This window comes from Pseudophryne corroboree, chromosome 1, assembly GCF_028390025.1.
Source record: "Pseudophryne corroboree isolate aPseCor3 chromosome 1, aPseCor3.hap2, whole genome shotgun sequence".
NCBI classification, from domain to species: domain Eukaryota; kingdom Metazoa; phylum Chordata; class Amphibia; order Anura; family Myobatrachidae; genus Pseudophryne; species Pseudophryne corroboree.
This window is the reverse complement of record NC_086444.1, coordinates 1243050265-1243122353: the sequence shown is the minus strand read 5'-3', so window position 1 is coordinate 1243122353 and position 72089 is coordinate 1243050265. Positions and strand designations below refer to the sequence as shown.

The window sequence follows — 72089 nt, the reverse complement described above, 5'->3', positions numbered from 1 at the left end:
GGAGAAGGGGCTGGCCGGACACACAGCGGGAGGAGAAGGGGCTGGCCGGACACACAGCGGGAGGATGGGGGATGGCCAGACACAGCGGGAGGACGGGGGCTGGCCGGACTCAGCGGGAGAGGAGGAGAGGGGTGGCCGGACACAGCGGGAGGGGGGGTGGCTGAACACTATGGGAGAAGGGAGTGGATGGCCGAACACACAGCGGGAGGAGGGAGGAGTGGCTGGACACACCGCGGCGGGGGGGTGGGGACTGGCCAGACACACAACGGGAGAGGAGGGGGGGGGGAGGGTGGCCGGACACACAGCGGCACGGGGTGGTGGCCGGACACACAATGGGAGAGAAGATGAGGGAGGGGGGTGGCCGGACACACAGCGGCAGGGGTGTGTGGCCGGCCACCCAATGGTAGAGTAGGGGAGGGTGGCCGGACACACAGCAGGGGTAGGGGGGCGGACACACAGCGGGAGGAGGGAGAAGTGGTCGGACACACAGCGGCAGGGGTGTGTGGCCGGACACACAACGGGAGAGGTAGGGAGGGGGGGGGGGAGGCTGACCGTACACACAGCGGGAGGAGAAGGGGCTGGCCGGACACCCAGCGGGAGGAGAAGGGGCTGGCCGGATACCCAGCGGGAGGAGAAGGGGCTGGCCGGACACCCAGCGGGAGGAGAAGGGGCTGGCCGGACATCCAGCGGGAGAAGGGGCTGGCCGGATACCCAGCGGGATGAGAAGGGGCTGGCCGGACACCCAGCGGGAGGAGAAGGGGCTGGCCGGACACCCAGCGGGAGGAGAAGGGGCCGTCCGGACACACAGCGGGAGGAGAAGGGGCTGGCCAGATACCCAGCGGGAGGAGAAGGGGCTGGCCGGACACACAGCAGGAGGATGGGGGATGGCCAGACACAGCGGGAGGACGGGGGCTGGCCGGACACTGCGGGAGAGGAGGAGAGGGGTGGCCGGACACAGCAGGAGGGGGGGGTGGCTGAACACTGTGGGAGAAGGGGGTGGATGGCCGAACACACAGCGGGAGGAGTGGCTGGACACACTGCGGCGGGGGGTGGGGGGTGGCCAGACACACAACGGGAGAGGAGGGGAGGGGGGGGGGTGGCCGGACACACAGCGGCAGCGGTGTGTGGCCGGCCACCCAATGGTAGAGGAGGGGAGGGTGGCCGGACACACAGCAGGGGTAGGGGGGGGGGGGGCGGACACACAACGGGAGGAGTGGTCGGACACACAGCGGCAGGGGTGTGTGGCCAGACACACAACGGGAGAGGTAGGGAGGGGGGGGGAGGGTGGCCGGAAACACAGCGGCACGGGGTGGTGGCCGGACACACAATGGGAGAGAAGATGAGGGAGGGGGGGTGGCCGGACACACAGCGGCAGGGGTGTGTGGCCGGCCACCCAATGGTAGAGGAGGGGAGGGTGGCCGGACACACAGCAGGGGTAGGGGGGGGGGGGGGCGGACACACAACGGGAGGAGTGGTCGGACACACAGCGGCAGGGGTGTGTGGTCGGACACACAGCGGCAGGGGTGTGTGGCCGGACACACAACGGGAGAGGTAGGGAGGGGGGGAGGGTGACCGTACACACAGCGGGAAGAGAAGGGGCTGGCCGGACACCCAGCGGGAGGAGAAGGGGCTGGCCGGATACCCAGCGGGAGGAGAAGGGGCTGGCCGGACACCCAGCGGGAGGAGAAGGGGCTGGCCGGACACACAGCGGGAGGAGAAGGGGCTGGCCGGACACACAGCAGGAGGAGAAGGGGCTGGCCGGACACGCAGCGGGAGGAGAAGGGGCTGGCCGGACACACCGCCGGAAGAGGGGGTGGCCGAACACATAGCAGGGAGCGGGGGGTGGCCGGACATAGCAGGAGGAGGGGGAGGGAACACAGTGGGAGGAGGGGGGGCGGACACACAGCGGGAGGGGAGAGGAGGGAGGGTGGCCGGACACACAGTGGCAGGGGTGTGTGGACAGACACACAACGGGAGAGGAGGGGAGGGTGACCGGACACACAGCGGGAGGTGGCCGGACACACAACGGGAGGAGGGGGGATGGCCAGATACACAGCTGGAGCAGGGGGGCTGGCCGGACACACAGCGGGAGGATGGGGGATGGCCAGACACAGCGGGAGGAGGGGAGCTGGCCGGACACAGCAGGAGAGGAGGAGAGGGGTGGCTGGACACAGCGGGAGGGGGGGTGGCTGAACACTGCGGAAGGAGGGGGGGTGGCCGGACACACAGCGAGAGGAGGGAGGAGTGGCTGGACACACCGCGGCAGGGTGGGGTGGGGGGTGGCCGGACACACAACGGGAGAGGAGGGGAGGGTGGCCGGACACACAGCGGCACGGGGTGGTGGCCGGACACACAATGGGAGAGAAGATGAGGGAGGGGGGGGGTGGCGGACACACAGCGGCAGGGGTGTGTGGTCGGCCACCCAATGGTAGAGGAGGGGAGGCCGGACACACAGCAGGGGGGGGGGGTGGGGGGTGACCGGACACACAGCGGTAGGAGGGAGGAGTGGTCGGACACACAGCGGCAGGGGTGTGTGGCCGGACACACAACGGGAGAGGTAGGGAGGAGGGGGAGGGTGACCATACACACAGCGGGAGGAGAAGGGGCTGGCCGGACACCCAGCGGGAGGAGAAGGGGCTGGCCGGATACCCAGCGGGAGGAGAAGGGGCTGGCCGGACACACAGCGGGAGGATGGGGGATGGCCAGACACAGCAGGAGGAGGGGGTTGGCCAGACACAGCGGGAGGAGGGGGCTGGCCAGACACAGTGGGAGAGGAGGAGAGGGGTGGCCAGACACAGCGGGAGGGGGGTGGCTGAACACTGCGGGAGAAGGGGGGGTGGCCGGACACACAGTGGGAGGAGGGAGGAGTGGCTGGAGGGGGGGAGGCTGGCCGGACACACAGCGGGAGGAAAAGGGGCTGGCCGGACACACAGCGGGAGGATGGGGGATGGCCAAACACAGCGGGAGGAGGGGGCTGTCCGGACACAGCGGGAGAGGAGGAGAGGGGTGGCCAGACACAGCGGGAGGGGGGGGTGGCTGAACACTGTGGGAGAAAGGGGGTGTGGCCAGACACACAGCAGGAGAAGGGAGGAGTGGCTAAACACACTGTGGCAGGGGGGGGTGGCCGGACACACAACGGGAGAGGAGGGGAGGGTGGCCGGACACACAGCGGCACGGGGTGGTGGCCAGACACACAATGGGAGAGAAGATGAGGGAGGGTGTGTGGCCGGACACAAAGCGGCAGGGGTGTGTGGCCGGCCACCCAATGGTAGAGGAGGGGAGGGTGGCGGGACACACAGCAGGGGGGGACGGACACACAGCGGGAGGAGGGAGGAGTGGTCGGACACACATCGGCAGGGGTGTGTGGCCGGACACACAACGGGAGAGGTAGGGAGGGGGGGGAGGGTGACCTCACACACAGCAGGAGGAGAAGGGGCTGGCCGGACACCCAGCGGGAGGAGAAGGGGCTGGCCGGATACCAAGCGGGAGGAGAAGGGGCTGGCCGGATACCCAGCGGGATGAGAAGAGGCTGGCCGGACACACAGCGGGAGGAGAAGGGGCTGGCCGGACACACAGCGGGAGGAGAAGGGGCTGGCCGGACACACAGCGGGAGGATGGGGGATGGCCAGACACAGCGGGAGGACGGGGGCTGGCCGGACTCAGCGGGAGAGGAGGAGAGGGGTGGCCGGACACAGCGGGAGGGGGGGTGGCTGAACACTGTGGGAGAAGGGAGTGGATGGCCGAACACACAGCGGGAGGAGGGAGGAGTGGCTGGACACACCGCGGCGGGGGGGTGGGGACTGGCCAGACACACAACGGGAGAGGAGGGGAGGGGGGGGGGTGGCCGGACACACAGCGGCACGGGGTGGTGGCCGGACACACAATGGGAGAGAAGATGAGGGAGGGGGGTGGCCGGACACACAGCGGCAGGGGTGTGTGGCCGGCCACCCAATGGTAGAGTAGGGGAGGGTGGCCGGACACACAGCAGGGGTAGGGGGGGCGGACACACAGCGGGAGGAGGGAGAAGTGGTCGGACACACAGCGGCAGGGGTGTGTGGCCGGACACACAACGGGAGAGGTAGGGAGGGGGGGGGGGGAGGCTGACCGTACACACAGCGGGAGGAGAAGGGGCTGGCCGGACACCCAGCGGGAGGAGAAGGGGCTGGCCGGACACCCAGCGGGAGGAGAAGGGGCTGGCCGGACATCCAGCGGGAGAAGGGGCTGGCCGGATACCCAGCGGGATGAGAAGGGGCTGGCCGGACACCCAGCGGGAGGAGAAGGGGCTGGCCGGACACCCAGCGGGAGGAGAAGGGGCCGTCCGGACACACAGCGGGAGGAGAAGGGGCTGGCCAGATACCCAGCGGGAGGAGAAGGGGCTGGCCGGACACACAGCAGGAGGATGGGGGATGGCCAGACACAGCGGGAGGACGGGGGCTGGCCGGACACTGCGGGAGAGGAGGAGAGGGGTGGCCGGACACAGCAGGAGGGGGTGGTGGCTGAACACTGTGGGAGAAGGGGGTGGATGGCCGAACACACAGCGGGAGGAGTGGCTGGACACACTGCGGAGGGGGGGTGGGGGGTGGCCAGACACACAACGGGAGAGGAGGGGAGGGGGGGGGTGGCCGGACACACAGCGGCAGCGGTGTGTGGCCGGCCACCCAATGGTAGAGGAGGGGAGGGTGGCCGGACACACAGCAGGGGTAGGGGGGGGGGGGGGCGGACACACAACGGGAGGAGTGGTCGGACACACAGCGGCAGGGGTGTGTGGCCAGACACACAACGGGAGAGGTAGGGAGGGGGGGGGGGGAGGGTGGCCGGACACACAGCGGCACGGGGTGGTGGCCGGACACACAATGGGAGAGAAGATGAGGGAGGGGGGGTGGCCGGACACACAGCGGCAGGGGTGTGTGGCCGGCCACCCAATGGTAGAGGAGGGGAGGGTGGCCGGACACACAGCAGGGGTAGGGGGGGGGGGGGGCGGACACACAACGGGAGGAGTGGTCGGACACACAGCGGCAGGGGTGTGTGGTCGGACACACAGCGGCAGGGGTGTGTGGCCGGACACACAACGGGAGAGGTAGGGAGGGGGGGAGGGTGACCGTACACACAGCGGGAAGAGAAGGGGCTGGCCGGACACCCAGCGGGAGGAGAAGGGGCTGGCCGGATACCCAGCGGGAGGAGAAGGGGCTGGCCGGACACCCAGCGGGAGGAGAAGGGGCTGGCCGGACACACAGCGGGAGGAGAAGGGGCTGGCCGGACACACAGCAGGAGGAGAAGGGGCTGGCCGGACACGCAGCGGGAGGAGAAGGGGCTGGCCGGACACACCGCCGGAAGAGGGGGTGGCCGAACACATAGCAGGGAGCGGGGGGTGGCCGGACATAGCAGGAGGAGGGGGAGGGAACACAGTGGGAGGAGGGGGGGCGGACACACAGCGGGAGGGGAGAGGAGGGAGGGTGGCCGGACACACAGTGGCAGGGGTGTGTGGACAGACACACAACGGGAGAGGAGGGGAGGGTGACCGGACACACAGCGGGAGGTGGCCGGACACACAACGGGAGGAGGGGGGATGGCCAGATACACAGCAGGAGCAGGGGGGCTGGCCGGACACACAGCGGGAGGATGGGGGATGGCCAGACACAGCGGGAGGAGGGGGGCTGGCCGGACACAGCAGGAGAGGAGGAGAGGGGTGGCCGGACACAGCGGGAGGGGGGGTGGCTGAACACTGCGGAAGGAGGGGGGGTGGCCGGACACACAGCGAGAGGAGGGAGGAGTGGCTGGACACACCGCGGCAGGGTGGGGTGGGGGGTGGCCGGACACACAACGGGAGAGGAGGGGAGGGTGGCCGGACACACAGCGGCACGGGGTGGTGGCCGGACACACAATGAGAGAGAAGATGAGGGAGGGGGGGGGGTGGCGGACACACAGCGGCAGGGGTGTGTGGTCGGCCACCCAATGGTAGAGGAGGGGAGGCCGGACACACAGCAGGGGACGGGGGGTGGGGGGTGACCAGACACACAGCGGTAGGAGGAGGAGTGGTCGGACACACAGCGGCAGGGGTGTGTGGCCGGACACACAACGGGAGAGGTAGGGAGGAGGGGGAGGGTGACCATACACACAGCGGGAGGAGAAGGGGCTGGCCGGACACCCAGCGGGAGGAGAAGGGGCTGGCCGGATACCCAGCGGGAGGAGAAGGGGCTGGCCGGACACACAGCGGGAGGATGGGGGATGGCCAGACACAGCAGGAGGAGGGGGTTGGCCAGACACAGCAGGAGGAGGGGGCTGGCCAGACACAGTGGGAGAGGAGGAGAGGGGTGGCCAGACACAGCGGGAGGGGGGTGGCTGAACACTGCGGGAGAAGGGGGGGTGGCCGGACACACAGTGGGAGGAGGGAGGAGTGGCTGGAGGGGGGGAGGCTGGCCGGACACACAGCGGGAGGAAAAGGGGCTGGCCGGACACACAGCGGGAGGATGGGGGATGGCCAAACACAGCGGGAGGAGGGGGCTGTCCGGACACAGCGGGAGAGGAGGAGAGGGGTGGCCAGACACAGCGGGAGGGGGGGGGGGGTGGCTGAACACTGTGGGAGAAAGGGGGTGTGGCCGGACACACAGCAGGAGAAGGGAGGAGTGGCTAAACACACTGTGGCAGGGGGGGGTGGCCGGACACACAACGGGAGAGGAGGGGAGGGTGGCCGGACACACAGCGGCACGGGGTGGTGGCCAGACACACAATGGGAGAGAAGATGAGGGAGGGTGTGTGGCCGGACACAAAGCGGCAGGGGTGTGTGGCCGGCCACCCAATGGTAGAGGAGGGGAGGGTGGCGGGACACACAGCAGGGGGGGACGGACACACAGCGGGAGGAGGGAGGAGTGGTCGGACACACATCGGCAGGGGTGTGTGGCCGGACACACAACGGGAGAGGTAGGGAGGGGGGGGAGGGTGACCTCACACACAGCGGGAGGAGAAGGGGCTGGCCGGACACCCAGCGGGAGGAGAAGGGGCTGGCCGGATACCAAGCGGGAGGAGAAGGGGCTGGCAGGATACCCAGCGGGATGAGAAGAGGCTGGCCGGACACACAGCGGGAGGAGAAGGGGCTGGCCGGACACACAGCGGGAGGAGAAGGGGCTGGCCGGACACACAGCGGGAGGATGGGGGATGGCCAGACACAGCGGGAGGACGGGGGCTGGCCGGACTCAGCGGGAGAGGAGGAGAGGGGTGGCCGGACACAGCGGGAGGGAGGGTGGCTGAACACTGTGGGAGAAGGGAGTGGATGGCCGAACACACAGCGGGAGGAGGGAGGAGTGGCTGGACACACCGCGGCGGGGGGGGTGGGGACTGGCCAGACACACAACGGGAGAGGAGGGGAGGGGGGGGGAGGGTGGCCGGACACACAGCGGCACGGGGTGGTGGCCGGACACACAATGGGAGAGAAGATGAGGGAGGGGGGTGGCCGGACACACAGCGGCAGGGGTGTGTGGCCGGCCACCCAATGGTAGAGTAGGGGAGGGTGGCCGGACACACAGCAGGGGTAGGGGGGGCGGACACACAGCGGGAGGAGGGAGAAGTGGTCGGACACACAGCGGCAGGGGTGTGTGGCCGGACACACAACGGGAGAGGTAGGGAGGGGGGGGGGGAGGCTGACCGTACACACAGCGGGAGGAGAAGGGGCTGGCCGGACACCCAGCGGGAGGAGAAGGGGCTGGCCGGATACCCAGCGGGAGGAGAAGGGGCTGGCCGGACACCCAGCGGGAGGAGAAGGGGCTGGCCGGACATCCAGCGGGAGAAGGGGCTGGCCGGATACCCAGCGGGATGAGAAGGGGCTGGCCGGACACCCAGCGGGAGGAGAAGGGGCTGGCCGGACACCCAGCGGGAGGAGAAGGGGCCGTCCGGACACACAGCGGGAGGAGAAGGGGCTGGCCAGATACCCAGCGGGAGGAGAAGGGGCTGGCCGGACACACAGCAGGAGGATGGGGGATGGCCAGACACAGCGGGAGGACGGGGGCTGGCCGGACACTGCGGGAGAGGAGGAGAGGGGTGGCCGGACACAGCAGGAGGGGGGGGTGGATGAACACTGTGGGAGAAGGGGGTGGATGGCCGAACACACAGCGGGAGGAGTGGCTGGACACACTGCGGCGGGGGGTGGGGGGTGGCCAGACACACAACGGGAGAGGAGGGGAGGGGGGGGGGTGGCCGGACACACAGCGGCAGCGGTGTGTGGCCGGCCACCCAATGGTAGAGGAGGGGAGGGTGGCCGGACACACAGCAGGGGTAGGGGGGGGGGGGCCGACACACAACGGGAGGAGTGGTCGGACACACAGCGGCAGGGGTGTGTGGCCAGACACACAACGGGAGAGGTAGGGAGGGGGGGGGGAGGGTGGCCGGACACACAGCGGCACGGGGTGGTGGCCGGACACACAATGGGAGAGAAGATGAGGGAGGGGGGGTGGCCGGACACACAGCGGCAGGGGTGTGTGGCCGGCCACCCAATGGTAGAGGAGGGGAGGGTGGCCGGACACACAGCAGGGGTAGGGGGGGGGGGCGGACACACAACGGGAGGAGTGGTCGGACACACAGCGGCAGGGGTGTGTGGTCGGACACACAGCGGCAGGGGTGTGTGGCCGGACACACAACGGGAGAGGTAGGGAGGGGGGGGAGGGTGACCGTACACACAGCGGGAAGAGAAGGGGCTGGCCGGACACCCAGCGGGAGGAGAAGGGGCTGGCCGGATACCCAGCGGGAGGAGAAGGGGCTGGCCGGACACCCAGCGGGAGGAGAAGGGGCTGGCCGGACACACAGCGGGAGGAGAAGGGGCTGGCCGGACACACAGCAGGAGGAGAAGGGGCTGGCCGGACACGCAGCGGGAGGAGAAGGGGCTGGCCGGACACACCGCCGGAAGAGGGGGTGGCCGAACACATAGCAGGGAGCGGGGGGTGGCCGGACATAGCAGGAGGAGGGGGAGGGAACACAGTGGGAGGAGGGGGGGCGGACACACAGCGGGAGGGGAGAGGAGGGAGGGTGGCCGGACACACAGTGGCAGGGGTGTGTGGACAGACACACAACGGGAGAGGAGGGGAGGGTGACCGGACACACAGCGGGAGGTGGCCGGACACACAACGGGAGGAGGGGGGATGGCCAGATACACAGCTGGAGCAGGGGGGCTGGCCGGACACACAGCGGGAGGATGGGGGATGGCCAGACACAGCGGGAGGAGGGGGGGCTGGCCGGACACAGCAGGAGAGGAGGAGAGGGGTGGCCGGACACAGCGGGAGGGGGGGTGGCTGAACACTGCGGAAGGAGGGGGGGTGGCCGGACACACAGCGAGAGGAGGGAGGAGTGGCTGGACACACCGCGGCAGGGTGGGGTGGGGGGTGGCCGGACACACAACGGGAGAGGAGGGGAGGGTGGCCGGACACACAGCGGCACGGGGTGGTGGCCGGACACACAATGGGAGAGAAGATGAGGGAGGGGGGGGGGTGGCGGACACACAGCGGCAGGGGTGTGTGGTCGGCCACCCAATGGTAGAGGAGGGGAGGCCGGACACACAGCAGGGGGGGGTGGGGGGTGACCGGACACACAGCGATAGGAGGGAGGAGTGGTCGGACACACAGCGGCAGGGGTGTGTGGCCGGACACACAACGGGAGAGGTAGGGAGGAGGGGGAGGGTGACCATACACACAGCGGGAGGAGAAGGGGCTGGCCGGACACCCAGCGGGAGGAGAAGGGGCTGGCCGGATACCCAGCGGGAGGAGAAGGGGCTGGCCGGATACCCAGCGGGAGGAGAAGGGGCTGGCCGGACACCCAGCGGGAGGAGAAGGGGCTGGCCGGACACCCAGCGGGATGAGAAGGGGCTGTCCGGACACCCAGCGGGAGGAGAAGGGGCTGGCCGGACACACAGCAGGAGGAGAAGGGGCTGGCCGGACACACAGCGGGAGGAGAAGAAGCTGGCCGGACACACCACCGGAGGAGGGGGTGCCCAAACACATAGCAGGGAGCGGGGGGTGGCCGGACATAGCAGGAGGGGGGGGGGGCGGACACAGTGGGAGGAGGGGGGGGGGGTGGCCGGGCACACAGCGGGAGTGGAGAGGAGGGAGGGTGGCCGGACACACAGCGGGAGGAGGGAGGCTGGCCGGACACACAGCGGGATGGAGGGGGGGTGGCCGGACACACAGCGGGAGGCGAGGTTGGCCGGACACACAACGGGAGAGGAGGGAGGGGGCCGGACACACAGCGGGAGAGGAGGGAGGGTGACCGTACACTCAGTGGGAGGTGGCCGGACACACAGCGGGAGGAGGGGGGCTGTCCAGACACACAGCGGGAGGAGGGGGCTGGCCAGACACACAGCGGGAGGGGGGGGGGTGGCCGGACACACAGCGGAAGGAGAAGGGGCTGGCCGAACACACAGCGGGAGGAGAAGGGGCTGGCCGGACACACCGCTGGAGGAGGGGGGGGGGGGGTTGGACATAGCAGGAGGGGGGGGGGGGACACAGTGGGAGGAGGGGGGGGGGTTGGCGCCGGACACATAGCGGGAGGGGAGAGGAGGGAGGGTGGCCGGACACACAGCGGGAGGAGGGGGGATGGCCAGATACACAGCTGGAGGAGTGGGGCTGGCCGGACACACAGCGGGAGGGAGGGGGGGGTGGCCGGACACACAGCGGGAGGCGAAGTTGGCCGGACACACAACGGGAAGGGGGGGTGGCCGGACACTCAGTGGGAGGTGGCCGGACACACAGCGGGAGGAGGGGGGCTGTCCAGACACACAGCGGGAGGAGGGGGCTGGCCAGACACACAGCGGGAGGGGGGGGGGGTGGCCGGATTCACAGCGGCAGGTGTGTGGGGGGGTCAGACACACAATAGGAGGAGGGGGGCTGGCCAGACACACAGCGGGAGGGGGGGGGGGGGTTCGGACACACAGCGGGAGGGGGGGGAGGTCGGACACACAGCGACAGGTGACCGGACACACAGCGGCCGGGGGGGGTGGCCGGACACACAGCAGGGGGGGATGACTGGACACACAGCAGGGGGGGATGACCGGACACACAGCAATATACTCCGGATAAGACCCACAAAAAACGGTTACTAAAAGCACCAGGAGTCGGGAGACACCAATCATTGGTCCATAAAGGGTCAATTCTGGATCCTTGAAGCAGGTTGTATTCACTTCTAAAAACTGACTCTTTATATAAACCTGACAGTCGAAATTACAGCATGTATTAATCTATTAATATTGCTTTTAAATATCTTCTGCAACTAACTGCCAAGCCTGTCACAGTGGGAACTGCCAATTATTGCCTCACCTGCTGCTACTAATTGAACGGCTTTACTATTACTAATCAACTGCTGCTTTCTTAAAGGGCCCTACACACTTAAAGATTATCTGTCCAATCTGGCTGATTGGAAAGAAAATCTGGCAATGTCTGGGAGCAAATGACAATCAACCATTTACTCCCAAAATCAAGAAAATGGACAAATGGTTGTTCTGATAAATTTGTTTAATGAAACAAACTTAACCAATTTGTCTGTAAGTCCATTTTTGTGTTTTCCAGGGTTTGAGAGCAAATAGTCAATTGTCATTTGCTCCCAGACATTTCCAGATTTTCTTTCCAATCAGGCAGATTGGACAGATAATCTTTAAGTGTGTAGGGCCCTTAGAGACTGCCACGCTAGACAGAGTTTCTATATATTAGATATGCTTGAATTAATTAATGGATTAAACCTTAATATAAAGGTTCAGAATTGCACTATACCAACTGTGCCAATTATGATACGCTTTGCAAGTACAACCGGTATCTAGGATTTAGTCCTTTAAATGTGATTTTTATTATTGTTTTTAATTGTGTTAAATAAAAAGCACGCTTATGTTTTAAATCAGTGCTGTTATTGGTGTGTTTTTATTTTTATGTAACTTTAAAGGGTAGAGTACTCTCCCTTATTTAACAGCTGCGATTGAAACAGAGTGTTCTTTAACTAATTTTATAAATAATTGATGCACACACTTTCTGTTTAGCTGTTAGCGCCAAGCTATTTGTTTGTTTTTAGCATAGCAGGAGTGTGATCACTTGTGCAGCAGAGCACCTGCAAACACATTTTGTGCAAAACAAGACCAGCCCTGTACTTACTTACTCTGTGCGATGATTGCTGCTACGAGTCACGTGGTATTGATGTCAGATACCCACCCTGCAAACGCCTGCGTTTTTCCCTGAAAACGGTCAGTTGACACCCAGAAACACCTACTTCCTGTCAATCACCTTGCGTTCGGCACAGCGACTGAATGCGTCGCTAGATCCTGTGCAAAAGCACGTTGGCCGTTGTACCCGTACGACGTGCGTGCGCATTGCGGTGCATACGCATGCGCAGTTTAGCCCCGTTTTGCCTGAAACGCTGCGCTGCAAAAATCCGTAGCAAGCGATCAACTCGGAATGACCCCCATTAGGATTCAGAGGATGGAGGAGCAGCAAAAGGCCATTCAAGCCTATACATCCACCTGACTCAAGCGCAGTGGAGAATGATTTCAACATTGTGCAAGGTTCTCCAACCCTTTGAACTTGCCACACGTGAAGTCAGTTCAGACACTGCCAGCCTGAGTCAGGTCATTCCCCTCATCAGGCTTTTGCAGAAGAAGCTGGAGACATTGAAGAAGGAGCTAAAACAGAGCGATTCCGCTAGGCATGTGGGACTTGTGGATGGAGCCCTTAATTCGCTTAACAAGGATTCACGGGTGGTCAATCTGTTGAAATCAGAGCACTACATTTTGGCCACCGTGCTCGATCCTAGATTTAAAACCTACCTTGGATCTCTCTTTCCGGCAGACACAAGTCTACAGAGGTGCAAAGACCTGCTGGTGACAAAATTGTCAACTCAAGCGGAACGTGACCCATCAACATCTCCTCCTTCATTTTTTCCTGCAACTGGGGCTGCGAGGAAAAGGATAAGATTTCTGAGCCCACCCGCTGGCGGTGATGCAGGGCAGTCTGGAGCGAGTGTTGACATCTGGTCCGGACTGAAGGACCTGACAACGATTACGGACATGTCGTCTACTGTCACTGCATATGATTCTCTCACCATTGAAAGAATGGTGGAGGATTATATGAGTGACCGCATCCAAGTAGGCACGTCACACAGTCCGTACTTATACTGGCAGGAAAAAGAGGCAATTTGGAGGCCCTTGCACAAACTGGCTTTATTCTACCTAAGTTGCCCTCCCACAAGTGTGTACTCCGAAAGAGTGTTTAGTGCCGCCGCTCACCTTGTCAGCAATCGGCGTACGAGGTTACATCCAGAAAATGTGGAGAAGATGATGTTCATTAAAATGAATTATAATCAATTCCTCCGTGGAGACATTCACCAGCAGCAATTGCCTCCACAAAGTACACAGGGAGCTGAGATGGTGGATTCCAGTGGGGACGAATTGATAATCTGTGAGGAGGGGGATGTACACGGTGATATATCGGAGGATGATGATGAGGTGGACATCTTGCCTCTGTAGAGCCAGTTTGCACAAGGAGAGATTGATTGCTTCTTTTTTGGTGGGGGGATTAATTGCTTCTTTTTTGTGGGGGCCCAAACAAAGCAATCGTTTCAGCCACAGTTGTGTGGCAGACCCTGTCGCTGAAATGATGGGTTTGTTAAAGTGTAGAACAGACAAAATCAGCTGCGTAAAGTATCAGGGAAAGGACAGTACAATTTTAGGAGAGGCGATGTATGTATATAAATTGATTTATTATTGAAGCATAAAATAGCAGTAAAAGATGACATTAATTGTTGGATATAAAAAGCACACCTTGACTCAGTTTATCCGTTTAAACAGACACCAAATTGTGTCGGTTCTCTAGATAAAAGTCCACAAAGGGAATAGAGTCCAGCTGTTTATTGGAAAGCAATAGATGGTAGTAGCCGTAAGGTTAAAGATTGGAAGTGAATGATCAGTGCAGTAGACATCCCATAATTATTGAGGGAGTGATCCAGTGTTGATTACTGTTCAATTACCTCTCCTTAGGTGGGCTGGTCCAAAGCCGAGCGTCCTCGGCGATGTGTCCTGCAGTGCCCACTTTGCGAATGCCGCCGGGGAGAGGGAGCCGTGGCCACGCCTCCTGTCTGCACACCTGCCGAGGTATCCTATTTGAAAGCATCAGCGGGTTTGTTCTCCCCGCAAGCCGTCCTTCATCTTCATAGAGATCCCAGAATAGCCGCGGATCTGAATTTACGAGCTGCTCGTATCAACACACTGCTCCCTGTCAGCCGGATAAACCAGCACACGGCTTATACTTTTTAGTGAATCCACGGCTCCCTCTCCCCGGCGGCATTCGCAAAGTGGGCACTGCAGGACACATCGCCGAGGACGCTCGGCTTTGGACCAGCCCACCTAAGGAGAGGTAATTGAACAGTAATCAACACTGGATCACTCCCTCAATAATTATGGGATGTCTACTGCACTGATCATTCACTTCCAGTATTAACATTACGGCTATTACCATCTATTGCTTTCCAATAAACAGCTGGACTCTATTCCCTTTGTGGACTTTTATCTAGAGAACCGACACAATTTGGTGTCTGTTTAAACGGATAAACTGAGTCAAGGTGTGCTTTTTATATCCAACAATTAATGTCATCTTTTACTGCTATTTTATGCTTCAATAATAAATCAATTTATATACATACATCGCCTCTCCTAAAATTGTACTGTCCTTTCCCTGATACTTTGCGCAGCTGATTTTGTCTGTTCTATATTCTCCAACCAAACACCCACATAGTATTTTTCAGCCGCGCATATATCAGGGTAATTTGATTATTAGCTAGAGATGAGCGCCTGAAATTTTTCGGGTTTTGTGTTTTGGTTTTGGGTTCGGTTCCGCGGCCGTGTTTTGGGTTCGAACGCGTTTTGGCAAAACCTCACCGAATTTTTTTTGTCGGATTCGGGTGTGTTTTGGATTCGGGTGTTTTTTTCAAAAAACACTAAAAAACAGCTTAAATCATAGATGTGTACTCCTGGCTCCTGCTATAACCTATAACTGGCACTGCAGTAGTGCTCCCCAGTCTCCCCCACAATTATAAGCTGTGTGAGCTGAGCAGTCAGACAGATATATAATATATATAGATGATGCAGCACACTGGCCTGAGCCTGAGCAGTGCACACAGATATGGTATGTGACTGAGTCACTGTGTGCTGTGTATCGCTTTTTTCAGGCAGAGAACGGATTATAAATAAAAGTGGTGGTCAGTCACTGGTCACTATCAGCAAAACTCTGCACTGTACACTACTGAGTACTCCTAATGCTCCCCAAAATTAGTAAATCAAGTGTCTAAACGGAGAGGACGCCAGCCACGTCCTCTCCCTATCAATCTCAATGCACGTGTGAAAATGGCGGCGACGCGCGGCTCCTTATATAGAATCCGAGTCTCGCGATAGAATCCGAGCCTCGCGAGAATCCGACAGCGTCATGATGACGTTCGGGCGCGCTCGGGTTAACCGAGCAAGGCGGGAAGATCCGAGTCGCTCGGACCCGTGAAAAAAAACATGAAGTTCTGGCGGGTTCGGATTCAGAGAAACCGAACCCGCTCATCTCTATTATTAGCCTCCTGCAATTGAGGCGCTGTAGAAGCAGTCCTTGGTTTTTTCGTTTGTTAAAGTGTGCATGTCCTGTTTATACAACATAAGGGTGGGTGGGAGGGCCCAAGGACAATTCCATCCTGCATCTCTTTTTTTCTTTGCATCATGTGCTGTTTGGGGACAATTTTTTTGAAGTGCCATTCTGTCTGACACTGCAGTGCCACTCCTAGATGGGCCAGGTGTTTGTGTCGGCCACTTGTGTCGATTAACTTAGTCATACAGCCAGCTCGGTGCAACCTTTTGGCCTAGAAACAATATTGTGAGGTGTGAGGTGTTGAAAATAGACTGCAAATGAGTGGAAATTAATGTTATTGAGGTTAACAATACCGTAGGATCAAAATCACCCGCAAATTCTATGACTTCAGCTGTTTGTATGTTTTTTTCAAAAATCATCCAGATCCAAAACCAAAACCCGAAAGAGTGGTTTTGGCAAAACCAATCCAGATCCAAAACACGAGCGGGGATCCAGAACCAAAACCAAAACACAAAAACACGAAAAGTGTCGCACATCTCTAATATTTAAATATCCTGGAAATCTAGAACCTATTCCTAATTTTTGTGTGATTCTTATGTGTTAAATAACTGTATTGCTATATTTTTTTTCTTTATTGTCTTATTAAAATGCACGACTTATGCTTAATAATATTGGGCTTCTAATGAAAGTTTTCTTTTCATCTTATGAGGAAAGGGAAAGATGATTATTGTATTCATTGCATTTTATCTGGATTTATACATAAATATTTATTTTTAATTGGACCTTATTGCATGAGATGTTTCTATGCTGCCTGTACGTTGGAAAAGTGAAATCATCACCTCTCCCGCTCTCCCTCACCATTGACAATATCACTAATTCCTCTTTTCCCCATTCTTGTCAATTCCATCCAATTTTTTCTAGAGATGAGCGGGTTCGGTTCCTCGGAATCCGAACCCGCCCGAACTTCACCTTTTTTTTTTACACGGGTCCGAGCGACTCGGATCCTCCCGCCTTGCTCGGTTAACACGAGCGCGCCCGAACGTCATCATCCCGCTGTTGGATTCTCGCGAGACTCAGATTCTATATAAGGAGCCGCGCGTCGCCGCCATTTTCACACGTGCATTGAGATTGATAGGGAGAGGACGTGGCTGGCGTCCTCTCCGTTTATATAGTTAGTAGTTAGTTGATCTGATTGCTACTGCTTAGCTTATTGTGGGGAGCAGCTGTTAGGAGGAGTACAGTCAGTGCAGAGTTATGCTAGTTTTTTTTTATCCGTTCTCTGCCTGAAAAAAACGCTCCATACCATATCTGTGCTCAGCCTCAGTGTGCTGCATGATATATCTATGTATATCTGTCTGACTGTGCTGAGTGCTCACTGCTCACACAGCTTAATTGTGGGGGAGACTGGGGAGCAGTTATAGCAGGAGTACAGTGCACACTTTTGCTGCCAGTGACCACCAGTATATTGTCTGCCTGAAAAAGTTAAACACTCCTGTGGTGTTTTTTTTATTTATTCTATAAACGCATTCTGCTGACAGTGTCCAGCAGGTCCGTCATTCATTATATTATATAAATATTTACCTACAGTAGTGTTATATTTTTTTCCCCATCTCTATCATCTTTATCATCTCTATATTAGCAGACGCAGTACGGTAGTCCACGTCTGTAGCTAGTGCTACCTCTGTGTCGTGACTACTAGTGCTCGGCCAAAATTGTAAATAATATACCTCTACCCGTGTGGTGTTTTCTTTTTTCTATCTTCATTCATACTAGTCTAGTACTAGTTAGTTTAGCAGTCTGCTGACAGTGTCCAGCAGGTCCGTCATTATATTATATATACCTACAGTAGTGATATATATATATATTTTTTATATCATTATCATCTCTATACTAGCAGACACAGTACGGTAGTCCACGGCTGTAGCTACCTCTGTGTCGTCAGTGCTCGTCCATAATTGTATACCTACCTGTGGTGGGTTTTTTTTTTCTTTCTTCTTCATACTAGTAGTTTAGCAGTCTGCTGACAGTGTCCACCAGGTCCGTCATTATATTATATACCTACAGTAGTAATATATTTATTATATTATCTATACTAGCAGACGCAGTACGGTAGGCCACGGCTGTAGCTACCTCTGTGTCGTCAGTGCTCGTCCATAATTGTATACCTACCTGTGGTGGTTTTTTTTTCTATCTTCTTCATACTAGTAGTTTAGCAGTCTGCTGACAGTGTCCACCAGGTCCGTCATTATATTATATACCTACAGTAGTAATATATTTATTATATTATCTATACTAGCAGACGCAGTACGGTAGGCCACGGCTGTACCTACCTCTGTGTCATCACTCGTCCATAATTGTATACCTACCTGTGGTGGGTTTTTTTTTCTATCTTCTTCATACTAGTAGTTTAGCAGTCTGCTGACAGTGTCCACCAGGTCCGTCATTATATTATATACCTACAGTAGTAATATATTTATTATATTATCTATACTAGCAGACGCAGTACGGTAGTCCACGGCTGTAGCTACCTCTGTGTCGTCAGTGCTCGTCCATAATTGTATACCTACCTGTGGTGGGTTTTTTTTTTCTATCTTCTTCATACTAGTAGTTTAGCAGTCTGCTGACAGTGTCCACCAGGTCCGTCATTATATTATATACCTACAGTAGTAATATATTTATTATATTATCTATACTAGTAGACGCAGTACGGTAGGCCACGGCTGTACCTACCTCTGTGTCGTCACTCGTCCATAATTGTATACCTACCTGTGGTGGGTTTTTTTTTTCTATCTTCTTCATACTAGTAGTTTAGCAGTCTGCTGACAGTGTCCACCAGGTCCGTCATTATATTATATATACCTACAGTAGTTATATATATATATTTTTTATATCATTAATTATCATCTCTATACTAGCAGATGCAGTACGGTAGTCCACAGCTGTAGCTACCTCTGTGTCGTCAGTCACTCGTCATCCATAAGTATACTAGTATCCATCCATCTCCATTGTTTACCTGAGGTGCCTTTTAGTTGTGCCTATTAAAATATGGGCCCTCATTCCGAGTCGTTCGCTCGTTCTTTTTTTTCGCATCGCAGTGAAAATCAGCTTAGAGCGCATGCGCAATGTTCGCACTGCGACTGCGCTAAGTAATTCTGCTATGAAGAAAGGATTTTTACTCACGGCTTTTTGTTCGCACCGGCGAACGTAGTGTGATTGACAGGAAATGGGTGTTACTGGGCGGAAACACGGCGTTTTATGGGCGTGTGGCTGAAAACGCTACCGTTTCCGGAAAAAACGCAGGAGTGGCCGGAGAAACGGGGGAGTGTCTGGGCGAACGCTGGGAGTGTTTGTGACGTCAAACCAGGAACGACAAGCACTGAACTGATCGCACAGGCAGAGTAAGTCTGGAGCTACTCTAAAACTGCTAAGTTTTTTTTGTTCGCAATATTGCGTAAACTTCGTTCGCACTTTTAAGATGCTAAGATACACTCCCAGTAGGCGTAGACTAAGCGTGTGTAACTCTGCTAAATTCGCCTTGCGACCGATCAACTCGGAATGAGGGCCATGGAGAACAAAAATGTTGAGGTTCCAAAAATAGGGAAAGATCAAGATCCACTTCCACCTCGTGCTGAAGCTGCTGCCACTAGTCATGGCCGAGACGATGAAATTCCATCAACGTCGTCTGCCAAGGCCGATGCCCAATGTCATAGTACAGAGCATGTAAAATCCAAAACACAAAAGATCAGTAAAAAAAGGACTCAAAAATCTAAATTAAAATCGTCGGAGGAGAAGCGTAAACTTGCCAATATGCCATTTACCACACGGAGTGGCAAGGAACGGCTGAGGCCCTGGCCTATGTTCATGGCTAGTGGTTCAGCTTCACATGAGGATGGAAGCACTCAGCCTCTCGCTAGAAAAATGAAAAGACTTAAGCTGGCAAAAGCACAGCAAAGAACTGTGCGTTCTTCGAAATCACAAATCCACAAGGAGAGTCCAATTGTGTCGTTTGCGATGCCTGACCTTCCCAACACTGGACGTAAAGAGCATGCGCCTTCCACCATTTGCACACCCCCTGCAAGTGCTGGAAGGAGCACCCGCAGTCCAGTTCCTGATAGTCAGATTGAAGATGTCAGTGTTGAAGTACACCAGGATGAGGAGGATATGGGTGTTGCTGGCGCTGGGGAGGAAATTGACAAGGAGGATTCTGATGGTGAGGTGGTTTGTTTAAGTCAGGCACCCGGGGAGACACCTGTTGTCCGTGGGAGGAATATGGCCATTGACATGCCTGGTGAAAATACCAAAAAAATCAGCTCTTCGGTGTGGAAGTATTTCAACAGAAATGCGGACAACAGGTGTCAAGTCGTGTGTTGCCTTTGTCAAGCTGTAATAAGTAGGGGTAAGGACGTTAACCACCTCGGAACATCCTCCCTTATACGTCACCTGCAGCGCATTCATCATAAGTCAGTGACAAGTTCAAAAACTTTGGGCGACAGCGGAAGCAGTCCACTGACCAGTAAATCCCTTCCTCTTGTAACCAAGCTCACGCAAACCACCCCACCAACTCCCTCAGTGTCAATTTCCTCCTTCCCCAGGAATGCCAATAGTCCTGCAGGCCATGTCACTGGCAATTCTGACGAGTCCTCTCCTGCCTGGGATTCCTCCGATGCATCCTTGAGTGTAACGCCTACTGCTGCTGGCGCTGCTGTTGTTGCTGCTGGGAGTCGATGGTCATCCCAGAGGGGAGGTCGTAAGACCACTTTTACTACTTCCACCAAGCAATTGACTGTCCAACAGTCCTTTGCGAGGAAGATTAAATATCACAGCAGTCATCCTGCTGCAAAGCGGATAACAGTCCTTGGCATCCTGGGCGGTGAGAAACGTGGTTCCGGTATCCATCGTTACTTCAGAGCCAACTATAGACTTGATTGAGGTACTGTGTCCCCGGTACCAAATACCATCTAGGTTCCATTTCTCTAGGCAGGCGATACCGAAAATGTACACAGACCTCAGAAAAAGACTCACCAGTGTCCTAAAAAATGCAGTTGTACCCAATGTCCACTTAACCACAGACATGTGGACAAGTGGAGCAGGGCAGACTCAGGACTATATGACTGTGACAGCCCACTGGGTAGATGTATTGACTCCCGCCGCAAGAACAGCAGCGGCGGCACCAGTAGCAGCATCTCGCGAACGCCAACTCTTTCCTAGGCAGGCTACGCTTTGTATCACCGCTTTCCAGAATACGCACACAGCTGAAAACCTCTTACGGCAACTGAGGAAGATCATCGCAGAATGGCTTACCCCAATTGGACTCTCCTGTGGATTTGTGGCATCGGACAACTCCAGCAATATTGTGCGTGCATTACATCTGGGCAAATTCCAGCACGTCCCATGTTTTGCACATACCTTGAATTTGGTGGTGCAGAATTATTTAAAAAACGACAGGGGCGTGCAAGAGATGCTGTCGGTGGCCAGAAGAATTGCGGGACACTTTCGGCGTACAGGCACCGCGTACAGAAGACTGGAGCAACACCAAAAACGCCTGAACCTGCCCTGCCATCATCTGAAGCAAGAAGTGGTAACGAGGTGGAATTCAACCCTCTATATGCTTCAGAGGATGGAGGAGCAGCAAAAGGCCATTTAAGCCTATACATCTGCCCACGATATAGGCAAAGGAGTTGGAATGTACCTGTCTCAAGCACAGTGGAGAATGATTTCAACGTTGTGCAAGGTTCTGCAACCTTTTGAACTTGCCACACGTGAAGTCAGTTCAGACACTGCCAGCCTGAGTCAGGTCATTCCCCTCATCAAGCTTTTGCAGAAGAAGCTGGAGACATTGAAGGAGGAGCTAAGACAGAGCGATTCCGCTAGGCATGTGGGACTTGTGGATGGAGCCCTTCATTTGCTTAACCAGGATTCACGGGTGGTCAATCTGTTGAAATCAGAGCACTACATTTTGGCCACCGTGCTCGATCCTAGATTTAAAACCTACGTTGTATCTCTCTTTCCGGCAGACACAAGTCTGCAGGGGTTCAAACACCTGCTGGTGAGAAAATTATCAAGTCAAGTGGAACTTGATCGGTCAACAGCTCCTCCTTCACATTCTCCCGCAATTGGGGGTGCGAGGAAAAGGCTACGAATTCCGAGCCCACCCGCTGGCGGTGATGCAGGGCAGTCTGGAGCGACTGCTGATGCTGACATCTGGTCCTGACTGAAGGACCTGCCAACGATTACTGACATGTCGTCTACTGTCACTACATATGATTCTCTCACCATTGAAAGAATGGTGGAGGATTATATGAGTGACCGAATCCAAGTAGGCACGTCAGACAGTCCGTACGTATACTGGCAGGAAAAAGAGGCAATTTGGAGGCCCTTGCACAAACTGGCTTTATTCTACCTAAGTTGCCCTCCCACAAGTGTGTACTCCGAAAGAGTGTTTAGTGCCGCCGCTCACCTTGTCAGCAATCGGCGTACGAGGTTACTTCCAGAAAATGTGGAGAAGATGATGTTCATTAAAATTAATTATAATCAATTCCTCCGTGGAGACATTCACCAGCAGCAATTGCCTCCAGAAAGTACACAGGGAGCTGAGATGGTGGATTCCAGTGGGGACGAATTGATAATCTGTGAGGAGGGGGATGTACACGGTGATGAATCGGAGGATGATGATGAGGTGGACATCTTTCCTCTGTAGAGCCAGTTTGTGCAAGGAGAGATTAATTGCTTCTTTTTTGGTGGGGGTCCAAACCAACCGTCATTTCAGTCACAGTCGTGTGGCAGACCCTGTCACTGAAATGATGGGTTTGTTAAAGTGTGCATGTCCTGTTTATACAACATAAGGGTGGGTGGGAGGGCCCAAGGACAATTCCATCTTGCACCTCTTTTTTCTTTAATTTTTCTTTGCGTCATGTGCTGTTTGGGGAGTATTTTTTGGAAGGGCCATCCTGCGTGACACTGCAGTGCCACTCCTAGATGGGCCAGGTGTTTGTGTCGGCCACTTGGGTCGCTGAGCTTAGTCACACAGCTACCTCATTGCACCTCTTTTTTTCTTTGCGTCATGTGCTGTTTGGGGAGTGTTTTTTGGAAGGACCATCCTGCGTGACACTGCAGTGCCACTCCTAGATGGGCCAGGTGTTTGTGTCGGCCACTTGGGTCGCTGAGCTTAGTCACACAGCTACCTCATTGCGCCTCTTTTTTTCTTTGCATCATGTGCTGTTTGGGGAGTGTTTTTTGGAAGGGCCATCCTGCGTGACACTGCAGTGCCACTCCTAGATGGGCCAGGTGTTTGTGTCGGCCACTTGGGTCGCTGAGCTTAGTCACACAGCTACCTCATTGCGCCTCTTTTTTTCTTTGCGTCATGTGCTGTTTGGGGAGTGTTTTTTGGAAGGGCCATCCTGCGTGACACTGCAGTGCCACTCCTAGATGGGCCAGGTGTTTGTGTCGGCCACTTGGGTCGCTGAGCTTAGTCACACAGCTACCTCATTGCGCCTCTTTTTTTCTTTGCATCATGTGCTGTTTGGGGAGTGTTTTTTGGAAGGGCCATCCTGCGTGACACTGCAGTGCCACTCCTAGATGGGCCAGGTGTTTGTGTCGGCCACTTGGGTCGCTGAGCTTAGTCACACAGCTACCTCATTGCGCCTCTTTTTTTCTTTGCGTCATGTGCTGTTTGGGGAGTGTTTTTTGGAAGGGCCATCCTGCGTGACACTGCAGTGCCACTCCTAGATGGGCAAGGTGTTTGTGTCGGCCACTTGGGTCGCTGAGCTTAGTCACACAGCTACCTCATTGCGCCTCTTTTTTTCTTTGCGTCATGTGCTGTTTGAGGAGTGTTTTTTGGAAGGGCCATCCTGCGTGACACTGCAGTACCACTCCTAGATGGGCCAGGTGTTTGTGTCCGCCACTTGGGTCGCTGAGCTTAGTCATCCAGCGACCTCGGTGCAAATTTTAGGACTAAAAATAATATTGTGAGGTGTGAGGTGTTCAGAATAGACTGAAAATGAGTGGAAATTATGGTTATTGAGGTTAATAATACTTTGGGATCAAAATGACCCCCAAATTCTATGATTTAAGCTGTTTTTTAGGGTTTATTGAAAAAAACACCCGAATCCAAAACACACCCGAATCCGACAAAAAAAATTCGGTGAGGTTTTGCCAAAACGCATTCGAACCCAAAACACGGCCGCGGAACCGAACCCAAAACCAAAACACAAAACCAAAAAATTTCCGGTGCACATCCAGGATCTGCCGCTTTCTCACCTGGGAAGCCGCTATAACACTTGTCAATGTTTTTATTATTTCTCATCTTGGTTATTGTAATCGACTCCTCATTGACCTTCTGCTCTTCTGTCTTACCCTCTTTCAATCTGTTCTTAATGCCGCTACCGTCCTCAGGTTCCTCTCACATCACTTCTTTGCTGTCCCCATCCACCATTCACTACAGTGGCTCCCTGTCCCTCTCAGAAGGAAATGAAAACACCTATTGCTCACTTCCTGCTGCACCTCTATGCTCTTCCAATGACTGCTGCCTCACTCCACCCTGATCACATCCTCCCACATCCTCCCACTCCTCACTCCAGGACTTCTCCTATGCTGCCTCTGTCCCCTGGAATTCCCTCCCTACTCTGTCAGACACTCACCCAGATTTGCTGGCTTCAAAGTGTCTGGGACTCCAGGTCGACAACAAAAAGGTCGACACACCTTAGGTCGACGCCAATTGGTCGACATACCTTAGGTCGACATGGACAAAAGGTCGACAGGAACAATGTCGACATGGAAAAAGGTCGACATGAGTTTTTTATGGTTTTTTTGGTGTCGTTTTCTTCGTAGAGTGACCGGGAACCCCAATTGGTGCACCGCTTCGCTCGCCATGCTTCGGTCATGGTGCCTTCGCTTCGCTCGGCACAAATTACCGTTCCAATCGTAGTCCACGTGGATCACTAAGTATGAAAAGATTCCAAAAAAGAAAAAAATTGTGAAAAACTCACGTCGACCTTTTTCCATGTCGACCTTGTTCCTGTCGACCTTTTGTCCATGTCGACCTTTTGTCCATGTCGACCTAAGGTGTGTTGACCAATTGGCGTTGACCTAAGGTGTGTCGACCTTTTTGTTGTCGACCTGGAGTCCGGATACCGGCTTCAAATATGCCTTCCAAAATCCTCAGTTTAGCCAAGCCTGCCATTAGTCCTCCTAACTCTCCAGCCTATACAATAATTAGCTTTACTCTCCACTCCCCCTTGTACCCACAAGCCCTCTTGAATGTAGGCTCCTGCAGGCAGGGCCCTTTTTCCTTCTATGTAATTAAGCAACCTGTGGATATAATTATGTATATCTGTAAGTGCTCTTGTACTGTATGTAACAACTTTATCTGTAGACCCTTGTACTTTGCTCTCTGTACAGTAGTAAAATAGTAATAGTGGGATTCATTCTGACTATGTGAGTTACAAGCCCACAACCTAACACACTTTATTTGTGCTATAGGAGGTCATTCCGAGTCGTTCGCTCGGAAAATTTCTTCGCATCGCAGTGATTTTCCGCTTAGTGCGCATGCGTAATGTCCGCACAGCGACTGCGCCAAGTAATTTTGCAATGAAGATAGTATTTTTACTCACGGCTTTTTCTTCGCTCCGGCGATCGTAATGTGATTGACAGGAAATGGGTGTTACTGGGCGGAAACAGGCCGTTTTATGGGCGTGTGGGAAAAAAACGCTACCGTTTCCGGAAAAAACGCGGGAGTGGCTGGAGAAACGGAGGAGTGTCTGGGCGAACGCTGGGAGGGTTTGTGACGTCAACCCAGGAACGACAAGCACTGAACTGATCGCAGATGCCGAGTAAGTCTGAAGCTACTCTGAAACTGCTAAGAAGTTTGTAATCGCAATATTGCGAATACATCGTTCGCAATTTTAAGAAGCTAAGATTCACTCCCAGTAGGCGGCGGCTTAGCGTGTGCAATACTGCTAAAATCGCCTTGCGAGCGAACAACTCGGAATGACCTCCACAGTGTAGCCTTTTTTTAGAAATGATTTAATTTTTTTAAGATGAAAGCCACTCAACATAACGATTTTCTTTTCAGAGCCTTTTTTCAGGATAGAAGACCATTGTGGCTCCCCCAGGCTCTCTGTGGTCTTCACCTTTACCAAACCCTTTCTGATGAAGCTAAGTGTGTGTAGTGGGTTCACCCAGGTGGCCACAGATCTTGTCCATGTGTCTATAGCTGATAATCATTATTCATCAACTTAACCAACATTATGCAAAATTGTTCTCTAAAAAGCCAAGGTGGTCATTCCGAGTTAATCGCTCGCTGGCAGTTTTTAGCAGCCGTGCAAACACTATGCCGCCGCCCACTGGGAGTGTATTTTAGCTTAGCATAAGTGCCAATGGTTATATCGCAGAGCGCCTGCAATTTTTTTTTGTGTAGTTTCAGAGTAGCTCAAAACCTACTCAGCGCTTGCAATCACTTCAGACTATTCAGTTCCAGATTTGACATCACACACCCGCCCAGCGTTCGCCCAGCCACGCCTGCGTTTTCCCTGGCACGCCTGCGTTTTTCCAAACACTCAATGAAAACGGTCAGTTGCCACCCAGAAACGCCCACTTCATGTCAATCACTCTGCGGCAAGCAGTGCGACTGAAATGCATCGCTAAACCCTGTTCAAAACTGCATCATTCGTTGTGCCCGTACGTCACGCGTGCGCATTGCGCCGCATACGCAGGCACAGAATTGCATTTTTTTTTAGCCGGATCCCTGCGCTGTGAACAAATGCAACTAGTGATCAACTCGGAATGACCCCCCAAGTCATAAACCAATAAGTCAGGGTGAGATGGGATCAGCAGGCAGAGGTGAGTCAATGACAACAAAAATCCAGCAGGTAAGTGCACCCATATGGATGATGAACTGCTACATTAAGGACACAGGCCCAAAAAAATTGGAGAAATATGAATCATACAAATGGGAGCACTCACCTACCAAGACACCGACCAGGACAAAGACTTACAGTTTTCTAGGAGAAGTGAGATTCCAACTGCTGTCAACGGTGTGTGTGAACCAAAAATGACACCCGACTGGGCAATTGGACACTTACTACATCAATTTGCTTTGGGTACTTTCTTTAGGCACCCGCCTCCCTCACCCCTCTTGCGTTGTAGGGATCAGACGATAGAGGCTCCTTCTTTTTTCAAGCATTTATTATACTGTAAGGGCAGGGTAGAAGGCAAGCGCCCTACCAGTCTCCTGTTAGGGACAGTGGTAATGTTACGTACATGCGAAAGCAAGAAGCCACCATTATAATTGTGCAGTTATGCTAGCAGAGCCCGTGCAGCGGGTTGTTTGGTGTGAACATTCCTCTGACGTTCTTTTGATGGTAATTCCCCACCTCTGTTACAAGTCAGCAAGCTGTACACGTATCTCTGCCACTGGGAGGACGCATAGTAATAGATAAGAGGATCAAGACAACAACTGATGCTGCTAATACAGACGGACAGGATGTAGGCATAATACAGAGACGGATTAGGTTTCTTAGGAACATGAAGATAATGAACTAAAAAGATGACATTAGTTGGTCCAAAGCAAAGTACAAACACCAAGAGCACAATCACCGTCAGAAACAAAGCGCGAGATCGCTTAAAAGAGTTTTCGAGTTTGGGGGAGCTCAGGTTATGGATGATTCCAATGTAACAGACAACTGTAATGACTAAAGGCAAGAAGAAGAAAGTGGAGATAATAGTGAGGAAATAGTAAATGTAAAAGCTCTGCAGATCTTCAATGTCCAGCACATCGTAACAAGTTGTGGTACCCAATGCAGCAATGTACTGCGTCTGCTCTCTTATGAGAAGTGGTACAGTGCCGGCTATGGATAACATCCATATACAGACACAGACCAGCCAAGCTCGGCCCGTGGTGCGCCAGGAGAGAGACTGCATTGGATACACCAAGGCCAGGAACCTGTCCACACTGATGCTAGTCATGAGTAGGATGGAGCAGTACATGTTGCAGTAGAATGCTGTGATGTAGAAGCGACACATTCCTTCTCCAATCATCCAGTTATTCCCGGAGAATCGATAAGCGATGCTGAAAGGCAGCAGAGTCACAAAGAGCACATCAGCGGCCGCAAGGTTCAGCATGTAGACCACCGCTGGCTTCCTGACCTTCATCTTGAACAGGAACATGATGATGGCCAGAACATTGAGAGGCAGAGACACAATGAGCACCACGGTGGACACTGATGGTACAAATACAGTCAGCAACTGGCCAGTAAGGATGATTTTGGTTTCTTCTCTAATTCTGTGCTCTCGTATTCGTGAATTGGAATCTTTACTTGATGATAAGTTTAGGGCACTGCCATCTTCAGCACTATTGGAGATTTTATTACCTTAACATGAAATAAAAGTAAATGAAAATTATATTAATGTATATATGTCCATATGAAATATCTGCAGAGTAGATACTGTTTATGTAGACTATGCATTGAGATAGGTCCAATAGCTTCAGTACTATTAAAAATTGATCATCCCCATTCCTCATACCCCAGCCACATCCTCTCCTCCATCATCCCCATTCCTCACACCCCAGCCACATCCTCTCCACCATCATCCCCATTCCTCACACCCCAGCCACATCCTCTCCACCATCATCCCCATTCCTCACACCCCAGCCACATCCTCTCCTCCATCATCCTCCTACACTCACACTTCTGCTACATATTTTCCTCTATCAGCCTCCTTCCCTCACACTCCATCCCACCCTCTTCTCCATCACCCTTCTCTTTCCATAATACCCCACATCCTCTCCACCATCATCATCATTACCTCACACCCAGGCTACATCCTCTCTACCATCATCCTCAATACATCACACCCAAGCCACATCCTCTCCACCATTATCGTCATTCCATCATACCTCAGCCCCATCCTCTCCTCCTTCCATCACACCCTGGCCACATCCTCTCCATCATCTAACTTCCTTCTCACCCTGACCCAATTATCTCCTCAGTCACTCATCTTCCTATAGCCCTGGCCACATCCTGTCCTACATCATTCTCCTTCCTTCACTCTCCGGTCACATTCTATCCTTCATCATCCTCCTTCCCTTACAGTCCACCCACATCCCCTCCCCCATAACCCTACATCCCTCACATCCAGTCACATCCTCTACTCCATAAACCTACTTAAATCACACCTCAGCCACATCCTCTATACCACCAGTTCCTGTCACTCCGGTCACATCCTCTCCGCTATTATTCTCCTTATTCCCTCACACTCCAGCTACATCCTCTCCTCCATCATTCTCATTCCATCACACCTCAGCCCCATCCTCTCCTCCTCCATCACACCCTGGCCACATCTTCTCCATCATCTAACTTCCTTCTCACCCTGACCCAATTATCTCCTCAGTCACTCATCTTCCTATCACCCTGGCCACATCCTGTCCTCCATCATTCTCCTTCCTTCACTCTCTAGTCACATTCTATCCTCCATCATCCTCTTTCCCTCAAACTCCACCCATACCCCCTCCTCCATAACCCTACATCCCTCACATCCCAGTCATATACTCTACTCCATAAACCTGCTTCAATCATACCTCATCCATATGTCACGATCCGGGTATCTGGACGCCATTTCTTACCTATCAGATGCCTCCTAAGGCTGGCTCAGCGCTCCAGGACCGGATCCCATCTGTTATCCTGATGTGCACATTCCCGCATCCTCTCCTGTCTCTCTGGACGCAGTCACAGTAACGCCTTATACATCTGGCATGGCGTCTCCTGCGGCCTCCGCCGCCGTCCCTGAGCTTCTGCATTCAGAGTGGCGATTACGTCAGCCGCGGCCTCCGCTGTGTCCGCGTGGTCGGATGTGCATCTGTCAGCCTGGCGTCTCCTGTCTCCGGTGGCCGGCGCCGCCATTACTGTTTTCCAGACCACATGGATTACAATCCAAACTTCCCTCCAAGTGTCTGCATGGGCGCAGCCATCTTGGATTCTGTCAGCTGATCATTCCTACCAATCCGTTGTCAGTATTATTAATTTGCATAATTGCCTAGCCAATGCCTTCCTTGCTGCAGGTATAAATAGGTTGTGCCTGAGCAAGGAAGGCGTCAGTGCTTTGGTTGTCAAACCTAGTTCCAGTTTGTCTCTCTTCTGTGAATGTCTTCCAGGTTCCAGCTCCTGTCTCCAGACTTCTGCTATAGAGACCCGCACCAGCATTCCATCTGCGGTGTAGCCTGACTCTCCGATCCATTCTGGACTCACCTGTTTCCAGCTACAACATCACCTGCTTCCAGCTCAGCTTCCAGCAGTGTATAGCTTCTCTTAAAGGGCCGGTGTCCTTTCTGCAGTTTACCACTCTCCACCGGTATTATTATTTCTCCGCTCTCAAATTCTACATTTCATCTACATTGCATCGCTCTCAAGCTTTATTTATTATTTAACTGGTTCCAGCCAGTATCCACTCCGTGCCAACACCTGTCTGGTTCTAACCAGTACCCACAGCAGCATTTTATCTACAGCAGTCCAGCTTTCCCTGGAACACCAGCTGGTACAACCCTGGGCTTTCCTCATTGCTACAGTTGAGCCTGGTAAGGACTTTCCAACTTGCAGATAATAAGAACTGTCTCATACCACCAGAGCTCTGTGGCCCCTGCCACCCTGTAGTACCCAGGAACTGTATTATTATTTCTCTGCTGATTTTTATGTTACTTTTTACTGCTACTGTGATGCATGGAGTTTGTCATAAATAAATATCATTGACTTTTACTCAAGTTGTCGTGGTCACGCCTTCGGGCGGTTTCTCTTCATGTTACTTACATGTCCAGGGGTCTGATACAACCTCCCAGGTTCCGGTACATCTCAGCCCCTACAACTGAGGCTGCCTTCCGTCAGCTCAGGCCCTCAGTTGTGACAGTAAGCACTGACCTAATGAATCCAGCCGGAGACCAGGATCAAGCGGCCAGGCCGATGCAAGAACTGGCAGCCCGACTAGAACATCAGGAGGCTGCACAGGGCCACATCATCCGCTGTCTCCAGGATCTCTCTACTCGGCTGGATGGGATTCAGACAACTCTCCGTGGATCAGGCGCTTCTGGTGCGTCAACCACAGTGACTCCAGTTATAACCCCACCCACCTTACCCATTTCTGCTCCACGTCTTCATCTTCCAACGCCAGCAAAATTTGACGGATATCCAAGATTCTGCAGGGGATTTCTCAACCAGTGTGAGATTCAGTTTGAGCTACAACCTGGCAATTTTCCCAGTGACCGTACAAAAATTGCCTACATCATCTCACTTCTCAGTGGCTCAGCCCTTGACTGGGCATCACCGTTATGGGAGAGGTCCGACACCCTGCTATCTTCTTACACTGCATTCGTGTCAACATTCAGGCGCATCTTCGACGAGCCAGGCCGGGTAACTTCAGCTTCGTCTGAGATTCTCCGTTTACGCCAGGGATCACATACTGTAGGACAATATCTTATACAGTTCCAGATCCTGGCATCTGAACTGGCATGGAACAACGAGGCCCTGTATGCTGCATTCTGGCATGGTTTATCCGAGCGTATTAAAGATGAGTTAGCTACCAGAGACTTACCCTCCAAGTTAGATGAGCTAATTTCACTTTGTACAAAAGTTGACTTACGTTTCAGAGAGAGAGCAACTGAGCGTGGAAGATCATCTGCTCCAAAATCTTCTGCTCCTCCTCCTCGCCAACTGTCACCAACTAAAGATGAACCCATGCAAATTGGCCGTTCCCGTTTAACTCCTGCTGAGCGCCGAAGACGTCTCTCTGAGTCTCTCTGTCTGTATTGTGCAGCCCCGTCTCACACTATTCATGCCTGTCCCAAACGTCCGGGAAACTTCAAATCCTAGCTCGCCAAGGAGAGGGCCGGCTAGGAGTAATGATCTCCTCTCCATCTCCTCAAGATTGTAATCTCCCAGTCTCGCTTCAAGTTGCTCAACGTTATCAGAACGACATTGCCCTCCTGGATTCCGGAGCAGCTGGGAACTTTATTACCGAAGCCTATGTTAAACGGTGGTCCCTACCCACCGAGAGACTTCCTTCCTCCTTTTCCTTAACTGCCGTGGATGGCAGTAAAATTTTTGATACAGTTATTGCTCTAAGGACTCTACCAGTTCGTCTGAGAGTGGGAGTTCTTCATTCCGAACTTATTTCACTTTTAGTGATTCCAAGAGCCACACATCCTGTGGTCCTGGGCCTTCCATGGCTCCGTCTTCACAATCCTACAATTGATTGGATGACTACGCAAATCCTGGCATGGGGTCCCTCCTGTGCTGAGACATGTTTGTTTAAAGTGTTGCCTGTCTGTTCTTCCTCCCCCAGGTCGTCTGATGTTCCACCTCCTCCATATCAAGATTTCACGGATGTGTTCAGTAAAGCTTCTGCTGATATCCTTCCTCCTCATAGAGAATGGGACTGCCCGATTGATCTCGTTCCAGGGAAGGTTCCACCTCGAGGCCGAACTTATCCGTTGTCTCTGCCCGAGACGCATTCTATGGAGGAATACATTAAAGAGAACCTAGCAAAGGGGTTCATTCGACCTTCTTCTTCTCCAGCCGGCGCAGGCTTCTTTTTTGTAAAAAAGAAAGATGGTGGTCTGCGGCCGTGCATCGACTACAGAGGTTTGAACGACATTACCATCAAGAACCGCTATCCTTTACCCCTGATTACTGAGCTCTTTGACAGAGTTAGCGGAGCTACCATCTTTACAAAGCTGGACTTGAGAGGTGCATACAATCTCATCCGGATCCGTGAGGGTGACGAGTGGAAGACCGCATTTAACACCCGTGACGGACATTATGAGTACCTCGTCATGCCCTTCGGATTGAGCAATGCTCCAGCTGTCTTCCAGCATTTCGTCAATGAGATCTTCAGAGACATTCTATACCGTCATGTCGTGGTCTATCTAGATGATATCCTCATTTTTGCCAACAATTTAGAGGAACATCGTTTTTGGGTAAAGGAGGTTCTGTCCCGTCTCCGTGTCAATCATCTCTATTGCAAATTAGAGAAATGCGTCTTTGAAGTCAAGTCCATTCCGTTTCTAGGGTACATTGTGTCCGGTTCCGGACTAGAGATGGATCCTGAGAAACTACAAGCAATCCAGAATTGGCCGGTACCCTTAACCCTCAAAGGGGTCCAGAGGTTCTTAGGGTTCGCCAATTATTACCGAAAGTTTATACGAGACTTTTCCACCATTGTGGCGCCTATTACTGCTTTCACCAAGAAGGGTGCTAACCCGTCCAAGTGGTCTGAAGAAGCCATGCAAGCTTTTCATCTTTTAAAACAGAGGTTCATCTCTGCGCCTGTCCTGAAACAGCCTGACATCGACTCTCCTTTCATCCTAGAGGTGGATGCCTCCTCCGTTGGAGTAGGAGCGGTGTTATCTCAGAGGGCTAAAGATGGCCATTTACATCCTTGCAGTTTCTTCTCACGGAAGTTCTCCCCAGCGGAGCGCAACTATGCCATTGGCGACCAGGAGTTGCTAGCCATCAAGCTCGCTCTAGAGGAGTGGAGATATCTGTTGAAGGGAGCTTCTCATTCAATCACCATCCTTACAGACCACAAGAACCTTCTATATCTGAAAGGCGCACAATGTCTCAACCCTCGTCAGGCCAGATGGGCACTTTTCTTTTCCAGGTTCGACTTTAAACTCCAGTTCTGTCCGGGCTCTCAGAATCGCAAGGCCGATGCCCTTTCCCGCTCATGGGAGCAAGAAAATGAGTCAGAGTCTTCAGACAAGCATCCTATTATAAGTCCGTTGGCATTCTCCACGGTAGGGATGGACTCTACGCCCCCATCAGGGAAAAGTTTTGTGAAGCCGACACTAAGGAAGAAGCTCATGCATTGGGCCCATGCTTCCCGCTTTGCCGGACATACAGGTATCCAAAAAACCCTGGAGTTTATCTCTAGGTCCTATTGGTGGCCAACTCTGAAAAAGGACGTTTTGGAGTTTATTGCATCTTGCCCAAAGTGTGCTCAACATAAAGTATCCCGCCAGTCGCCTGCGGGGCAACTGGTTCCACTATCTGTTCCCCGTCGACCATGGACCCATTTGTCGATGGATTTTATTACAGATTTGCCCATGTGCAACAAGTTTAATACCATCTGGGTGGTAGTTGACCGGTTCACCAAGATGGCACACTTCATTCCTCTCACCGGTCTTCCGTCAGCTTCCAAGTTGGCTCAAGTATTCATACAAGAGATCTTTCGACTCCACGGTCTTCCAGAAGAAATTATCTCAGATCGAGGAGTTCAATTCACAGCCAAATTCTGGCGAAGTTTATGTCAAGCCCTCCAAGTCAAGCTAAAGTTTTCCACGGCTTACCATCCTCAGACCAATGGTCAAACTGAGAGGGTGAATCAGGACTTGGAGTCCTTCCTCCGCATCTATGTGTCCTCCTCTCAAGATGACTGGGTTCAATTACTTCCCTGGGCCGAGTTCTGTCATAACAACCAGTATCATTCTTCATCTTCTTCAACACCATTCTTCACCAACTTTGGATTCCACCCTAAAGTCCCTGAGTTCCAACCACTTCCAGCAACTTCTGTTCCCGCAGTGGATATCACCTTGCATCAGTTTGCCAATATCTGGAAGAGCGTACGATCAGCTCTGCTCAAGGCATCGTTCAGGTACAAGAAGTTTGCGGATAAGAAGCGTCGAGCAGTTCCTGCTCTCAAGGTGGGTGATCGGGTATGGTTATCCACGAAGAATTTGAGGTTAAGAGTTCCCAGTATGAAGTTTGCACCTCGCTACATCGGTCCTTTTAAAATTGATCAAGTCATCAATCCTGTTGCTTACAGACTCCAGTTGCCTCCCTTCTTAAAGATACCCAGGACATTCCATGTTTCCCTGTTGAAACCGCTAATCTTGAATCGGTTTCATTCCTCACTTCCTCCAACTCCGAAAGTCCAAACTCAACGAGGCGTTGAGTATGAAGTAGCCAAGATCCTGGACTCACGTCACCGTTACGGTCAACTTCAGTATCTTATTGACTGGAAGGGTTATGGCCCTGAGGAACGTTCATGGACCAATGCTTCTGATGTCCATGCTCCTGCCTTGGTCCGGAGATTCCATTCCAAGTTTCCTCAAAAGCCAAAGAAGTGTCCTGGGGCCACTCCTAAAGGGGGGGGGTGCTGTCACGATCCGGGTATCTGGACGCCATTTCTTACCTATCAGATGCCTCCTAAGGCTGGCTCAGCGCTCCAGGACCGGATCCTATCTGTTATCCTGATGTGCACATTCCCGCATCCTCTCCTGTCTCTCTGGACGCAGTCACAGTAACGCCTTATACATCTGGCATGGCGTCTCCCGCGGCCTCCGCCGCCGTCCCTGAGCTTCTGCATTCAGAGTGGCGATTACGTCAGCCGCGGCCTCCGCTGTGTCCGCGTGGTCGGATGTGCATCTGTCAGCCTGGCGTCTCCTGTCTCCGGTGGCCGGCGCCGCCATTACTGTTTTCCAGACCACATGGATTACAATCCAAACTTCCCTCCAAGTGTCTGCATGGGCGCAGCCATCTTGGATTCTGTCAGCTGATCATTCCTACCAATCCGTTGTCAGTATTATTAATTTGCATAATTGCCTAGCCAATGCCTTCCTTGCTGCAGGTATAAATAGGTTGTGCCTGAGCAAGGAAGGCGTCAGTGCTTTGGTTGTCAAACCTAGTTCCAGTTTGTCTCTCTTCTGTGAATGTCTTCCAGGTTCCAGCTCCTGTCTCCAGACTTCTGCTATAGAGACCCGCACCAGCATTCCATCTGCGGTGTAGCCTGACTCTCCGATCCATTCTGGACTCACCTGTTTCCAGCTACAACATCACCTGCTTCCAGCTCAGCTTCCAGTAGTGTACAGCTTCTCTTAAAGGGCCGGTGTCCTTTCTGCAGTTTACCACTCTCCACCGGTATTATTATTTCTCCGCTCTCAAATTCTACATTTCATCTACATTGCATCGCTCTCAAGCTTTATTTATTATTTAACTGGTTCCAGCCAGTATCCACTCCGTGCCAACACCTGTCTGGTTCTAACCAGTACCCACAGCAGCATTTTATCTACAGCAGTCCAGCTTTCCCTGGAACACCAGCTGGTACGACCCTGGGCTTTCCTCATTGCTACAGTTGAGCCTGGTAAGGACTTTCCAACTTGCAGATAATAAGAACTGTCTCATACCACCAGAGCTCTGTGGCCCCTGCCACCCTGTGGTACCCAGGAACTGTATTATTATTTCTCTGCTGATTTTTATGTTACTTTTTACTGCTACTGTGATGCATGGAGTTTGTCATAAATAAATATCATTGACTTTTACTCAAGTTGTCGTGGTCACGCCTTCGGGCGGTTTCTCTTCATGTTACTTACATGTCCAGGGGTCTGATACAACCTCCCAGGTTCCGGTACATCTCAGCCCCTACAACTGAGGCTGCCTTCCGTCAGCTCAGGCCCTCAGTTGTGACACCATAAACTCTATGCCACCAGTTCCTGTCCCTGTCACTCCATTCACATCCTCTCCACTATCATCCTCCTCATTCCCTCACACTGCAGCTACTGTTCATTCTCTCCTCCATAATCCTCATTACATCACACCTCAACCCCATCCTCTCCTCTCTTCTCAGTCACCCACTTTCCTCTGTCCTTCGACATCCTCTATAATTTTCGTTACCTCACTCTTCGGCCACATTCTCTTCTCCATCATCCTCCTTCCTTCTCACCCTGATCACATCCTCCTCATTCCATCACACCTTAACACCATCCTCTCCTCCTTCCATCACACACTGGTCATATCCTCTACTCCATCATCCAACTACCCTCTCACCATGACCGCATTGTCTCCTCAGTTACCCACCTTCCTCTCTCCTTCCACACCCTCTATTATTCTCCCTCACTTACACTTCAGCTACATCCTCACCTCCATCATCCCCCTTCTTCACTCACACTCCAACTACATCTTCTCATCTATCAGCCTCCTTCACTCATACTCCAGCTACATCCTCTACTCCATGACTCTGCTTCCCTCACACCCCAGCCACATCCTCCACCCACCCACCTGTCACTTTGGCCACATCTTCTCCCCCATCATCCTCATTCCATCCATCTCACCCTGACCACATTGTCTCCTCAGTCACCCACCTTCCTTTCTCCTTCCACATCCTCTCCATCATTATCCTTTCTTCACTCTCCAGCCACATCTTCTCTTCCATCATTTCCTTCCCTCTCACTCTGGTCATATCCTCTCCTCCATCATCTTCCTTCCTTCACTTACACTCCAGCTACATCATTCTTATTGCATCACACCTCGGCCCAATCCTATACTCATCTTCCTTTCTTCTCACCCTGGCCGCATTCTCATATGTTTTCACATCCTTCATTGCCCTCTTTCCAACACACCCCAGCCACATCCTCTTCATCATCGTCCTTCTGCTCCTTCCCTCACATCCTCTCTTCCATAATTGGCCTTCCATAAATATCCTTCTTCCTTTCCTTCATCACTATGCTTCCCTCACACTTCAGCACTATCTTCTCCTTCATCATGCTACTTCCCTTACTTACTTACTTACTTACACCCCATCCTCTCCTGCATCACCATCCTTCAACTCATAGGTCGGGACACCAGTTCTTTAGGACACTACAGTGTGAAGTGGCTAGTTATAAAGTGGCAGCATAAAATCAATACCTGAATTTCAATAGTAACATCTTCAACTGATATTGATTGTGAATTGACTCCTCCTCTCTCCTTCTCATTAACAGGTAAACCTATTCAGATCACTACTGCAGCCAATTTCAACTGCTGCTAATGACACATTACTCTAGGTAATTTGATCAACTAGTACTTTCATTGGATTTAAGTGATCTGTGCTTTTATATCACAGCAGTGATTACATGGTAAAGCTGTTATAAGTGGATTTATATTAGAGATGAGCGCCTGAAATTTTTCGGGTTTTGTGCTTTGGTTTTGGGTTCGGTTCCGCGGCCGTGTTTTGGGTTCGAACGCGTTTTGGCAAAACCTCACCGAATTTTTTTTGTCGGATTCGGGTGTGTTTTGGATTCGGGTGTTTTTTTTCAAAAAACACTAAAAAACAGCTTAAATCATAGAATTTGGGGGTCATTTTGATCCCAAAGTATTATTAACCTCAAAAACCATAATTTACACTCATTTTCAGTCTATTCTGAATACCTCACACCTCACAATATTATTTTTAGTCCTAAAATTTGCACCGAGGTCGCTGTGTGAGTAAGATAAGCGACCCTAGTGGCCGACACAAACACCGGGCCCATCTAGGAGTGGCACTGCAGTGTCACGCAGGATGTCCCTTCCAAAAAACCCTCCCCAAACAGCACATGACGCAAAGAAAAAAAGAGGCGCAATGAGGTAGCTGTGTGAGTAAGATTAGCGACCCTAGTGGCCGACACAAACACCGGGCCCATCTAGGAGTGGCACTGCAGTGTCACGCAGGATGTCCCTTCCAAAAAACCCTCCCCAAACAGCACATGACGCAAAGAAAAAAAGAGGCGCAATGAGGTAGCTGTGTGAGTAAGATTAGCGACCCTAGTGGCCGACACAAACACCGGGCCCATCTAGGAGTGGCACTGCAGTGTCACGCAGGATGTCCCTTCCAAAAAACCCTCCCCAAACAGCACATGACGCAAAGAAAAAAAGAGGCGCAATGAGGTAGCTGTGTGAGTAAGATTAGCGACCCTAGTGGCCGACACAAACACCGGGCCCATCTAGGAGTGGCACTGCAGTGTCACGCAGGATGTCCCTTCCAAAAAACCCTCCCCAAACAGCACATGACGCAAAGAAAAAAAGAGGCGCAATGAGGTAGCTGACTGTGTGAGTAAGATTAGCGACCCTAGTGGCCGACACAAACACCGGGCCCATTTAGGAGTGGCACTGCAGTGTCACGCAGGATGTCCCTTCCAAAAAACCCTCCCCAATCAGCACATGATGCAAAGAAAAAGAAAAGAAAAAAGAGGTGCAAGATGGAATTGTCCTTGGGCCCTCCCACCCACCCTTATGTTGTATAAACAAAACAGGACATGCACACTTTAACCAACCCATCATTTCAGTGACAGGGTCTGCCACACGACTGTGACTGATATGACGGGTTGGTTTGGACCCCCCCCAAAAAAGAAGCAATTAATCTCTCCTTGCACAAACTGGCTCTACAGAGGCAAGATGTCCACCTCATCATCACCCTCCGATATATCACCGTGTACATCCCCCTCCTCACAGATTATCAATTCGTCCCCACTGGAATCCACCATCTCAGCTCCCTGTGTACTTTGTGGAGGCAATTGCTGCTGGTCAATGTCTCCGCGGAGGAATTGATTATAATTCATTTTAATGAACATCATCTTCTCCACATTTTCTGGATGTAACCTCGTACGCCGATTGCTGACAAGGTGAGCGGCGGCACTAAACACTCTTTTGGAGTACACACTTGTGGGAGGGCAACTTAGGTAGAATAAAGCCAGTTTGTGCAAGGGCCTCCAAATTGCCTCTTTTTCCTGCCAGTATAAGTACGGACTGTGTGACGTGCCTACTTGGATGCGGTCACTCATATAATCCTCCACCATTCTATCAATGTTGAGAGAATCATATGCAGTGACAGTAGACGACATGTCCGTAATCGTTGTCAGGTCCTTCAGTCCGGACCAGATGTCAGCATCAGCAGTCGCTCCAGACTGCCCTGCATCACCGCCAGCGGGTGGGCTCAGAATTCTGAGCCTTTTCCTCGCACCCCCAGTTGCGGGAGAATGTGAAGGAGGAGATGTTGACAGGTCGCGTTCCGCTTGACTTGACAATTTTGTCACCAGCAGGTCTTTCAACCCCAGCAGACTTGTGTCTGCCGGAAAGAGAGATCCAAGGTAGGCTTTAAATCTAGGATCGAGCACGGTGGCCAAAATGTAGTGCTCTGATTTCAACAGATTGACCACCCGTGAATCCTTGTTAAGCGAATTAAGGGCTCCATCCACAAGTCCCACATGCCTAGCGGAATCGCTCCGTGTTAGCTCCTCCTTCAATGTCTCCAGCTTCTTCTGCAAAAGCCTGATGAGGGGAATGACCTGACTCAGGCTGGCAGTGTCTGAACTGACTTCACGTGTGGCAAGTTCAAAGGGCATCAGAACCTTGCACAACGTTGAAATCATTCTCCACTGCGCTTGAGACAGGTGCATTCCACCTACTATATCGTGCTCAATTGTATAGGCTTGAATGGCCTTTTGCTGCTCCTCCAACCTCTGAAGCATATAGAGGGTTGAATTCCACCTCGTTACCACTTCTTGCTTCAGATGATGGCAGGGTAGGTTCAGTAGTTTTTGGTGGTGCTCCAGTCTTCTGTACGTGGTGCCTGTACGCCGAAAGTGTCCCGCAATTCTTCTGGCCACCGACAGCATCTCTTGCACGCCCCTGTCGTTTTTTAAAAAATTCTGCACCACCAAATTCAAGGTATGTGCAAAACATGGGACGTGCTGGAATTTGCCCATATTTAATGCACACACAATATTGCTGGCGTTGTCCGATGCCACAAATCCACAGGAGAGTCCAATTGGGGTAAGCCATTCCGCGATGATCTTCCTCAGTTGCCGTAAGAGGTTTTCAGCTGTGTGCGTATTCTGGAAACCGGTGATACAAAGCGTAGCCTGCCTAGGAAAGAGTTGGCGTTTGTGAGATGCTGCTACTGGTGCCGCCGCTGCTGTTCTTGCGGCGGGAGTCCATACATCTACCCAGTGGGCTGTCACAGTCATATAGTCCTGACCCTGCCCTGCTCCACTTGTCCACATGTCCGTGGTTAAGTGGACATTGGGTACAGCTGCATTTTTTAGGACACTGGTGACTCTTTTTCTGAGGTCTGTGTACATTTTCGGTATCGCCTGCCTAGAGAAATGGAACCTAGATGGTATTTGGTACCGGGGACACAGTACCTCCAACAAGTCTCTAGTTGGCTCTGCAGTAATGATGGATACCGGAACCACGTTTCTCACCACCCAGGATGCCAAGGCCTCAGTTATCCGCTTTGCAGTAGGATGACTGCTGTGATATTTCATCTTCCTCGCAAAGGACTGTTGAACAGTCAATTGCTTACTGGAAGTAGTACAAGTGGGCTTACGACTTCCCCTCTGGGATGACCATCGACTCCCAGCGGCAACAACAGCAGCGCCAGCAGCAGTAGGCGTTACACGCAAGGATGCATCGGAGGAATCCCAGGCAGGAGAGGACTCGTCAGAATTGCCAGTGACATGGCCTGCAGGACTATTGGCATTCCTGGCGAAGGAGGAAATTGACACTGAGGGAGTTGGTGGGGTGGTTTGCGTGAGCTTGGTTACAAGAGGAAGGGATTTACTGGTCAGTGGACTGCTTCCGCTGTCACCCAAAGTTTTTGAACTTGTCACTGACTTATTATGAATGCGCTGCAGGTGACGTATAAGGGAGGATGTTCCGAGGTGGTTAACGTCCTTACCCCTACTTATTACAGCTTGACAAAGGGAACACACGGCTTGACACCTGTTGTCCGCATTTCTGTTGAAATACCTCCACACCGAAGAGCTGATTTTTTTGGTATTTTCACCTGGCATGTCAACGGCCATATTCCTCCCACGGACAACAGGTGTCTCCCCGGGTGCCTGACTTAATCAAACCACCTCACCATCAGAATCCTCCTGGTCAATTTCCTCCCCAGCGCCAGCAACACCCATATCCTCCTCATCCTGGTGTACTTCAACACTGACATCTTCAATCTGACTATCAGGAACTGGACTGCGGGTGCTCCTTCCAGCACTTGCAGGGGGCGTGCAAATGGTGGAAGGCGCATGCTCTTCACGTCCAGTGTTGGGAAGGTCAGGCATCGCAACCGACACAATTGGACTCTCCTTGTGGATTTGGGATTTCGAAGAATGCACAGTTCTTTGCTGTGCTGCTTTTGCCAGCTTGAGTCTTTTCATTTTTCTAGCGAGAGGCTGAGTGCTTCCATCCTCATGTGAAGCTGAACCACTAGCCATGAACATAGGCCAGGGCCTCAGCCGTTCCTTGCCACTCCGTGTCGTAAATGGCATATTGGCAAGTTTACGCTTCTCCTCCGACAATTTTATTTTAGGTTTTGGAGTCCTTTTTTTTCTGATATTTGGTGTTTTGGATTTGACATGCTCTGTACTATGACATTGGGCATCGGCCTTGGCAGACGACGTTGCTGGCATTTCATCGTCTCGGCCATGACTAGTGGCAGCAGCTTCAGCACGAGGTGGAAGTGGATCTTGATCTTTCCCTAATTTTGGAACCTCAACATTTTTGTTCTCCATATTTTAATAGGCACAACTAAAAGGCACCTCAGGTAAACAATGGAGATGGATACTAGTATACAATTATGGACTGCCTGCCGAGTGCAGACACAGAGGTAGCCACAGCCGTGAACTACCGTACTGTACTGTGTCTGCTGCTAATATAGACTGGTTGATAAAGAGATGTCTATGTAACTATGTATGTATAAAGAAGAAAGAAAAAAAAACCACGGTTAGGTGGTATACAATTATGGACGGACTGCCTGCCGAGTGCCGACACAGAGGTAGCCACAGCCGTGAATTACCGCACTGTACTGTGTCTGCTGCTAATATATAGACTGGTTGATAAAGAGATAGTATACTCGTAACTAGTATGTATGTATAAAGAAAGAAAAAAAAACCACGGTTAGGTGGTATATACAATTATGGACGGGCTGCCGAGTGCCGACACAGAGGTAGCCACAGCCGTGAACTACCGCACTGTACTGTGTCTGCTGCTAATATATAGACTGGTTGATAAAGAGATAGTATACTCGTAACTAGTATGTATGTATAAAGAAAGAAAAAAAAACCACGGTTAGGTGGTATATACAATTATGGACGGGCTGCTGAGTGCCGACACAGAGGTAGCCACAGCCGTGAACTACCGCACTGTACTGTGTCTGCTGCTAATATAGACTGGTTGATAAAGAGATAGTATACTCGTAACTAGTATGTATGTATAAAGAAAGAAAAAAAAAAACACGGTTAGGTGGTATATACAATTATGGACGGGCTGCCGAGTGCCGACACAGAGGTAGCCACAGCCGTGAACTACCGCACTGTACTGTGTCTGCTGCTAATATAGACTGGTTGATAAAGAGATAGTATACTCGTAACTAGTATGACTATAAAGAAAGAAAAAAAACCACGGTTAGGTGGTATATACAATTATGGACGGGCTGCCGAGTGCCGACACAGAGGTAGCCACAGCCGTGAACTACCGCACTGTACTGTGTCTGCTGCTAATATATAGACTGGTTGATAAAGAGATAGTATACTCGTAACTAGTATGTATGTATAAAGAAAGAAAAAAAAACCACGGTTAGGTGGTATATACAATTATGGACGGGCTGCCGAGTGCCGACACAGAGGTAGCCACAGCCGTGAACTACCGCACTGTACTGTGTCTGCTGCTAATATATAGACTGGTTGATAAAGAGATAGTATACTCGTAACTAGTATGTATGTATAAAGAAAGAAAAAAAAACCACGGTTAGGTGGTATATACAATTATGGACGGGCTGCCGAGTGCCGACACAGAGGTAGCCACAGCCGTGAACTACCGCACTGTACTGTGTCTGCTGCTAATATATAGACTGGTTGATAAAGAGATAGTATACTCGTAACTAGTATGTATGTATAAAGAAAGAAAAAAAAACCACGGTTAGGTGGTATATACAATTATGGACGGGCTGCCGAGTGCCGACACAGAGGTAGCCACAGCCGTGAACTACCGCACTGTACTGTGTCTGCTGCTAATATATAGACTGGTTGATAAAGAGATAGTATACTCGTAACTAGTATGTATGTATAAAGAAAGAAAAAAAAACCACGGTTAGGTGGTATATACAATTATGGACGGGCTGCCGAGTGCCGACACAGAGGTAGCCACAGCCGTGAACTACCGCACTGTACTGTGTCTGCTGCTAATATATAGACTGGTTGATAAAGAGATAGTATACTCGTAACTAGTATGTATGTATAAAGAAAGAAAAAAAAACCACGGTTAGGTGGTATATACAATTATGGACGGGCTGCCGAGTGCCGACACAGAGGTAGCCACAGCCGTGAACTACCGCACTGTACTGTGTCTGCTGCTAATATATAGACTGGTTGATAAAGAGATAGTATACTCGTAACTAGTATGTATGTATAAAGAAAGAAAAAAAAACCACGGTTAGGTGGTATATACAATTATGGACGGGCTGCCGAGTGCCGACACAGAGGTAGCCACAGCCGTGAACTACCGCACTGTACTGTGTCTGCTGCTAATATATAGACTGGGTGATAAAGAGATAGTATACTCGTAACTAGTATGTATGTATAAAGAAAGAAAAAAAAACCACGGTTAGGTGGTATATACAATTATGGACGGGCTGCCGAGTGCCGACACAGAGGTAGCCACAGCCGTGAACTACCGCACTGTACTGTGTCTGCTGCTAATATAGACTGGTTGATAAAGAGATAGTATACTACTAATATTATATATACTGGTGGTCAGGTCACTGGTCACTAGTCACACTGGCAGTGGCACTCCTGCAGCAAAAGTGTGCACTGTTTAATTTTAATATAATATTATGTACTCCTGGCTCCTGCTATAACCTATAACTGGCACTGCAGTGCTCCCCAGTCTCCCCCACAATTATAAGCTGTGTGAGCTGAGCACAGTCAGATATATATATACATTGATGCAGCACACTGGGCTGAGCAGTGCACACAGATATGGTATGTGACTGAGTCACTGTGTGTATCGTTTTTTTCAGGCAGAGAACGGATATATTAAATAAAACAAACAACTGCACTGTCTGGTGGTCACTGTGGTCGTCAGTCACTAAACTCTGCACTCTCTTCTACAGTATCACAGCCTCAGGTCAATCTCTCTCTCTCTCTCTCTCTCAACCCTAATCTAAATGGAGAGGACGCCAGCCACGTCCTCTCCCTATCAATCTCAATGCACGTGTGAAAATGGCGGCGACGCGCGGCTCCTTATATAGAATCCGAGTCTCGCGATAGAATCCGAGCCTCGCGAGAATCCGACAGCGTCATGATGACGTTCGGGCGCGCTCGGGTTAACCGAGCAAGGCGGGAAGATCCGAGTCGCTCGGACCCGTGAAAAAAAACATGAAGTTCGGGCGGGTTCGGATTCAGAGAAACCGAACCCGCTCATCTCTAATTTATATCTGTACTATAATAAGAACTTATAGTGATAAAGTGCGGGTTACTGACCCTACATTTGTTAGATTTTTATTAGCACCTTTGCTGGAGGTGGACGGTTTCTGTGTGGGGGTGGGGGATGTAATCAGGATGAACACATGTTTCATAAGGGGGAGAGGTCGACCTACGGCGGCCCCCTTTGTTTCCGCTCACATAAGCTAATAAGCTCCCCTTGAAATAAAGAGTCTGACACGTTTCCTTTGGATCGAATTACTGGCCACAGTTTATTTCCATTACCTTACATGTTACCTTACAAGGTTGCGGGGCACGGATAGAAGTGGTGGGCAAGGCGCCCCTGGGTCCCTGACCCCTCCCGATTTCCTGGGGGCGTGCCCTGCCTACCCTGTAGGCACCGCGGCAACGCCCCTGGGGAACCAGCCCTCCTGGCGCATATCACGCTCACCTGGCGCGCAGCTCCCTGGCCCAACCGTCCAAAGCTGGAGCCGAGCATGCGCCCGTTCACCGAGGGTGAATCTGCCAACCTCGGCTGGCTCCCCCCGTTCGCCATGCCTTGCGCACCGCTTCTTCCCGCCGCCCGCTGACTGTGACATACGTATTCCTTAATTTTCCTTAACACATTAAACATACGACCGTATTATAACTTGCAACGATTTATACGATAAAACTCTGAACTGTAAGTATATGTACCTATATACACCTTTTCTAAATGGGTGGGTGGGTGGGTCACTCTCTGTGCTCCCCTCTCAGTGGCCGCCTCCTCCCCCCCGCCTTCCTATTTAACCCGCCCGCTATCCGGCCGGCCCCCTCGCCTTCTACAGGCTACCAGCGCCTGTAGGTGTGAAAGAGGGGACGGGCACACCTGCCCGCCCCTCCTTTCCATTGTGCCGCTGGCCCGCGGGCCACCTGCCGCCCCTCCCCCTTACCCCTCTCCGGCGCCATCACGGGCTCGGCGCCTTTGTTACCATAAGGGGGAGAGGTCGACCTACGGCGGCCCCCTTTGTTTCCGCTCACATAAGCTAATAAGCTCCCCTTGAAATAAAGAGTCTGACACGTTTCCTTTGGATCGAATTACTGGCCACAGTTTATTTCCATTACCTTACATGTTACCTTACAAGGTTGCGGGGCACGGATAGAAGTGGTGGGCAAGGCGCCCCTGGGTCCCTGACCCCTCCCGATTTCCTGGGGGCGTGCCCTGCCTACCCTGTAGGCACCGCGGCAACGCCCCTGGGGAACCAGCCCTCCTGGCGCATATCACGCTCACCTGGCGCGCAGCTCCCTGGCCCAACCGTCCAAAGCTGGAGCCGAGCATGCGCCCGTTCACCGAGGGTGAATCTGCCAACCTCGGCTGGCTCCCCCCGTTCGCCATGCCTTGCGCACCGCTTCTTCCCGCCACACGAGGATCTCGGCTGCCCCCCTCCCCCGAGACCCGAAGCCCCCACCCTGCAACCAGCTACTGACCCCCGGCCTCCAGTGCTTCCTGAAGCGCGTTATTGAAAAGGTCAATCCCAATGTCCGACAAATGGACCCCGTCGCTCCTATACATGCCCCCGATCTTTTGACTGATGTCCTTATGCCGTATGACCTGTCCCCCTAGTGCGGCCACGCATTTGCCCACGGCCGCGTTGACCCTTTTCCTAGCCCTCTCCACTCCTGCCCCTTTCCGAGCTCCGCGCCAAGCTAGCCTGGGAATGATGTTAGACCATATTAGCTCTACGCCCGGCCATCGCTCGCTTACCCATGCTAGATCGTCCCGTATTGTCCTGATTAAGTCTAGGGATTTCATGTCGCCCAAATCGTTGCCCCCCAGGTGTAATACTATGGTATCGGGGCTGCTTGTCGCCTCTTCCCCGGATAACAGGGTGCCCCTCAAGCCGTGCCACCTCATCCCTCTCTGCCCAAACCAGCATACCTTCCCCTCTTTCTCCGCTAGCCCCAACTGCTTTCCATACGGCCTCCCGGCGGCCCGTGCTGCCGCCCAGTGAACGTATGAGTGACCGACGATCCATATCCGCCTCGCCTCCTTTTTTCTTGCGGATGGGGCTGTGTGGGAGAGGGGGGGACATGATCGTTAGATGTTTTCTGTTTCGTCGTTGAGGGGTCTAATGTAGCGCCTGTAGCTGTTGGACCCCCACCTGCCTAATGCTTTGATCTCTTCGATCGCGCACCCTTCGTTAGCGGCTGACGTGGCCGCCCCTATTCTAAACGAGTGTGTCCCGAATCTCTCTGCCTGCCAGCCAAGTGCTCCTACACATTTCTTCAACACTGCTGCAAACTGGTACCTAGTGAGCGCCGCCCCGTCCTTGTGTACCAGAAAATTCCCTCCTCCTGCCGGCCTTGTTATCCTAAATGCTTCGACCGCCCTTACCGGGCAGACCGCAGCGTCGTCGTGCCTGCGCAGCTGCACCCATTTTCCCTTTCCGTTCTGGTCTGTCTTTGATCTGCGTATTTTACACAGTACTGTGTCCTCCGCTACGGTAACGCTACTGCACTGCAGCCCTGTTTCCCTTGCTGTTTTGGACTGCGCTACCAACTCGCTAACCCTGAATGCCCCCCTAAAAGCCATAATAAAAGCCGTTGTAAACAACCTTGCCTCACTCTGGTCGCGGCAGACGCTTGGGACCGCTTCTATCAGTTTCCTCAGCCTCTCGATTGTGATTGGTTCCCTAGCGTCTGGTTTCTTAACCTCCGCCCTTGCCCAGCCCTTCATTATCGTGCGTACTACGAAACTCTTCGTCTCGTCCCTTTCGCCTGCCAGTTTCTGGAAAAAGGATACCCCTGCTAGTATCGTGTTTGCTCCTGCCCTGGACGTCTGCTCCCTTCTGAGTTTGTCCAAGAACGCCAACACTTGTTGCTGCGGAGGCTTGGCTTCCATCTCCCCCTCCCCCTGGAACTGCCGCCATCTTCTCCATGCGGCCTTGTAGGCCTTCCAGGTTTTTGGCGCCAGGGATCGCTCCACCAATTTATCTAGTTCTGATCGACTATCTGCCAGAGATAGGAGGGGCATGTTAAACCTACTTCGCTTGCTCCTGGCGCTGCGGTCCTAAAAACTTCCCATTTCTGCCTGGACAATGCGTCCGCTATTACGTTCTTCTCCCCTGGCACGTGTCTAGCTCTGAATGTTATGTTGTGGTGCAAACAAACTGCCACCAACCTCCTGAGCAACCTGACCACCGGCGGCGATGATGCCCGCTGGTTGTTCACGGCTTGCACCACCCCCATGTTGTCGCACCAGAATTGGATCTGCCTGTTTGCCAGCACTTTACCCCATATGTCGACTGCCACGACTATCGGGAACAACTCCAATGCCGCTAAGTTCTTGGTGATCCCTGCGGTCTCCCATTCTGGTGGCCATCGCTGGGCGCACCATTCGCCCTGCAAGTATGCCCCAAACCCCGTAGCTCCTGCTGCGTCTGTGAATAACTGCAGCGCCCGGTTTGGTGCTACTTCCTTGGGCCAGATTTGCACCCCGTTAAACTGAAAGAGGAACTCCTCCCACACCCGCAGGTCCTCCCTAAGCTCCCTGGTGATGCGTGTGAAGTGGTGCTTTGATGCCCTGCCTGCTGTGGCTTGTTCCAGCCTCCTCTTGAAGATTCTGCCCATTGGAATCACCCTGCAAGCGAAATTCAGGCTCCCCAGCAAAGACTGCAACTGCCCCAGCGTGACCTTCTTGGCCTTTGCGCAGTCGCTCACTTCCCTGACCAACTTTACCACCTTCTCTGTTGGTAGTCTGCACTCCTGCCTAACCGTGTCAATTTCTATGCCCAAATAGGATATAACCTCCGTCGGGCCTTCGGTCTAAAGCCCTCCCTAAAACCGTCCCGCAGTAATTTGGCTTCCTGCTGCTTCGGATACCTGGCTAGCCACCCCAGGATCCTGCTTAAATTCACTGGGCTAAACGCTTTTCCCAGCCCCTGCTGCCGCGGGTAGTTTTCTTGGGTGATTTGCTCTCTTCTTATAGCAATCCTTTGCTGCATGACTTGCGTTGCAAAAGGAACATGCGTGCCTGAATTTGCACTGCGCGCGGGTGCACTGAGATTCATTAAACGCCCAGCATTTGAGGTCATGTTTCTGCGTGCCAGGCCTCCCTGCCCCGGCTGCTTGTGCCGGTGCCGCCTTCTCCGCTATACCGCTTGCTAATGCCTTGAGCCACGCGTCGAGGTCCCTAACTCCGAAGTCGATGGGCTTACCGCCCTCTGCCTTCGCTCTAAAACTCTCGTCGTACCTCAGCCAGACTGATCCCCCTTGTTCCTTGTACACAGAGTATATAAAATCTGTATATTTCAACATGCTCATCGCTACGTCGGGGTACGCTTCTATGTAACAGCCGGAGTAAGCGAACATTCCACTCAGCCAGTTCTCAATAGTCTTGTAGCTATTGACTTGTGTACCCCCTTTCGGTTTTGCCTTTTCCTTGTCGCTCAAGCCCTTCTCTGTCAATGAACATATATCGACAAAACCCCCTTTTTCTATCTCCTTTCTGATTTGTTTTGGCAAGTGGCCTGCCACTGCGCTAAACTCGCAACCCACACTGGATCCTGTCTGCAAAAATTTCTTAGCCGTTTCCTGCTGCACCTGCCCCATCTGTTCCCTAACCGCATCTGTCCCCGGCGTAAGCCCCTTCCTTTTCTTACATGTCGCTCTAGCTAACTTTAGCTGCTCCCTCAACACTCTACATGATTCGTCCTCGTCTGAATCCGTTGCGCTATCCCCCTGCTCCCTCGCCTGACCTGCTCCGCCCTTACCGACCACCCCCGTGAACTTAACCATCATGTTACCAACATTCTGCGATATATCTGGGGACACCATAACATTACACAAACTGTTCATATCGACATTGGTCTCACCCGTCCCGTGTGAGGATTCCCTCGCTGGACCGTCCGCGCTGGTCGTCGCGCCGGATGCTGTCTTCGGTGTGGTGGCCACTTGGACCGTGTTGACTGCTGGGGCATCGCCGGCCGTAGCGTAGCCCATGACGCCCTCTCCGCGCTGGAATTCCGCGCCTCCTGGCCGCTGCGTGTATGCCCTCTGCCGTTCCTGTGGCGTGATGGTACCGTGGACCGCCGTATTGCTCCCGTGCGTTGATCTTGCTGGCGTGGCGAAGACTTGCAAGTTCCTGTGCACTGCCTCCCTGTCGCCTTGTCTTGTCGGTGTGCTGTGCTGGCTGCTGTGCTGCACTGATCGCAGCCCTCCTCCCGTCGACTGATAACGCTGTTCCTGCCTGTCTTCTCTCCTGCTGCAGCTGCACCCTCGACAGCCGTGCCGTGATGTGATGTATGCCTCCGGCGGTGATGCGTGTCGGCTGTAACCCCTGACCGGTGATGACCTGCGTGTTGTGAAATGCAGGCTGTGCCGATGACGAGGGCTGGGCGGTGGCGAATGGTAACGCGGTGATCTCCGGCCGTAAGATGACTCCCTGCTTCCGTGCCCGTTGTGATGCCTCTCCTTGCTGTGACGGTGTCCGTTGTCATGCCTCCTCCTGTCCGGTTGCCCCGCCGCCGGAAGCTGTGACATCTCCTTGAACAGCTGGGTGGAAGCCTCCTGTACCCACGCATCACGGCCGCTTGATGATGTGCCGCCCTCTCCTTTCTCCCATCTACGGGCTGGGGTTTGCGGTTGTGTGGCGGGTGAAGTGGGATTGGCGCTGCTCAAAACTTTGCCCCAACCCTTCCGCCCCTCCCCCCCGGAGTCAGGTCCGTCTGACTCCGCTGCCGCGGGGATATCTTCGTAAATGGGCGGCAGGTCACTCACCCCGTATTGCTGCTCGCTGGCGATCGCTGCTGCCGGCTGCTTCTTCCTCTTCGCAGCCCTGGCTGCCGGATTGGAGCTGCTCTTCCTTCTCTTCGTCTCCTGCAGCTGTCCTCTTCCTTTCCTGCCGCCAGGGGGAGCTCCTGCATCATTCTCTCTGTGCTGCTGCTGACGTGCTCCTTCCCTCCCTGCAGGGTTAAAGTGCAACCCTGCGCTGTCCTCCGTCTCCTCCCTGAACCTGTGGGGTATGCTCCTTCTTCTGACCCCCCTCTCTGCTGGCCCATCCATGCTGCTTTCCTTTTTCTATTTCTGCAGGGGATGCAATGTGGCTTCTGCAGCTGCCCTGCGGTGCCGATCCTGCTGGTGGCCTTGTCCGCCGAAATGCAACCCTATTCTGGCCCCCACGCGCTGCACCCAGCCTCCGGAGCCGCCGCGCGACCGGAAGTGACCGGAAGTCGCTTCCGCAGCCTGTGCCCGACGTCTCTCCGTCCCCCCGCTGCTGCCTCTTCTCGTACCCGCCGAGCCGCACTCACCCGCGAGTGACCTTCTTCCTCCTGCTCGGCGGATGCTGGTGCCCTCCGTGGATCCTCTCCGCCGCCGTTCGTAGCACCGCCGCTGCTGCCGTCCGCTGGCTCACTCTCCTCACTCTCTGTGCTCCCCTCTCAGTGGCCGCCTCCTCCCCCCCGCCTTCCTATTTAACCCGCCCGCTATCCGGCCGGCCCCCTCGCCTTCTACAGGCTACCAGCGCCTGTAGGTGTGAAAGAGGGGACGGGCACACCTGCCCGCCCCTCCTTTCCATTGTGCCGCTGGCCCGCGGGCCACCTGCCGCCCCTCCCCCTTACCCCTCTCCGGCGCCATCACGGGCTCGGCGCCTTTGTTACCAGTAGTCCTATTTATTCAGTATAGGTCAGGACGTCAGTCCTATAGGACACTACAGTGCCTAGTATATGAAGTGGCTAGTTATAAAGCGGCAGCATAAAATCAGTAGCAGCGTTATACCGAAAGAAAACAGAAGGCAACACACCAACAATATAACAGAAGGACGGCGTTACACCCACAAAGCTCATTATGTGGCCTCTCCTCACCTCTGCAATAAGACCTCCAGGACCAGGATTACCACCCCTCCGGCTGAGAACATCAGGTCTGCCCCAGGTCTAACCCACACCATAAGCAGGGAGCTATGGGGGTGAGCACTGGGAACAGGCTCAGCAGGGACATTCCCATCAGACTTGTGTGTGCTCCCCACATTCCCACACCCACCCGCCCCGCATTCTCACACCCACCCGTCCGGCTCCCCACATTCCTACACCCACCTGCCCCGCATTCTCACACCCACCCGTCCAGCTCCCCACATTCCCACACCCACCCGTCCTGCTTCCCACATTCCCACACCCACCCGTCCTGCTCCCCACATTCCCACACCCACCCGTCCTGCTCCCCACATTCCCACACCCACCCGCCCCGCATTCTCACACCCACCCGTCCTACTCCCCACATTCCCACAACCACCTGCCCCGCATTCTTACACACACCCGTCCCGCTCCCCACATTCCCCCACCCACTCGTCCTGCTTCCTACATTCCCACACCTACCCGTCCTGCTCCCCACATCCCCACACCCACCCGTACTGCTCCCCATATTCCCACACCCACCCGCCCCGCATTCTCACACCCACCCATCCCGCTCCCCACATTCTCACACCCACCTGTCCCGCTCCCCGCATTCCCACACCCACCTGCCCCGCATTCTCACACCCACCCGTCCTGCTCCTCACATTCCTACACCCACTCGTCCTGCATCCCACATTCCCACACCTACCCATCCTGCTCCCCACATTCCCACACCCACCTGCCCCGCATTCTCACACCCACCCGTCCTGCTCCTCACATTCCCACACACACTCGTCCTGCTTCCCACACCCACCCGTCCTGCTTCCCACATTCCCACACCTACCCGTCCTGCTCCCCACATTCCCACACCCACCCGTCCTGCTCCTCACATTCCCACACACACTCGTCCTGCTCCCCACATTCCCACACCCACCCGTCCTGCTCCCCACATTCCCACACCCACCCGTCCTGCTCCCCACATTCCCACACCCACCCGTCCTGCTCCCCACATTCCCACACCCACCTGCCCCGCATTCTCACACCCACCCGTCCTGCTCCTCACATTCCCACACCCACCCGTCCTGCTCCCCACATTCCCACACCCACCCGTCCTGCTCCCCACATTCCCACACCCACCTGCCCCGCATTCTCACACCCACTCGTCCTGCTTCCCACATTCCCACACCCACCCGTCCTGCTTCCCACATTCCCACACTTACCCGTCCTGCTTCCCACATTCCCACACCTACCCGTCCTGCTCCCCACATTCCCACACCCACCCGTCCTGCTCCTCACATTCCCACACACACTCGTCCTGCTTCCCACATTCCCACACCCACCCGTCCTGCTTCCCATATTCCCACACCTACCCGTCCTGCTCCCCACATTCCCACACCCACCCGTCCTGCTCCCCACATTCCCACACCCACCCGCCCCGCATTCCCACACCCACCCGTCCCGCTCCCTACATTCTCACACCCACCCGTCCCACTCCCCACATTCTCACACCCACCCGTCCCGCTCCCCACATTCTCACACCCACCCGCACTACTCCTCACATTCCCACACCCACCAGTCCCGCTCCCCACATTCCCACACCCACCAGTCCCGCTCCCCACATTCCCACACCCACCCGTCCAGCTCCCCACATTCTCACACCCACCCGCACGACTCTTCACATTCCCACACCCACCAGTCCCGCTCCCCACATTCCCACACCCACAAGTCCCGCTCCCCACATACCCACACCCACCCGTCCCGCTCCCCGCATTCCCACACCCACCCGTCCCGCTCCCCGCATTCCCACACCCACCCGTCCCGCTCCCCGCATTCTCACACCCACCCGCACTACTCCCCACATTCTCACACCCACCCATCCCGCTCCCCGCATTCTCACACCCACCCGTCCCGCTCCCCGCATTCCCACACCCACCCGTCCAGCTCCCCGCATTCTCACACCCACCTGCACTACTCCCCATTCTCACACCCACCCATCTCGCTCCCCGCATTCTCACACCCACCCATCTCGCTCCCCGCATTCTCACACCCACCCGTCCTGCTCCCCACATTCTCACACCCACCCGTCCCGCTCCCCACATTCTCACACCCACCCGCACTACTCCCCGCATTCTCACACCCACCCATCTCGCTCCCCGCATTCTCACACCCACCCGTCCCGCTCCCCACATTCTCACACCCACCCGTCCCACTCCCCACATTCTCACACCCACCCGCACTACTCCCCGCATTCTCACACCCACCCATTTCGCTCCACGCATTCTCACACCCACCCGTCCTGCTTCCACATTCCCACACCCACCCGTCCTGCTCCCCACATTCCCACACCCACCCGTCCTGCTCCCCACATTCCCACACCCACCCGTCCCGCTCCCCGCATTCACACACCCACCCGTCCCGCTCCCCGCATTCTCACACCCACCTGCACTACTCCCCACATTCTCACACCCACCCATCCTGCTCCCCGCATTCTCACACCCACACGTCCCGCTCCCCGCATTCCCACACCCACCCGTCCTGCTCCCCGCATTCTCACACCCACCTGCACTACTCCCCATTCTCACACCCACCCATCTCGCTCCCCGCATTCTCACACCCACCCGTCCTGCTCCCCACATTCTCACACCCACCCGTCCCGCTCCCCACATTCTCACACCCACCCGCACTACTCCCCGCATTCTCACACCCACCCATCTCGCTCCCCGCATTCTCACACCCACCCGTCCCGCTCCCCACATTCTCACACCCACCCGTCCCACTCCCCACATTCTCACACCCACCCGCACTACTCCCCGCATTCTCACACCCACCCGCCCTGCCCCTTACATTCTCACACCCACTCGTCCTGCTCCCCACATTCTCACACCCACCCGTCCCGCTCCCCACATTCTCACACACACCCGCACTGCTCCCCACATTCTCACACCCACCTGCCCGTCCCGCTCCCCGAATTCTCATACCCACCCGTCCCGCTCCCCACATTCTCACACCCACCCGCACTACTCCCCGCATTCTCATACCCACCCGTCCTGCTCCCCACATTCTCACACCCACCCGTCCCACTCCCCACGTTCTCACACACACCCGCACTGCTCCCCGCATTCTCACACCCACCCGCCCGTCCCGCTCCCCTCATTCTCACACCCGCCCCTCCCCGCGTTCCCACACCCGCCTGTCCCGCTCCCCGCATTCCAACACCCACCCGTCCTGCTCCCGGCATTCTCACACCCACCCATCCCGCCTCCCACATTCTCACGCCCGCCCGTCCCGCTCCCCACATTCTCACATCCGCCCGTCCCGCTCCCCACATTCTCACACCCGCCCGTCCTGCTCCTCACATTCCCACACCCACCCGTCCCACTCCCAGCATTCTCACACCCACCCACCCGTCCCGCTCCCCACATTCTCACGCCCACCCATCCCGCTCCCCACATTCTCACGCCCACCCGTCCCGCTCCCCACATTCTCACACCCACCCGTCCCGTTCCCCGCATTCTCACACCCACCTGCACTACTCCCCACATTCTCACACCCACCTGTTCTGCTCTCATGAGACCAGGACATTTACAGTTGTATCAAATAATGTTATCCTAATTTCCTCCTTCCGTTGGTTACCTGCAAATGTTTTCTCACCATGTGTTTTTTTCTACCTTCCACCCCACTGTATGCTATTCCTGCAATGTGTTCCTCCACAGTTTGCACTTTGCACACCCTGCCAGTGTGACCTACGCAGTGCACCCCAGATGGTGGCCCTAGATGGTTCCTCCTCAGGCAGGATGTTCTTTATTTAATCATATATAGGGGGTCATTCCGAGTTGATCACTAGATAAAAATGTTCACAGCGATTAAGTGAAAAAGCGGCACTTCTGGAGCTACTCAGAAACTGCACAATTTTTTTTTTTAGCCGCTCTGCGATCCTTTCGTTTGCACTTCTGCTAAGCTAAAATACACTCCCAGAGGGTGGCGGCATAGCGTTTGCATGGCTGCTAAAACGGCTAGCGAGCGATCAACTCGGAATGACCCCCATTGTCCTGCTAATGACCACAATAGTATGTGATACACAGCTCTAATGAGCATGCAGGCAGCGGGCTGTATAGGGTAACACTCAGTTACATCCTGCACTTACACACTGTATGCACAAACAGGCTGGTAAAAAGTACACTTCATGAGCCGGCTGGGCACTGGGGCCATGGCAACATCCCATCCCCATACTGTCCTCCATTACCCCCCTTCTTTCTCATCCTAGACACTCTCCACCATCTGCCTTCCCTAACACTCCTCCTTTCTCTTCTTCATTACACTCCTTCCCTCACTATACAGCCCCATCCTCTCTATCATCCTCCTTCCCTCACTATACAGCCTCATCCTTTCTATCATCCTCCTTTCCTCACACCCAGACACTTTCTCTCTCCATCATTCTGCTCCTTCCATCACAACATAACCACATCCTCTCCGTCGTCATCATCCTCCTTACCTCACACCCTGCACCCATCTTCCTCTTCATCATCTTCCTTTCCTCAGTCCCCAGCCCCATGATCTCCCCTCAACATATTCCTTCCCTCACACCCCAGCCCCATCCTCTCTTCCATCATCCTCGGTCCATTATACCCCAGCCCCATTCTGAAATGCATCATACCCCTCCTTTATTGCCCTTCTTCCCTCACACCATGGCCCTATCCTCTCCTCCATCATCTTCCATCCCTCATACCCCAGCCCTTTCGTCTACTTCATCATCTCCCTTGCAATACTCACACCCTAGCCTCATCCTCTCTTCCATCCTCCTCCTTTCCTTGCACCCCATTCACATTCTCTCTATCAATCACCCTGGTCCTTTCCTCACATAATCTCCACATTCTCTTCTACAACACTCTCCATCCCTCTTATCCTCTCCATCATTGACCTTCCCTCAAACCCTAACCACATCCTCTGATCCTTCATCCCTCTTCCTGTACACCCCAGCCACATCCTCTACTCCACACTGGTGCTCCTTCCCTCATACCCCAGCTCCATATTCTCTTCCATTAGCCTCCTTCCCTCTCATCCAGGCAAAGCTCAATTATCTGCATTCCCTTACACTCCCCCTTCCTCTAATTCATTACTCTCCTTTCCTCACAATACTGCCCTATCCACTTCATTATCTTCCTTTCCTCACACCCCAGCCAGTTCCTCTAGTTTATCACCCTTTCTTTCCTCACAGCCTGATCCCATCCTCTCCTTCATCATCCTCTATCCCTCAGACTCCAGCCGCATCTTCTCCTCCATTTTCTGCCTACTAATACACCCCTTCCTCTAATTCTTCCTCCTTCTACCCTCACACTCTGGTCCCATACTCTCCTCCATCTTCCTTCTTCACCCGCGACAAACCACATATTCTCCTCCATCACTCTCTACCTTCCCTCTCTCCCTTGCCACATACTCATCTTCATTCCTCTCTTTCCCTTTTACTCTGGTCAGATGTTCTCCCCCATCACCAACTTCCTTCCCTCACACCCCAGCCACATCCTCTCATTCCCCACCCTCTCTGCAAATTCCCGCTTTCTGAGCATCCAGAAAAACGACAAAACTACATAAAAAAACATTAAAAATCACTCTGTCCAACAGTATGGACGGAATAGGCCTGAGCGGATTCAGCTCCACTTCCAGACTAGCATTTGTAATCGTCTCAGTAATGACCCCACACACCGTACACTGAGGTCTTCCTGCAGTTGATGAAAAGGTTCTAACATGGCAAGAGACTTGATACTTGGTCACCACCAGTATCTGCACCCTTTTCTGTATCCTCTGATAACTGAGTTCCCAATTGGGCTGGTTTTTATTTACCTCCTGGGGTCTAGTTTGTATTACTACCGTCTGCCCATGGTTGGTGGATCTCTCACAGGATAGCCTTCGTTTCTCCAACTCCTACTGCATGTAGGTTGAACTTTTCTCTGCCATACTAATCTGCAGTTCTTAGCTGTAGAATACCGTATTTTTATTACGCCTTGTGACTGCATTCCTGGCAATATTGTGCTGCTTTATCTCGCAGGTTCTGTGGTGCCATACTGATATAAAGACTTCATTGCATTTTTGGACATAGGTTTTCATTGTGTTTCCTGACGTCATTTGTTCCTATGTCACTTCCACTGCGCGTTAGGGCGGTTTTGGCTCAGTTTGGTGGTCATGACTCTCTGATTTGTCTTTTACATTCAGGGCACACATCTTCCTTTTATTAAATTCCAGAGAGTATTGATTCAGCTAGTTTAGGTGAATACTGCTACTACAGGTGTAGAATGGGATTCATTATGGTGAGGTTACACATGCAGTGGATTGTTTCAGTCTTTAGAAACATCACTAAGGGATTAAAATACATTGACAGCGATTGCAAATCAGCCATGCAGTAGAAGCTTTGATTTCTGCCGCTAGAGGTGAACTATAGATGTGGGAGGGGAATAGAATGTCGGCAAATGAGATCCCTGTGAGAGATCATCATATACACTATATGTGATTCAAGTCGCTGCCTCCGGGGGGAAACATTGTCACACACAGTTTGTTGGCTTCTGCACTTTTCTGCTATTGCAAGTTTGTTTTATGGCCCTCATTCCGAGTTGTTCGCTCGGTAAATTTCATCGCATCGCAGCGATTTTCCGCTTCGTGCGCATGCGCAATGTCCGCACTGCGACTGCGCCAAGTAAATTTGCTATGAAGATAGGATTTTTACTCACGGCTTTTTCTTCGCTCCGGCGATCGTAGTGTGATTGACAGGAAATGGGTGTTACTGGGCGGAAACACGGCGTTTTATGGGCGTGTGGATAAAAACGCTACCGTTTCCGGAAAAAATGCGGGAGTGGCTGGAGAAACGGAGGAGTGTCTGGGCGAACGCTGGGTGTGTTTGTGACGTCAAACCAGGAACGACAAGCACTGAACTGATCGCAGATGCCGAGTAAGTCTGGAGCTACTCAGAAACTGCTACGAGGTGTGTAATCGCAATATTGTGAATACATCGTTCGCAATTTTAAGAAGCTAAGATTCACTCCCAGTAGGCGGCGGCTTAGCGTGTGCAATACTGCTAAAATCGCCTTGCGAGCGAACAACTCGGAATGAGGGCCTATGTACAGTATTTTTAATAACTGTAATACACTAGGGTAGTATGTGTTCTTTTCTCCTTTTCCTATGGTGGGAAAAATAATTAAGAGAAACCCCACGTAGATCATCACTGTCCTCTTCTAGGGTTACGGCTCCCGGTACTTGGGGTGATATTCATCTTCTAGGGTTATGGCTGCTGGTACTTGGGGTGATATTCATCTTCTAGGGTTACAGCAGCTGGTACTTGGGGTGATATTCATCTTCTAGGGTTATGGCTGAGGGTACTTGGGGTGATATTCATCTTCTAGGGTTACGGCTGCTGGTACTTGGGGTGATATTCATCTTCTAGGGTTACAGCAGCTGGTACTTGGGGTGATATTCATCTTCTAGGGTTACGGCTGCTGGTACTTGGGGTGATATTCATCTTCTAGGGTTACGGCTGCTGGTACTTGGGGTGATATTCATCTTCTAGGGTTACGGCTGCTGGTACTTGGGGTGATATTCATCTTCTAGGGTTACGGCGGCTGGTACTTGGGGTGATATTCATCTTCTAGGGTTACGGCTGCTGGTACTTGGGGTGATATTCATCTTCTAGGGTTACAGCAGCTGGTACTTGGGGTGATATTCATCTTCTAGGGTTACAGCAGCTGGTACTTGGGGTGATATTCATCTTCTAGGGTTACGGCTGCTGGTACTTGGGGTGATATTCATCTTCTAGGGTTATGGCTGCTGGTACCTGGGGTGATATTCATCTTCTAGGGTCACGGCGGCTGGTACTTGCGGTGATATTCATCTTCTAGTGTTACGGTGGCTGGTACTTGGGGTGATATTCATCTTCTAGGGTTATGGCTGCTGGTACTTGGGGTGATATTCATCCTCTAGGGTTATGGCGGCTGGTACCTGAAATGGCGTTCCTCTTCTAAGGTTACGGCTGCTTGTAGCTGGAGTGGCATTCCTCTTCAAGGGTTACAGCTGCTGGTAGTCGGAGTTGAGTTCTTCTTCTAGGGTTACGGCTGCTGGTACCTGCAGTGGCGTTGCTCTTCTAGGGTTATGGCTGCTGGTACTTGGGGTGATATTCATCTTCTAGGGTTATGGCTGCTGGTACTTGGGGTGATATTCATCTTCTAGGGTTACAGCAGCTGGTACTTGGGGTGATATTCATCTTCTAGGGTTATGGCTGAGGGTACTTGGGGTAATATTCATCTTCTAGGGTTACGGCTGCTGGTACTTGGGGTGATATTCATCTTCTAGGGTTACAGCAGCTGGTACTTGGGGTGATATTCATCTTCTAGGGTTACGGCTGCTGGTACTTGGGGTGATATTCATCTTCTAGGGTTACGGCTGCTGGTACTTGGGGTGATATTCATCTTCTAGGGTTACGGCTGCTGGTACTTGGGGTGATATTCATCTTCTAGGGTTACGGCGGCTGGTACTTGCGGTGATATTCATCTTCTAGGGTTACGGCTGCTGGTACTTGGGGTGATATTCATCTACTAGGGTTACAGCAGCTGGTACTTGGGGTGATATTCATCTTCTAGGGTTATGGCTGCTGGTACTTGGGGTGATATTCATCTTCTAGGGTTACAGCAGCTGGTACTTGGGGTGATATTCATCTTCTAGGGTTACGGCTGCTGGTACTTGGGGTGATATTCATCTTCTAGGGTTATGGCTGCTGGTATTTGGGGTGATATTCATCTTCTAGGGTCACGGCGGCTGGTACTTGCGGTGATATTCATCTTCTAGTGTTACGGTGGCTGGTACTTGGGGTGATATTCATCTTCTAGGGTTATGGCTGCTGGTACTTGGGGTGATATTCATCCTCTAGGGTTATGGCGGCTGGTACCTGAAATGGCGTTCCTCTTCTAGGGTTACGGCTGCTTGTAGCTGGAGTGGCATTCCTCTTCAAGGGTTACAGCTGCTGGTAGTCGGAGTTGAGTTCTTCTTCTAGGGTTACGGCTGCTGGTACCTGCAGTGGCGTTGCTCTTCTAGGGTTATGGCTGCTGGTACCTGCCGTGGCGTTCCTCTTCTAGGGTTACGACTGCTGGTACCTGCAGTGGTGTTCCTCCTCTAGGGTTACGGCTGCTGGTACCTGCAGTGGCGTTGCTCTTCTAGGGTTACGACTGCTGGTACCTGCAGTGGCGTTCCTCTTCTAGGGTTACGGCTGCTGGTACCTGCAGTGGCGTTCCTCTTCTAGGGTTACGGCTGCTGGTACCTGCAGTGGCGTTGCTCTTCTAGGGTTACGGCTGCTGGTACCTGCAGTGGTGTTCCTCCTCTAGGTTTATGGCTGCTGGTACCTGCAGTGGCGTTCCTCTTCTAGGTTACGGCTGCTGGTACCTGCAGTGGCAATCATCTTCTAGGGTTATGACTGCTGGTACTCAAAGTGTTGGGCACCAGGATCTTATTGGCTTATATTGGTGTCTGGGATGTGGCCATAAGTAGGTACAAGTGATGTTGGCGGACTGCCTGGAACCGCTGGCAGTGCTACTGTCTACATGGGTGAGGAAAGTGGGCATCTCAGTGCTTGCATTCTCTGGCAGTTGCTGCTGTACAAGGGGAAACGAACATTTGCATATAATCGCACCTTATCAAGGACTTACAATAATAGAGCCCATTCTACTATATAAACAGCAATGCAGGAACCTGTGTTGGTTAAAAACACCTAAGGGCAGATGGGAGGGGTGCTAGTACCGAACTGAAGGAGTCTCAACCTTAGGGGGTAATTCAGACTGCAGCGGCAGCAATTGCAGTCTGAATTTTATTGTGGGGTGACAGGCAGAGATGGTCGTGGGGCGGGAGGAGGCGTGCCAATGGCGTTAAAACACAGGAGTGTCCGGACCGTTGGGTGGGCGGGTCGCGGCAGCTGCGTGACGTCACACGCAGCTGTTGCGACCCGGGATGTGGCGGGTAGCGCCCTGCTAGAGCGCAAGAGGTGCTTAGACATGGAGCTACTCGCTGGGTGCAAAAGCATTGCCGCCGTGCGATGCCTTTTAGTGCGGGGGATCAGAGCCACATATCTCACCGATTTTAATCACGTATGCTCTAACATATGTGATTAGTACTGTAAAGGACAGCTGTCCCGATAAGAGCTGTCCTCTGCGATGCTTTATAGGGTGTTGCCAGCTATAGCTTGCATTACCATCCGCATCAGTGTCCCGGCGTCAGGGCTTTAGTACATTTGTAAGTGCGGTAAAGACCCCAAAAATGGGGTTTTTACTGCATTTCTGCTTTAGCACATCCCGCCCAATAAGAGGTGCTACCATGCTGAGGCTTCAAATACCATACAGGAAAAAAAGAAAATGCAGGTGCACACTCTAAGCACTGAGAATACTGCTAGCCAAACATTTATGATGCAGTACAAGCCCTAACAGTAGAAGACTCGGTCCCTGGCCTGCTGTCCCACCGACAGAAGAGTAAGCAGCATTGCTTAAAGACCGGGCCAGCACTCCAAGGAATACATAGTTATTTATACCCCTTGCAGACCGCCAGCTTTTTAACACGGATTATTGCACATTAGTGCTCATAAACCATGTTGCTGTGTGGTCTGAAAGGGCCCAGTTGGAATAATCTGGGTTGTGCGACCCGGTATTCAAACTCAGGTAGCGAGCAGGGTTGAACGCGTGTTCAACCCGTCTTGCTGTGCTGTGTGAACGGGAAAGCCGTGTTGATGCGAGCCGTTTCCCGTTCACAGTGTATGGACGGGCGGTGCTTGGAGATCATCTGATCTCCAAGCGCCACCCCCGCACCCGTCACCGCTGACATCAACAACGTGGAAGTATGCCGGGTTGGGGACAGCAGAGCTCAGGAGCTTGAGGTTGAGGCGGGTTGCACCGCATGACTTGCCATACGCAGTCGGAAAGGGCTGTTATTAATTGTATTACCAATATGCTGTGCATTTAATAAGGAAGATAATGCATACTTGTACTTGTCCAATGGTTTGTGCTAAGTGAACCTGAATCCATTGATCCCACCTGATCCCTCGTGTTGTACTGATCACCCGTTTGCAATAAATCTCTTCACTTAATCACAAATTTTACCTCCTAGAGATCAGAGGAGATGAAGAGAGCGGCCGGACTGAAGGTGTAGATACAGGTTCATGTGTTCTCCAAGTGTTACATAACCATAAAATAATGTGCCCAAGTCTATAACCGCAGCAGTCTGTCGTGCTGTTGTGTAATACAGTGTTTGGTGGTTAGTCCCTTATTGACGCAGTTAGCATCGTGTCACACCTCTCTGTGTCAGCGCGCGATCTCTCTTACCTGCGATTTTCACAACACCTCCAAAGTGCAGAGGTCCGGCGTAAACACGTACTGAGTCAAATGAGTTATAAGTGTGATGTTCTGTGAATGAAAACAAATACATCATCTTAGATATCCACATGTAATAAGAGGAGATCAGAGAAGATGGTGCAGCCATTACCGGCTAATGACAGACGTGTCCCTGTACAGTAATGTGCTATATAACAGTGACCCCAGCCAGGGTGTCACCGAGCTGAGGTGGGTGTGTGAGACGGGGAGAGGCTGCATGGTATTACTTCTATCTAAACCTTATGTTAGTTGAAGACAAAATGATTTACTAAAATGGACCATTGTCAGTTATTGCGATGGTTCCTGCGTTATGACCTGCGGCCGGACGCAATTATGTCAGAATTGCAGATGTATTTTATGTAACGTGGGCCTAATTTATATTTGTATGATTTCCCAAACCAAGATGGCTGCCTTCTGTACTTTTGCGCTATCTTGCCACTGTGTTAGAGTGACACGGTGGTATATCGCTTCCATCCTGCAACGCTACTTACATACATCTGTATGCTACACTCAAGCTCTGCTACATGCACAACTGAGAATATGTGTATACATCCACACTAAATCTAAATAAACCACCCCTCTGCTGAACTACTGGGCTGTCCGGTGACTTCACACGCACACGCACACACACACACACACATTCTGACAAGATGATGACATACTGCATGCTTTCCTCTTGAGCTGGGTGACTGCAAATAACTGTCACAGTTTCCAGACCACTAAGCAGGTCACATGTTGCAGGTCACTCAGCAGGTGCACAGGAAGAGTTCACCAACTGTCACATGTTCCAGAGCACAATGGTGATGCATTGTAAAATGGGAGGCGGATATTTTGCTACATAACTCAGAATCAAAGCAACCGATAACAATGGCATAATTTTCTGCAAATCTGTGGACCAAGAGTAATATAAAAACAGTTACTGCTCCTACTTACAGACAGGTAGTTTCTTGGGAACCTCAGATTCTGACACAGGAAACATGGTGGTGCCATTAGCTGGAACCTGATCTATGAAAGCCCTCATGGTCCATGTACACTCCTCCCTAATCACATTCTGATGAAGCTGCTGACTGGATGTGGAGGTGGAGAAATATATTATTGCTACTAGTGAGCAGCAGCTGCTTATTGCACGTTTCAGGGAAGTATCTGCAGTGTTGGAAAGCTTTACCTGCCAGAGATGGCTGCATACTGGGACCACACCGGCAGCCGGGAGACACATCGCTGGGAGGAAGGAAAGCTTTACCTGCCAGAGATGGCTGCATACTGGAACACACCGGCAGCCGGGAGACACATTGCTGGGAGGAAGGAAAGCTTTACCTGCCAGAGATGGCTGCATACTGGAACACACCGGCAGCCGGGAGACACATCGCTGGGAGGAAGGAAAGCTTTACCGGTACAGAGATGGCTGCATACTGGGACCACACCGGCAGCCGGGAGACACATCGCTGGGAGGAAGGAAAGCTTTACCTGCCAGAGATGGCTGCATACTGGAACACACCGGCAGCCGGGAGACACATCGCTGGGAGGAAGGAAAGCTTTACCTGCCAGAGATGGCTGCATACTGGAACACACCGGCAGCCGGGAGACACATTGCTGGGAGGAAGGAAAGCTTTACCTGCCAGAGATGGCTGCATACTGGAACACACCGGCAGCCGGGAGACACATCGCTGGGAGGAAGGAAAGCTTTACCGGTACAGAGATGGCTGCATACTGGGACCACACCGGCAGCCGGGAGACACATCGCTGGGAGGAAGGAAAGCTTTACCTGCCAGAGATGGCTGCATACTGGAACACACCGGCAGCCGGGAGACACATCGCTGGGAGGAAGGAAAGCTTTACCTGCCAGAGATGGCTGCATACTGAGACCACACCGGCAGCCGGGAGACACATTGCTGGGAGGAAGGAAAGCTTTACCTGCCAGAGATGGCTGCATACTGGAACACACCGGCAGCCGGGAGACACATCGCTGGGAGGAAGGAAAGCTTTACCGGTACAGAGATGGCTGCATACTGGGACCACACCGGCAGCCGGGAGACACATCGCTGGGAGGAAGGAAAGATTTACCTGCCAGAGATGGCTGCATACTGAGACCACACCGGCAGCCGGGAGACACATCGCTGGGAGGAAGGAAAGCTTTACCTGCCAGAGATGGCTGCATACTGGAACACACCGGCAGCCGGGAGACACATCGCTGGGAGGAAGGAAAGCTTTACCGGTACAGAGATGGCTGCATACTGGGACCACACCGGCAGCCGGGAGACACATCGCTGGGAGGAAGGAAAGCTTTACCGGTACAGAGATGGCTGCATACTGGGACCACACCGGCAGCCGGGAGACACATCGCTGGGAGGAAGGAAAGATTTACCTGCCAGAGATGGCTGCATACTGGGACCACACCGGCAGCCGGGAGACACATCGCTGGGAGGAAGGAAAGATTTACCTGCCAGAGATGGCTGCATACTGGGACTACACCGGCAGCCGGGAGGCACATTGCTGGGAGGAAGGAAAGCTTTACCTGCCAGAGATGGCTGCATACTGGAACACACCGGCAGCCGGGAGACACATCGCTGGGAGGAAGGAAAGCTTTACCGGTACAGAGATGGCTGCATACTGGGACCACACCGGCAGCCGGGAGACACATCGCTGGGAGGAAGGAAAGCTTTACCGGTACAGAGATGGCTGCATACTGGGACCACACCGGCAGCCGGGAGACACATCGCTGGGAGGAAGGAAAGATTTACCTGCCAGAGATGGCTGCATACTGGGACCACACCGGCAGCCGGGAGACACATCGCTGGGAGGAAGGAAAGATTTACCTGCCAGAGATGGCTGCATACTGGGACTACACCGGCAGCCGGGAGGCACATTGCTGGGAGGAAGGAAAGCTTTACCTGCCAGAGATGACTGCATACTGGAACACACCGGCAGCCGGGAGACACATCGCTGGGAGGAAGGAAAGCTTTACCGGTACAGAGATGGCTGCATACTGGGACCACACCGGCAGCCGGGAGACACATCGCTGGGAGGAAGGAAAGATTTACCTGCCAGAGATGGCTGCATACTGGGACTACACCGGCAGCCGGGAGGCACATTGCTGGGAGGAAGGAAAGCTTTACCAGCCAGAGATGGCTGCATACTGAGACCACACCGGCAGCCGGGAGGCACATTGCTGGGAGGAAGGAAAGCTTTACCAGCCCAGAGATGGCTGCATACTGGGACCACACCAGCAGCCGGGAGACAGATCGCTGGGAGGAAGGAAAGCTTTACTTGCCAGAGATGTCTGCATACTGGGACCACACCAGCAGCCGGGAGACACATCGCTGGGAGGAAGGAAAGCTTTACCTGCCAGAGATGGCTGCAAACTGAGAACACACCAGCAGCCGGGAGACACATCGCTGGGAGGAAGGAAAGCTTTGCCGGTACAGAGATGACTGCATACTGAGACCACACCGGCATCCGGGAGACACATTGCTGGGAGGAAGAAAAGCTTTACCAGCCCAGAGATGGCTGCATACTGGGACCACACCAGCAGCCGGGAGACACATTGCTGGGAGGAAAGAAAGCTTTACCAGCCCAGAGATGGCTGCATACTGGGACCACACCAGCACCCGGGAGACACATTGCTGGGAGGAAGGAAAGCTTTACCTGCCAGAGATGGCTGCATACTGAGACCACACCGGCAGCCGGGAGACACATCGCTGGGAGGAAGGAAAGCTTTGCCGGTACAGAGATGGCTGCATACTGGGACCACACCGGCAGCCGGGAGACACATCGCTGGGAGGAAGGAAAGCTTTACCGGCCCAGAGGTGACTGCATATTGAGATCACACCAGCAGCTGGGAGACACATCACTGGGAGGAAGGAAAGCTTTACCTGCCAGAGATGACTGCATACTGAGACCACACCGGCAGCCGGGAGACACATCGCTGGGAGGAAGGAAAGCTTTACCAGTCCAGAGATGGCTACATACTGGACCACACCAGCAGCCGGGAGACACATCGCTGGGAGGAAGGAAAGCTTTGCTGGCCAGAGATGGCTGCATACTGGGACCACACCAGCAGCCGGGAGACACATTGCTGGGAGGAAGGAAAGCTTTACCGGCCCAAAGATGTCTGCATACTGGGACCACACCAGCAGCCGGGAGACACATTGCTGGGAGGAAGGAAAGCTTTGCCGGCCCAGAGATGGCTGCATACTGGGACCACACCAGCAGCCGGGAGACACATCACTGGGAGGAAGTAAAGCTTTACCTGCCAGAGATGGCTGCATACTGAGACCACACCGGCAGCCGGGATACACATCGCTGGGAGGAAGGAAAGCTTTGCCGGCCCAGAGATGGCTGCATACTGAGACCACACCAGCAGCCGGGAGACACATCGCTGGGAGGAAGGAAAGCTTTACCTGCCAGAGATGGCTGCATACTGGGACCACACCGGCAGCCGGGAGACACATCGCTGGGAGGAAGGAAAGCTTTGCCGGTACAGAGATGGCTGCATACTGGGACCACACCGGCAGCCGGGAGACACATTGCTGGGAGGAAGGAAAGATTTGCCGGCCCAGAGATGGCTGCATACTGGGACCACACCGGCAGCCGGGAGACACTTCGCTGGGAGGAAGGAAAGCTTTGCCGGCCCAGAGATGGCTGCATACTGGGACCACACCGGCAGCCGGTACACACTTCGCTGGGAGGAAGGAAAGCTTTACCAGCCCAGAGATGGCTGCATACTGAGACCACACCGGCAGCCGGGAGACACATCGCTGGGAGGAAGGAAAGCTTTGCCGGCCAGAGATGGCTGCATACTGGGACCACACCGGCAGCCGGGAGACACATCGCTGGGAGGAAGGAAAGCTTTACCGGCCAAGAGATGACTGCATACTGGGACTACACCGGCAACCGGGAGACACATCACTGGGAGGAAGGAAAGCTTTGCCGGCCCAGAGATGGCTGCATCCTGGGACCACACCGGCAGCCGGGAGACACATCACTGGGAGGAAGGAAAGCTTTGCCGGCCCAGAGATGGCTGCATCCTGGGACCACACCGGCAGCCGGGAGACACATCGCTGGGAGGAAGGAAAGCTTTACCGGCCCAGAGATGGCTGCATACTGAGACCACACCGGCAGCCGGGAGACACATCGCTGGGAGGAAGGAAAGCTTTACCGGCCCAGAGATGTCTGCATACTAAGACCACACCGGCAGCCAGGAGACACATCGCTGGGAGGAAGGAAAGCTTTGCCGGCCCAGAGATGTCTGCATACTGGGACCACACCGGCAGCCGGGAGACACATCGCTGGGAGGAAGGAAAGCTTTACCAACCCAGAGATGGCTGCATACTGGGACCACACCGGCAGCCGGGAGACACATCGCTGGGAGGAAGGAAAGCTTTGCCGGCCAGAGATGGCTGCATACTGGGACCACGCCAGCAGCCGGGAGACACATCGCTGGGAGGAAGTAAAGCTTTACCGGCCCAGAGATGACTGCATACTGAGACCACACCGGCAGCCGGTAGACACATCGCTGGGAGGAAGTAAAGCTTTACCAGCCCAGAGATGACTGCATACTGAGACCACACCGGCAGCCGGGAGACACATCGCTGGGAGGAAGTAAAGCTTTACCGGCCCAGAGATGTCTGCATACTGGGACCACACCGGCAGCCGGGAGACACATCGCTGGGAGGAAGGAAAGCTTTACCGACCAGAGATGGCTGCATACTGGGACCACACCAGCAGCCGGGAGACACATCGCTGGGAGGAAGGAAAGCTTTACCTGCCAGAGATGGCTGCATACTGGGACCACACCGGCAGCCGGGAGACACATCGCTGGGAGGAAGGAAAGCTTTACCTGCCAGAGATGGCTGCATAGTGGGACCACACCGGCAGCCGGGAGACACATCGCTGGGAGGAAGGAAAGCTTTACCGGCCCAGAGATGACTGCATACTGAGACCACACCAGCAGCCGGTAGACACATCGCTGGGAGGAAGTAAAGCTTTACCTGCCAGAGATGGCTGCATACTGAGACCACACCGGCAGCCGGGAGACACATCGCTGGGAGGAAGTAAAGCTTTACCTGCCAGAGATGGCTGCATACTGGGACCACACCAGCAGCCGGGAGTCACATTGCTGGGGGGAAGGAAAGCTTTACCTGCCAGAGACGGCTGCATACTGGGACCACACCAGCAGCCGGGAGACACATCGCTGGGAGGAAGGAAAGCTTTAGCTGCCAGAGATGGCTGCAAACTGGGACCATATCGGCAGCCGGGAGACACATCGCTGGGAGGAAGTAAAGCTTTACCTGCCAGAGATGGCTGCATACTGGGACCACACCAGCAGCCGGGAGACACATTGCTGGGAGGAAGTAAAGCTTTACCGGCCCAGAGATGGCTGCATACTGGGACCACACCGGCAGCCGGGAGACACATTGCTGGGAGGAAGGAAAGCTTTACCGGCCCAGAGATGGCTGCATACTGAGACCACACCAGCAGCCGGGAGACACATCGCTGGGAGGAATGAAAGCTTTACCGGCCCAGATATGACTGCATACTGGGACCACACCGGCAGCAGGTAGACACATCGCTGGGAGGAATGAAAGCTTTGCCGGCCCAGAGATGACTGCATACTGGGACTACGCCGGGAGACACATTGCTGGGAGGAAGGAAAGCTTTGCCGGTACAGAAATAGCTGCATACTGGGACCACACCGGCAGCCGGGAGACACATCGCTGGGGGGAAGGAAAGCTTTGCCGACACAGATATGGCTGCATACTGGGTCCACACCAGCAGCCGGGAGTCACATCACTGGGGGGAAGGAAAGCTTTGCCGACAGAGAAATCTTCTGTCTACCTAGAAGAATTGATGCTTTATTGATTTCTTTTCTGTTCATTCACTTTCTGAAAGGCTGGGAAGTGGGTATTGGTGGTGTTTTGGGGCAGTAGGCTGAAGATTTGCCTAAGGTGCTGAGAAAGCTTGCACTGGCCATGGCCAAGTGGTGCATGTTGGCATTATACACAGGTGCAGCATTATATACTGCTGGAAAATTGGTGAGTATTGACCAGAGATGTGTAGATAAGGGGTGTCTGTGTGGGGTTGGGGGGAAGGGGACACTGCCTCACCTGCCATAGGACTTTTACTCCAAAGTTTTGACTATAAAATGATTAGAATAATACAAATAATATATTTATAATATATACTTGGTACTTTTTATATGTTGTAGTCATTGTATAGGTTTGTATGACAGGAAAGTCTCTGCCTCACCGCACATCACTGCAGTTGGGGTCCTTCTTTTCTTCCAGAGGTTGAAGTTCCAGAAGCCACCTTGAGCCAAACTCAAGAGTACTCGAGTCATGGGGCGGGATGAATGCTGCCTGAGATCAACTCAGCATGACCACCAAGGTTCCCGACTGCACTGAAAACTCTCTCTGAATAAACCTAGGATCAAGTTCTGTAATCAAAATATAATGACCCAATTTCAAGATATGGATGACCCATGGATCCTGGTGAAGTGAGTAAAGGGCTTGATCTACAAGTCCGACTTACCTAGCAGAGTCAATGAGTTTCATCTCCTCATTCAGTTTCTCAAGCTGTTCTTCTAAAAGTCTAATTAGAGGAATTTCCTGACTCAAGCTGGCAGTGTCAGGTGACAACTTTGAAGGGTTTGATCATCTTGCACAACACAGAAATTATTCTCCACTGTACTTGAATAAAGTACATTCTCCCTCCTCTCCCTATATCAGAGGTCGCTGTGTAGCCTTGGATGGCCTTTTGCTGTTCCTCCATCCGCTGAAGCATATAAAGTGTGGAATTCCACCTTGTTACTACCTCTTGATTCAGTTGGTGGCAGGGCAAATTCAACAGTTCCTGCTGGTGCTGAAATCTTATACATGCACTTGCTGAGTGGGAAAAATGTCCCCAAAAAATCAGGCCACATACAGCATCTTCTACACACCCCTGTCTTTTTTTTCCACCACCAAGTTGATTGTGTGAACAAAACATGGGACATGTTGGAATTCACCCAGCTGTAATGCCTTCAAAATATTGGTGACATTGTCAGAAATCACAAAATCCCTTGGAAAGTCCTAGCGGACTAAGCCATTTTGCAATGATATCTCTGAGTTTTTCTAAGTTGTCAGCAGTTTGCCTCTAGGTGAAACTGGAGATACACAGAGTAGCCTGCCTCTGAATTAGCTGCCGTTTCTTAGATGCTGCTGCTGTTGGTGCTACTTAAGGAAATATACCCAACCAGTGAGCTGTCACAGTCATGTAATATTTAGTGTGACTAGTTTTGCTTGTCCACATATCTGTGGTTAAATGGGCAGTGGGTATAATGGTATTTTGGAGGACATTAATTATGCTTTTTTTTAAATCCCTGTACAGGCTGGGAATTGATTTTCTAGTGAAGTGGAATCTAGATGGGATTTGGTAGCGGGGACACAACCTCAATTAACTGTCTAAAACCCATTGCACTAATGGCAGATACTGGATGCACATCTAATACCAGTATAGCTGTTATGATGGTCTCAGTTATCCACTGTGCAACTGGGTGACTGCTGACATACTTGCTTCCCCTTGCAAAGGATTGTTCAAACAGTCAATTATTTTGTTAAACTACTACCAAAAGTCTTCTTGGTTCTCTTCTGGAATGAAGATCCACTCCCAGCAGCAGCATGCATAGTGCTCATGGATCCTTCTGAGAAATCCTGTATAGGGGAAGAGTCACTTAGCCGTATCCTGGATGCAGGACTACCTCCAATTGAAGAAATTGATGATGAAGGTGTTGGTTGTTGAGACTGCAGGTTCCTCAGATCTAGCAAGAGAGAAGGGAGCTAGCTAACACTATACTGATTGTTGTTCCTGTTTAAGCCAATGTTTCTGAATCTGGAAAAAAACAAAGGAGTGGTTTTGTTTTTAAGTCCTTTGCCCAGGCAAGGCAATGGGCATTTTCATATCATGGGCAACAACTGTTTCCACTGGTGCCTGATTTATGCAAACAATCAACATACTCATCATCAACATCCTTATTAGCGCCGGCATCACAAATATCTTCCTCATCTTGGTGCACTTCCATGGAAGCATCCTCAATTTCTAT

General features: G+C 53.1%; 1 protein-coding gene across 1 annotated transcript; it reads right to left on the bottom strand.

The window, feature by feature from the left end:
* Positions 1–26779: 26779 nt before the first annotated feature.
* On the bottom strand, positions 26780–47994 carry LOC135053113 (proteinase-activated receptor 1-like). Its single transcript, XM_063957462.1, has 3 exons — positions 47927–47994; positions 46685–46815; positions 26780–27940 (listed from the first exon to the last, which is right to left on the bottom strand). Exons 1-3 carry the CDS (start codon positions 47992–47994, stop codon positions 26868–26870), a joined length of 1272 nt encoding a protein of 423 aa, XP_063813532.1. The 3' UTR covers positions 26780–26867.
* Positions 47995–72089: the final 24095 nt, after the last annotated feature.

What these genes read in the sequence shown, in the direction of transcription:
- LOC135053113 (XM_063957462.1), bottom strand. Translation starts at nt 47,994, where the DNA reads ATGGGGGTGGTGCAAGCCGTGAACAACCAGCGGGCATCATCGCCGCCG. An exon ending in GTGGTCAGGTTGCTCAGGAG is followed by an intron (nt 46,816 to 47,926) that starts GTTGGTGGCAGT and finishes TCTCCCACACAG; the next exon opens with CCCCATCCGCAAGAAAAAAG. An exon ending in TAGCGGAGAAAGAGGGGAAG is followed by an intron (nt 27,941 to 46,684) that starts GTATGCTGGTTT and finishes TTTCATGTTAAG; the next exon opens with GTAATAAAATCTCCAATAGT.